A 72,089-nucleotide genomic window follows, 5' to 3' on the forward strand; every position below is an offset into this window, starting at 1 on the left:
GTGAAAACCGTTCGGCTATCTATCCGTCCAAGCTGGTGTTAACCGCCGGGGACACAGTATAAATTTTAAAGCAAACTTTAAAAAAAGAAAAATAAATGTAAGATCAGTCTATCTTTTTTCACATCACATGCACTGAACAGAATTGGTGATCACATGGTATTGAAAAATTATTCGGGACTTCTGTGCACAGTAATCACTGAAGTGTTAATACTTTTGCACTTTCTTTTTGGATCAGAATTGCTTTGCTGAATCTCTGATTTGTTTGATCATTGTGATTCAGTTCAGTGTTGCATACCATATTTCATGCACAAAGATGTTAGAACAGGCTGACCAGACCAGAATTGTCTTGATAAGGGAAATGATCGGAGCAGACCTCGAAGATATAGAAACTATTTAATGAACGTTTTTAGCTCGCCTGTTTGAAGAACAAAGAGCTATCGCGATACCCCCGGCATGAGCGTGAGCGGGAAAATGTTAAAATTTTTGGTGCAAGTTATTTTTTCCTTTCTAAAGTTTTTATCTGCCACACTTTTTTATACACCCGATATATATATATATATATATATATATATATATATATATATATATATATATATATATATATATATATATATATATATATATATCGGGGCGTATTATGTGTCGTCCGTCCGTCTGTCCGTTCCTGTCCGCACTCTAACTCCCAAAGTTTTAAACTTTCACGTTTCATATTTGGTACATAGGTACAGACTGTGGAGACGGTGTGTCGCGACATACATTCGTCATCTAAAGTGGTTGCCATGGCAACCAGGATGCTGTTTTCCACGTAGTAGCACAATTTTGTATATACCTTCTTGTTCGGGCGTATATTGTGCTCATTTGCGCTCTTGTTACTGATTACAATATACAAATACATATATTGCTTTAAAATTATTTGGATCAGACTTCACTGCAATGCTTTATAAAAAAAATATTAATTATTAGACGAGTCTTTTAAAAACGATAAATGTATAAACAGGCGAGCATTGGGTGGCTTTGACACCAACTCTGGTTATTTATCTTTCTGGCCTCATATCTGATAGGATGACACAGAGGTAGCGTACTTGTCTCTGCCGTTTTGTCTGGATTTGATTATCGATCCGGCTATTAAAACTGTCCGTTTTTTTTTATTATTATTATTATTATTTTTTTCAAGTGGGGTGTTGCTGAGTGGAGACAGCAAGCAGATAAATGAGTGACTGGTATGCCAGCATTAGTTGGTGGTCATGAAAAATCCCAGTTGTCTTTTGGTGAGAGCTGGCCAATTATTACCGACACCCTGAATAAATTAAAAATTACATAATTACAAATTATGGAGTTAGAGTTTGAATGCATTGGTGTAATATGGCATCGGCCAAAGAGCCTCCAAAGATACTTTTATTAGAAAAAGAAACTTCACATGTCTGGTTGATCTTTCTACCCCCGTTAATCCACCCGAAACCCACCTCCTTCAAATTCCCTGCTTCCATTCCTGAAAGTCCCTGTATGTCCATCTTGTATACCCAATGTTCCCTGCCCCATCCCTCTCCCTTTCAGAGATCTCCGAATGTCTCTGTTCCACACTGTTTTGTCCTTCCCTCTCCTGCCCCTCTCATCTTATGCCCCCCTTGCTGTGCCTTGCGTATTAGCTCTCATACGAGCCTCGACAATGTTTATATTGTCCATGAAGATTAACAAAGCCTTAAATTGTCCTTTAAAACAAGATGATGATTACATGTATTTAGTAGAATGTCTTGGTAAATGAGAACCTTTCGATATGAGCACATTATGTCCAGGCAGCAAATCTTAGCAAAATTTGTCTTAGCAAATCTTGACCATTTGTATACACCTCAACGCACAGATATTGGGCACAGAATCTCAACTGGCATCGCAATAATTGCACGACCACGCGGGGCCCACTTTGCAATGCAAAGCTCTACATCCAACCTTTTGATCGACATTGTGGTCATGTTTTGTAAAAGTACTTTCTGTTCCTGTACAATGGTACAAGGTATACACAAATGGTGCAGTGCTGTCCTGAGTCAGGAAAGTTGTCTTGCTGATTGGAGGTAGGACGTGCATATAATTGATTTTATTTTGAGCCTGGTGTTGGTGCAGTGGTTAGGGCAGCGGCTTGGGATCCAAGAGGTCCTGAGTTCAAGCCCCGTTGAGCCACTGAATTAATACACCAGGGGGTTGACTCAGCCTGTCATCCTTCCGAGGTCGGCAAAATGAGTACCAGTGCACTGGGCCGGTGTATACCCCGGTTAAAATAGATGTACCATATCCCTGTGTCGTAAGAGGCGACCAGGGTTGCGTCAGGAAGGGCATCCGGCGTAAAAAAACACATGTGCCAAATCACGATGCGGATCATACGGATGATCCGCTGTGGCGACCCCGAACGGGAGCAGCTGAAAGAAGAAGAAGATGATTGATTTTATTTTGTTTATCATTGGGATGCAGCTGCTTTTATCCCCTCTTTCGTCTTCCCACACCCCTCCCAACCATAACTGTCCTCCTTTAGAGTAGACCTAACCCATTTTGGGGAAAAACAATTTGTAAAATTGCAAATACTGTCAGTTCACTTTTCGAGCTTGTGTGAAGAACTCGACATCTCAAGCCAAGTTGTTTTGTATTCACTTTCTCATTCCATATTCCCACAAGTACTAAATTTTTCAACTAAAGTAGGACCTTTAGATTCCATTGTTACTTTAGGAACAGATTTCAGAGAGATTTTTTTTACAAGGGGGACTGGTCCCCTTCCCCCCTCCCCCAAAGGAAACTTTGAACAAATTGGTTCTATTAAAAGATAATTGTGAATCTGAATTTTGAATCGTGGTCATTTCATTACCTCCACCACTAAGGGGGATGGTTATGTTTCACCATTGTCTGTCTTTGTTTGTTTGTGAGCAGGATATCTAAAAAAAAAAAAAAGTTGCGGATGGCTTTGGAGGAAACTTGGTGGACAGGTTGGGTGTGTGACAAGGACGAATTGTTTCAACTTTGGTGAAGATCTGGATTTGGATCCGGATACAAGAATTATTTTAATTGATTCTTCACCATGGAGAGATGGGGCCAAAAATGACACGTTGGGTGTGTGACAAGGAAGAAGTGATTCAATCTTGGTGAAAATCCCAATCCAGATCTGATATTTTTAAAAAAGTGATTCTTCACCATTGAGAGAGAGAGAGTGAAACCGACATATTGCACGATATCTCAAAAAGTTGTGAACGGATTCGGATGAAACTTGGTGGACAGGTTGGGTGTGTGACAAGGACTAATTGATTCACTTTTGGTGAAGATCCAAATCCGGATCTGGATACAAGAAATATTTAATTTTTTAAGTGATTCGTCACCGTTGAGAGAAAGGGCCAAATACGATATTGTACTGTATAGCATGATATTTAAAAAAACGTATTGGGCCCGATATGTTCTCATGGATGAGGCATTACGTGGCAGAGGTATGCGCTCCACCGAGTGCCCTTCTAGTTTTAACATGCAATTGAAAATGCTTACTCAGTCACCACAAATTGGCTTGTTGCAACTGAACACTGAATCGATAAACTGCTTGTACTTCATTGTAAACAAAATGGTTGCTCTTGTTTTTCAGGTGATCCTCATCGAGTTCTTACCAAAAATGTCAATTTTCCGACCAGACTAAGCTGCTGAGAACTCCGTTCCACCATCCTGCTCGCCTCATAGTGCCTTGCACCACGAGCCGATCGTTATGGCACCTCGAGATTGGCATCACCACATTTCTATGCTGCCCCACCCCCTCGCCTCACCTCATTGTTCCAATCGCTGTTGTTCAGCATCCAAACACCATCAACCTTTATATAACACGCACGCACGCACATATACATACACACTTTACTTTTTTCTTTTTTTTTTAAATCATAGGCCATTAAGTTGGTGATAACTTAATTGCAAACAAACCACCATAATAAGGTCAGTTTGTGTGCTGGTTTTTATTTGCACTTTCTGCAAAATGGTTTCTTTGTAACCTTTGCAGATAATATTAGCTTGTGCCATGTCTTGCTGCATAAAGGCACTGGGTTTGAATCTCCAGAGGCGTAAATCACAGGGTCTTGTATAAAAGGCTCTTGCGAGCATCCATTCGCAGCAACAATTGACATCCTTGCATAATTATTATTGCTCTGGTGAAATTTTGCAGAATTTCTTCCTTCTAGCCTTTTCCTAGTTTTAAATTCTTTAAGTTTCTCATGCCGCAGCTGTTATATGCAGTGATTTTTTTTCCAGTATGATCCTGTTTTGTAACACTGCATTGCAGCAGGTTCTTGATCTGGTACCAATTTTGTTGGCTGATGAACCAGGCCCAGAATTTAGGCAAAAGCTGGATGGTAACCTGGAAACCTCAGGCTTCTTTGGGAATACTGTTGGATGAGCTAATTACATTGGGTGTGTTATAGGATTTGGAATGGGGGAAGATCTGCTTGCCACATCAGTGAAAAATCTTCAGTAATCTCTCCCTTGGCATGGTGGGGTCTCTCCCTGTTCTGTGCAAATCGCTGGTTCACTCTTTCCAGCTCTTGATCCTTGTACATCAAAAGCCTTGTATGTATCTATCTTTCCTTCTCTTCTGCACTCTATCTCTGCAAGTGTATTATTGTTCTGAGTTGTAAATAAAGCAATTGTTATATAAATATATATACACAATATCGACAGTGGGGTGCTGGCTTCTTTAATACCTCAGTTCTCTGCGCAAAACACACTATTTGCTGTATTTGATTGTCGACTCATTTTGCAAAGCACAGTAAATATCCTGCCTGATCTTTACATGAACATTGCGTGTTCATTGTATAATTGTTAAATTGTTGCAGAGATCAGAATTGATAAAACTCAGAGAAAAAGGTTAAACAAGTGAAATCCTTCAATACAGCGCGTGTGGTGAACCAAATGAGTACACTAATGTTAAAATATGCAATTTATGCCTTTTCAGTTTAAAAACAATTAAAAAGCGTACTTAATATTTGAAATGTAAAAATCTTGTAATTATTGTGATAAGCACCTTTATATATAACAGAAGGAATGAAATCGTTCGATACAGCGTGGCAGGAGGCCGCAAAAGAATGATTGTCAGTAAATTTCAACTACTAATGCATGACGAAACACTTGTTTATGGCTAATATTAAAGAGAATGATGGCATAAGATGAACTTAGCTTTCTGCGTTCGGCGCGAAATGCCATGGTGGACGGAAATGACATCCTTCATTCGTTTGTTCGTACATGAGGGGAGCCTTTCTTCGTTTTTTTTTCCGTCAAGCAATAAATTAAATGGTTTTCACAGATATAACACATTAGTTTCACAAATTTCCATTGAAATACTCGGGTATTTTCATCAATTGTCGCCATTTCCGTTGAGGTTACGCACTGCATCTACCGGACGGCCGTCATTGGCTGTCTTGAGGCACGTGGGGGGGGGGACACCAGACCCACCAGAGACGTTGTGGACGACGCCGGGGACATTTCAAACTCGGTGCAATTGGATATAGCGTGCGCGCTGTAATAACTTTTCTTTGGCTTGGATGCAACTGTAAATAGAAGAGCTGAGGCATATTCGATGATTCTAACCTTGCGGATCTCTCAAGTGGATCTTCAAATTTGTCAGGAATGTTAACTGTACTTCAAGGTTCATTTGTAGACGTTTTATTTTGCTAAACGCCGTGTCATAAACAGTTTTAAAATCCATGTGTTACAATTTACGGAAGTTGATTCAGTTAAACAGGTTTGAAATGATTTGAACAGATACATTCGGTGATTTTTGCTGACGTTACCAAATACTGGCATTGAACACCGATTCGCTGATGGGAGTTGAACAACATAACTTGTACATGTTATCGTACAGTAATAGTTTATTGACGGTCAATATTTGCAAAAAATAATTCCAGAAACGTTTTGTTTGCTGCAAACAATCCAATGTTAATTTTAGTAATATGCACACTTCTTTGCCAAAAACAATGTTGTTGCGGATCCGGGGTCGTGGGGTTACTGCGAGCTTGGGGATATCCCTAATTTCTCCCCGGACTCACCAGAAATCGTGGCCATCACACACGAATAAGGTTGTGTCGTAGCGGGTCACTAACACTGGGCTGCATTTGAAATATTTTTTTCAGAGGTCTAGGTTTTCTCAACGGATCTTATGTTTTTTGCATGCTGAATTCAGAAATGTATCTAATTTCGCTCAATCAGGTCGTTTTTAATTTTAAGGATTAAATTTTAAGTTTAATTTAATTTAAACTATCTCAATTTTAAGGAAAAAAAATAATCAAAATTTTGTTTTTTTAATTAGCATTTTTTAAAATTCAAAATCAGACTTACATTGACAGAAAATGTACAAACTATATATATATAATGACACACAAGTACATATAATGTGGAAGAAAGTGCCTTCTCAATTACTTTCATTTCAATTTCAGAAAAATATAGATAAATCGTTGTTTCTGGCAACACCCAACTTCAGTCGCTCCAGCAGTCGCTGTTTTCCTTCATCTTTTTAATGTTGAATTTCACATTAATGGTACTTGTGCGTCATTTTATATATAGTTTGTACATTTTCTGTCAGTGTAAGTCTGATTTTGAATAAAAAAATGCGAATTAAAAAAACAATTGGATTTTTTTTTTCCTTAAAATTAAGATAGCTTAAAAACTTGACCTGGTTGAGCGAAATGAGATACATTTCTAAATTCAGCATACAAAAAACATTTGAGAAAACCGAGACCTCTGAAATGATGCAGACCAGTGTAATTGACCGCGAATGCCAACGATTTAACCACATGACCTTCGTCTGACTACCGTTTAACTGTGGTACACACAGTCTTCTTATCGGGGTCCCGGTTAGGCTAACGTGTGGTCCATGCTGGACCAATGAAGGAAAAGATGAAAATGAGTTGGGTACATTTATTACAAGCAAGGACGAGGAAAGTTATGTGGCACAATAATGGGTTGATTTGCACAGATGCATAGTCAGGGAAAGCAAGGAATGTATGGGTGCGGCAAAAAAAATGCAAATACAGTATTTACAAAAGAAGACTGCAGAGTTACCCTGATAAACTTCTACAATCTTATGTTACAGATAATAGATGCCATCTCACTCTTTCACACACACACACACACACACACACACACACACACACACACACACACACACACACACACACACACACACACACACATACACACACACACACACACACACACACACACACACACACACACACACACACACACACCTGAGGAAGTTGGATTTAACCCAGAGAGAGGAGAGGCAGTTGTGTAGTGACCTCCTTGTACCTAACATGGTTGATGGATCTATGCAACCCAATCAGTTAGGAAGGGGGAGGAGGGAAGAAAATTAGGGGTGTTTACGGTGTATAAGTGAGAGGTGCATCATGATGCGAGTTGGTATGAAAGGTGCAAGTCAGTAACGCTCTTAGTAATTTTTGCGTCCACAGTGGACGAGACACAAGTGGAGAAAAGATGCGTGAGAGAAAAGCTTAAGGGGAACGTGTGAGAAGTCTGTAGATGTGAAGAGTATTGGCTGCAGAGTGCAGCCGAGCACCGATGATGATGATGACCCTGACTCGTCCTGACAGCTTGTTCCGTCCTCTCTGATTGGTTGTGCTGACCCGATGAGACTTAGCTCAGAGGCTGGATGAAGGACAACATCCTGGACTACTGACTGCTGGACGACTCCCTCTGACAGTCCGATCTGTTTCTTTTATAAAGCCTGAGCAAGGGAGGAGGAGCCAAAAAGTGGATCAAACGACTTTGCAAGCATTTCCGAGTGTTTGCATTGGCGCATAGGAGTCACCATTCGCCGTAGCCATGCCCTGCCTTGGCTCCAGAGCCGAAAATGGTTTCATTTGCTTCTTGGCTGGGCCACGCAACAGAGCTCCGCAATTAACATTGGCTAAGGGTTTTCGTGAGCACTCTTCGGTCCTGAACATGCGCTGGACTCCGTTCAAATGTGATTATTTCGGGAAACACCGGAGCTACCCGCACGTCTTTGAATGAACCCCAGCGCACGTTTGTGCTTCGAGTTCCATGCCGAAACACCCCTGGTTGCAATGCTCTTCGTTCCTCCGGCTCCCTCAAAGACTGGTGAGCATCCAGGTGGCTGGTGGCAGTTGTGGCGGTTATATTGAGATGAGGGAAGCGTGCCGTGGTGTCTGCGGTGAAGGCGTTTAAACGTTGGGAGTGGTTGAGGTGATTGTGGTGAAGTTGGGTGTTGGTTGTTATGGGAATTTTAAGAGGCATTTGTAGTGATTATGGTGAGGATCTGAGTTGAGACGCCGGTTGGTTGATGCCACGATGTTTGAACAAAGAATGGCGTGCGTATGCAATGAGCTGTGGATGTTGCGCTTTATCCGCTGATTGGTAGCGACGTGCATGCTTGCATGGTGGGGTTTGTTTATGAAATAAAATAAATGAAAGAAGATAGGGTTGAAGACTTAACTATAAGCACTATGCAACGCATCTTGTCCCATTTACCCACTATACATGTGGAAAGGGCTGACTAAATGAATACGAATGAGATAACTACCTCAGTATCACTGTATGTTGGGTGCCATTGCCACGGAGGAGTGCAGGTTTTACAGAACCCAGCCGAATGACTTCCCAGCGAAAAGCGTGACAGACAGACAGATGGAAAAAAAATCTGACTACTTTGATATCCAGTGGAGATGACTCAATTGATTGACATATCAACGCGCCCACATCGTAGCGTCATGCCACGTGTCAGGGCTGTGATTCGGACAAACGGCTGATCAAACATTCAGGAAAACAAAAGATTGTAGTCAAACCTGCGTGCATTTTTGGATGCAAAGTGATTTGCAAAAGAATTATGATTGTTCAATTCAAAACAGCTGGTGTGGCATGATCGTGTGGAGGTATATCGTACACTCGCCTTTGTGATGTCTCACCTGAGTTTGAGTCTGTCCGACTCTAAACTGTCATCTTGTCCCTTTATCCGGTGTTGTACAGGCAGTGCGAGGCATCAATGTTTGTGCCGTCCCTTGGATGGACGTCAACCTGTTTTTAGTCTGCAAGTATTGGTGGAAGTTCAAGATCCCGTGGCGGTCATTCACAGAGTAGCACGCATGTTAAACTTACTTCATCGTACATACAGGTAAGGTTGTGGACAAAGAATGTGAACACCCATGTGACGTCATCAGTCACGTGGTTTGACAACCAAATTGTTTTTAACATAAAAACCTTCAAAACTCCTCTTCTCCAAAATGGCTGAACAGATAGAGGTGAAACTTCACAGGTAGGATCACCTATCCATGAGGAACAAAAAGTTCTCCACCTACGATAGCACAGGTCACGTGGTTTGGCAGCTATGATTTTTTTGAATCATAAACATTTTGAAATCTTCTCCAGAATGGCTTGACAGATCGAGGAGAAGCTTCATCGACACGTTCCCCAAGGCTTGGGGATACCAGGTTGTTCATGAATATAATTAATAGGTCACATGGTTTAGCAGCCATATTGGATTGAAGAAAAATATTAAATAATGCTTTCTCTGAAACCGCTTAATAAATCAACTTGAAACTTTAAACTTATTGGATTTAACGAAAATCTTTAAAAAAACAAAATTTCTATCAAATGACGTGAAACATCACAATTACGATGTAGTCGTCATGGGGAATATATGTTTTAAATTTAAACCTCATTGGATGCATGGTCCGGCAGCCAGAATTATTTCATATTTTGAATCTGGGTTCAGGGATGGAAATCAAACTTGGTACAAGTATTATAATGAAGTGATGTAGGCGGAGGCATATCTGGCAACGTCACGACATTGAAAAGTGGCCTTATAGTTATACATGATCCTAAGCATGCTGGGATGTTATTTGCTCAATCAACATGGGCCACACCTGTGTGGAAGCTGTTGCTTGGTGTCCCTCATTTACCCAGGTGTTTCCTTTCTTCTTCTTTTTTTGTCCACGATCTGTACATAACCAAGTGAAGTGGCATTGTAAAAATCAACCTGGATCATGCAATTCGATGATAGATCGATTTTGAAGCAAAACATCATTTTCTGGAATTTTTGGTCGTGGTAAACTGAGGCTGATGTTTTAGTTATGACTGTCGAAGCAAGAGTGGAGGGAGGACGGAAACAAACTTCAGAAGTCAAGGAGTGGGATGGCAAGGCTTTTCTTTTTTGAACAGCTTTTGAACAGAACAGAACAAAACAGCTTTTCCACGATCCGATGTAGAAATTGAAAGAATTCCATTTGCTTCGATATACCACCCAGGCAATCTCGCAGCTCAGAACATCGTCCAAAGATCGTTGTTATGTGACAATGAAGAGACCGTTTCAATGTTTCCACAATAATCTTTTCTTTTGTGTGGGACAGGACTTCCATAGTTAAAAGGACCATTGCCAAATAATCTCAAACCGGGCACTTTCAAGTGTTCACACAAATGCTGCAACGCCGGTGCTTTCATCACAACAAATCGCTACTATTTTTGGACCCAAGAGCTCGAAATTTGCAGTTTACTTTGACTGCATTTCCCCTGACATTGTACGTGGTAGGAAATGGATTCTTCAATTTACTTCTGCTTGGAGGAGACCAGACATAGACTGGCTGATCCTTACCATGAATACCTGGATGTAGGAACCAACAGCACAGTTTGTTTTTTTTTCCAAACAAATAGCTCGGCACTTCAATATTTGAGGGCATTCCACCCAATACATAAATCATCCATTCGACCCGATTATATTGTCTTAATATGATGTGTAGTTGTTTAATCAATAGAGAGAGAAGTTTCGATTATTGAGGCTGAGTGATCTTCTAAAATAAATTAATTTTAAAAAATTGGAATCGCTGACATAAATGGCCGAGCGGAGCTCATCGATGGATTGAGATATCGTGCTCGATGGACAACTTAAAAACATGTCCACCTGTTGCAACTGGTCATGAATTTGGGTTTTTATTGTTTTTTGGGGGTATTATATCCAGTTTTAAGGTAACAGATTTCAATGAGTCTTGTTTTATGTTTGTCTTGTATTGCCATGGCTACATGTTGAGAGCTTGTAAGTTTTCTCCAGGTGTAAACGATGGGAGAACGATGTGCATTATATTGTTACGGTGCGCAGTCTTCAACAACTGACACATCAACGACCGGATTGGGGACGAAAAAGTTTCCGTGTCCACCGGGTTAATTTGACCCAAATCGGCGTCTCCGAACGCACCGACCACCACGGTGGAACACCGAGCGGAACCAGTCGACGGTCCACATTGAGGAACCAAAGCATGGACCCAATCTGGCCATGAAACGGGTTTATAAGCCAACTTCCTAAGTGCTGGAGCCTGCTTCCGATGACCACACCAATTTATCAAACAGGGGTTTATTGGCAGAGGAAAAAGGGGAACTGATGAAAGCAGGGCCACTAAGTGGCGATCATGGTTAAATCAATAAATTATGAGAACATTCCCCCCAAAAAAACCATGAGGGGCCTTCGCAGTTACACCTTAACGCATTCATTCAGGGGAAACAATGGAGTCAGAAGGGGTTTGACGAGACAAAGAACTTGTCTTGTGTGACACTGCTGTCGTTCATGCAGGCTCATTCCTCAACCCCGTCTGCGCGCTGGACTCGCTTGGGGGCACAGTGGTTTGGCACGGGGTCTCCTGCCCACAACCATAATCCCAGCAACTGAAGACCCCACAAGCAGCACATGCAGCAGTCTGAAGATGAGGATGAAGACAAAAACCAGCAGCAGTCAGCGCAAGACATCAGCTCAATTGTGCCATGGGGCAAGCCCATTGGCCAATGCAGTCAGATGTCCATATACGGCAGATTTTTAGCCTGTCTGCTGGCCTCACCCTGACCCTGAGATCGTGCTGTTGACTGTCACTGTTAGCCACATCTCCATTTATGGGCACGTTTTTAGGCTGCTTTGTGACCTCGCACTGACCTTGAACAATCACACCGTGTATCACACCCATTGGTTGTTGCAGAAAAATTGCCCCAAATGACAGATAGATGACGGGAGGAGGAGGATTTTGGGACCATACTCTGTGCAAAGCGTTGGTGCTGCCTCAGCAGTCTCCTTGGCTATTGGGCACAATCCTGGATGGGTCACCACTCCGATACAGTATACCAGCATGCTGGCACTCACTTTGCCAACCTCGGACCTTTCTGACCTTTCCTCCTTGATAGATGACAGGGAGATTCAATAATGTAGGGGGGTGGAGGGAGCCAGGGGAAGGCAGGGTTTTGAGAGAGACACTTTGGCGGGGAGGCTAAACATGTGTTCGACACGTTTTATCATCACGGGAATGATACCACACTTGGGGCATTCTCACGATAAGGGGCACAAATAATGGTAAAGAATGTCCGAGCTTATTTACCGAGCTTAGGGATCTGCTGTTAGGTGTTTTTTGCCAGAAACATTTAGCACGCCTTTTTTCGTGGCTGGGAAAAATTGAGTCGACAGTGGGATTACTGAGACAACTGAAAAGTAATCTTTTTGTCCTAAATGTCCACTCCGTTATCCCGACCAAAACCCAAGTCGAATTTTGAAATTGGGGAAAAGTTATGTTCCTTTGCAGTTCTGTAGCTTTGGACTCCAGATACATGCTCATTGTCCCTTGAATCAATGGATTATGGATGGAATACTTATTCATTAGGAATATTGGTGTCAGCACTGTTCCACCCATGCCATGAGGTCTTTTGATGGCAAATTGGAAGATGAAAGATACTGACGAATGTTCGCAGATTTTGTCATGTTTCAGGTAAGTTTGAGAACTGAGAATCTCACAAATTGATCGCCTTTATCATTACGTCCATTGATCAGTTGAACAAATGTAGAACTAACGAGAAGGGCACTCGGTGGAGCACACAACTCCACCACGTAATACCTGATCCACGCGAACATATCGGACCCAATACATTTTTGAAATATCATGCTATGCAGTACCATATCGTTTTTGGCCCTATCTCTCAATGGTGAAGAATCACTTTAAAAATTAAATAATTCTCGTATCCAGATCCAAATCCGGATCTTCACCAAAATCGAATCAATTCATCATGGTCCCATACCCAACCTGTCTACCAAGTTTCATCCGAATCCGTCCACAACTTTTTGAGATATCCTACACACAAACAGACAAACAGAAAGAGGTGAAAATATAACCTCCTTCACCTTCGGTGGCAGAGGTAAATATAATATGCATAGTAGATTAGTAGAACATGTCTTGGAATCGGTATCGAGATGAATTTTAGTGGCTTTCTTTCATCCCGGCTCGCCATTCTGGAGCCATTGTGCAAAATGTGCCGTTACTGTTATTTTGGGCGATGACGGTAAAGACAGATTGTTAACAGTTCGGACGTGTCTGCTCGTCCTTGGAGAAACAAGAGACTTGAACTCAAAATGTCAATAAACACATTTGAACACAGGTTTTTACGACCAAATCTTTGGGCGACCTGACTGGGCATGCCTCTCAAATCCAATGCGTAGGCCATGAAGGCTCAAAGAGCTAAGGTGAAACGAGACCTTGTCACTTCTCAGACGTACCCACAACGCGAAACAGTGGTTAAACAAGCGAATAGTGGTTGTAAAAAGTCACACCATCGACCCTTTCCTCCAATGACCAGAGGGGTTTATGGCAGTCTCAGAAACCTGTGTGAAGCATTGTTAGAATCAGTGCCAGAAGCGATTGTTAATACACCTCCAACAAGCCTGAATGCACCTCCTGTTTCTTCACACCAGAAGATTTTTGGGTGGAAGAGGCTCCACAGAGAGAGCAAGCGAGCTTTCGACTAATACGGAAGCAGGAGAAGATGATTGCAAAGTTGCAATCTGAAGTTAAGAAAATGAGGCAAAGATTAAGTAAGAGTGAGAGGACATCATCACCCATAAATTGTGACCCTTTGTTGCTACTCTACGAAGTAAGGCCAATGTACTCATCCGGTCAGGTGACACCGAGGCAGTTACAATATCACTGATGATTGGTTTTGCTTTTTTTTAATATATGGTCGTGGATTCCGAAGAGCTCAGACACAAAAAAGACCAGGGCACAACATAAAAATGGTACAAAAGGAGAAAGGGTAAATACTGATAGCAGGGAGGAGGGAGATGGTCGACAGAGATGGACAAAAAAGTGATGCAGGTAACGATGAGGGTTAGGGGAGCATGCAAGAGGTGGACGAGATGGATACATAAGCCAAATTTTGGGAGGGGTGGGGGTGATTTAATGGGTTTAGAAAAGATCATGGTTTTGGATGGGGTTGACCTGAGATGGTTGTGAACAGCTGTCTTAAAGACCAGGAGAGAAGGATGAGATCGAAGAGAGTGTGGGAGGTGGTTTCACAGGCAGGAAAAGGGAGGAATATATTGTTGCGGTTTTCGCGCCCGCCGGCGTGCGAGCGGCCACGTAACTCGAATCGCGGCACGTCGCCCACCGGACGGACAATCCCGTCGTGACCCTCTCGGACTAATGCCGGGAACTAGTCAAGGGTGGGCCTTTCGGCCTCACCACGATCGTGCCAATCGGCCCTCCGCGTGGGATAGGGTTGCTCGCCAAATTCGACCTACCTAAGTACCCACACGGAGGGTAGACCGGGCGATCGCACCTCGCCGCAGGTCGACTTCGGACACCGGCCACTTTAAGCGACCCGTTCCGTACTATCGGGATAACCGAGCGGTGTCATCGTCAACCTCGACGGTTCGATTAATTATCGGGCGTATTTAGCCCACGACCAACCCTTTACGTGAAGTAAGATGGAGATTCAATAAAAGAAAAGACGAAGCAAAACGGGAGAAACAGTTCAACATAAAGCACATTTATTCCGCGCAAACGGAAAGCACACATATACAATTATACACCAAAAGCAAATATAAAAGTCGAAGAAACACAACAATTCTGCACAAAAAGCAAATGCAACAATGCAGATCTATTACCGACTACCGAGCACACGGCAACACTTATACAGTTTTACTTCACAGACGGCGCCGACAACACATATACTCAAAGCAAAAGAAAAAGGGACCACCCTCAACGATGAGGGGGGCAGACGGGCCTGGGGCCGAGACCGCGTCGAGCCTACCCGTCTGGTGATGAGCCGCAAAATGGCGGTGGCGCCCCGACTCCGCGGGCCTCGCTGGCACTGCCTGGAAATGGGGTGGGAACGGGGCCCCCTTTTCACACTATCTCAGCGCGGGGGGAAACAGGAGGGGGTTGTCGATGCTCGGGGGAATGAGGATATCTCGCTGGCTCGGGTCCCGCGACGAGCGTCTCCACCGCGACCTCGGTCGCGTTACCGGCCTACCCTCTCCGCAGCTCCCCGACTCTGACACGAGCGCCCTCTCGACTGCCTTCGCCGCCGCCACCTCTCCAACTCTCCACTCTTCTCAACTCCGTCCAACTGCTTTCTCTGACTCTTCTCTTCTCAACTCTCCTTGACTGACTCTTCTCTTCTCAACTCTCCTTGACTGACTCCTCCTTTTCGGCGAGCGAACGCGGCCCCTTATAGCCCCCGGGGCTTCGCTCCTTCACCTTCAACCCTTCACCTCTGGCTGGCTCCCCATTGGACAGAGGAAAAGTGGGCGTGAATGATTTTTGATCCGCGAATCTGCATATAGCGATGTATATTGTATATAGATGTATATACAATCTGCATATAGCGATTGTAGCTGCATATAGCGATTATACTCCGACGCACCTGGAGGCGGGGCCAAATCACCCCACGTTCGCTGATAGGACGGAACAGAAGTGGGCGTGAATCGTTTTTGATCCGATTTCTTCGGAAAGGCTGGTGTTTTTGCACCCGCCGCTCGGCGCGCGCCCTGCACGAGTCCAGGATCGGTGTCCACAAGCGGCGCGGGAATGGCGGTGATGCGATGGTTGCGAGAGCGAGATGTGACGGCAAGGGTCGTGGCTGTGGTTGTGAAGCGGCGTTGCGGTTGGTGGTTGTTGTGTGATGGCTGTTGAGACATGGTTGGTGGTGGTTGTGGTGGTAGTAATGGCGGCTGGTCCAAAATAAAGATAGTAAAAGAAAAACGGCTATCTAGGAGGGTCGCAGCCCGAATGAATAACATTTATTCCCTCTAAACAACGGGTTTGGGCCTAACTACACATATACTTACAGAGATATCTCACCTAAGGGACCTGAATGGTGGTTTGCGAATTTCGTCAACCACAACAATATGAATGGAGGTGAGCAGTGATTCTGGATTTAAGCAGTTACACTAGGAGGAGTTGTTGGTGTACCACATGTGTCCTGCAGATACTTGGGTGGTGGGGTTGAAGTTGGGTTGGGGGGGAGGAACAGAGCATGGAGAGGGCAGAGGGTGCAAGACCAGAAATGAGGCGGAAGAAAACAGAGAGACTACCGACCTGTCAGCGATGGCAAAGTGATAGGCCCGTGGACTCGGCTTCAGCAAGGGAGTTTCCAATTAGCTTGAAAATCTTGGTTTCCCCAGCGTAAGCTGAGCAATATGTGAGGCAGGGGAACGAGCCCACAGGGGAGAGCAGTACTCCATCAAGCTGTGGATGAAAGCTTTGTGGGTGGATCGCAGCTCAGGTGTGCTTAGGAAGGACTCTGCATGATGGAGGATGCCCAGTCAGTGTCTGGCTTTGGAGACCAACTTTGAAATGTGCTTTGCCCAAGTGAGATCATGGCTGAGAGTGAGACCCAAGAGTTTGAGTGACTGAACCTCTTTGAGACAGTTGTTGAGAAAGTAAATGGGAGGGTTTGGAGAGAGAGAGAGAGATAGAGATATAGAGGAGATATAGAGGAAGAGATAAAGATACTTTTGTATGCTTTTATAATAAAAGTATCAAAACACACCAGAAAAAGCACACTCCATAAAAACAATTCCAAACAATTTTACAGCAAAAAAAAAATTCAACAAAAGCAATACAAACAAGGGTGTCTGTTCATGTCAAAACCACCACAGATTAATACATATCTGCAAAAAGTAAGTGCAAGTACTTTACACTTTTACAAACAGATTCCATCACGAAAAGAAACTCAAAACCTCATCAGTGTACCACTGATCACCCACAATATCCAGGCTTAAAAGATGAGCCTGCTCCATTTTTACTCATGCCGAAACCATACCTTTAAAGCACAAAAGCACATTTGCATTTTTCCCCTTCAATTTTGCTTTCCTGGTTTTATAAATTGCCAGTTTAGCAATGCCCAACAGAAAAGACAAAAACGAGAGGACTGGTTTACTTTTATAATTCCCCCCGATTCCATGAATAAAGACTGGAAAGGAAAAAACAAAATTAAATTTATAGAAAAGCTGTTGAAGGAAGAGAAAGAGGGGTACCAATCTCTTACATTCAATGAAAACGTGGGCAACATTTTCAATCAAATCACAAAAGGACAAGAAATTAGAACAGAAGAATAAAACTTATGGAGTAATGTCTGTGTGACCAGGGCTTGATGTGCTAGTCTCCAATTCAGGTCTCCAGTTTGCCCAAGAGTTGGAGAACTATACATTTTGTTCCACACTGGAGTTAAAAAAGCTTCAGCAGGTAAGGTCTCATTCCACCGATTTTTCAACAGTTTTGTAAAACCAGGTATACATGCTTCCAGACATATGTTGTAGATAGCCGCTTTCCCCATGACGTGAAACACACCAATTTCCTCGAAGTTTGCGGAGAACACACCCTCTTGTTTTTTGAGGAAATTTGAAGTTCAGGGAAATAGAGACGCGAGTCTACCACTTCATCCACCCCAGTCCACCCGATTTTTAGTCTATGAAAGGTTTGAATTACTGCTTTCAAGATATTTTCCACAATACGAGCAGAACGAACACCAGTTTTTAATGAAAGTGAGCTTACAGGTCGCCAGGCATTCAAGGATGGATGCAACAGGTCTCACACTCTGTTTATTCCAACACTGGTGAAACAATGCATAAACGACCTGGAGGTTGAAATTCGAGAGAATAAAGGATTCCGAACTAATGGCTCATGTACAAACTTTTGGGCATTGTATGATACCTCTAAACGTTGCACTCCGAGGACTTGCCAAGCATTCAAAAGGCTCTAATGAAAACTGGGGAGCTGAGACATGTCAACGTGTTGCAGGTCGATGAGGAAAAGCTCACGGTCATATTTCAGACCTTCCACTTTCTGCAAACAGGCGTTTGTGAGAGGTCGCCAAGGAACACACTCACTGTACAGTAGGCGCTGAATCGTGGAAATTCAGAATGCCATTATCCGACTTGGGATACGCATCAGATTTTGACCACCCATATTTCGGGGTCTGCAGACCACGTCTGGGCCCAGCCAATGGTGGCCACCCCAGAAAAAAATCAGTCAGAACCCTCTGAATGCCTGTGACCAAGTATCTCGGAGGTTCAAGTGGGATAACTTTATGCCAAATAAAAGGAACCACAAGGTTATTTATGATTGACACCCGTGTCTTAGACGAGAGAAGTTGGTACAATCTTCTCCACCTTGCCAGTTTCAATTTAATTTTTTCCAGGAAGTTCTCCCAATTTTTTTGTTCATACGCTTAAATTCCTAGAAATAAGCCTAAATATTTAAACCCCTCACTACTCCACTGTATTCCTCCTGGTAAAACAGGCAGGGACAAGGAAGGCGATCTGGGGCCCACCCAGAAAGCTACAATTTTTTTCTGATTTACCATTGGAGTGGAAGCAAGCTCAAACTGGGTAAGGCAACGAGAGACCTCAGAAACATCTTTTTGATTTGCAATAGCAACACAAATATCATCAGCAAAAGCTGAAACAACGACTTTGGAGTTTTGTGAAAGAGAGACTCCTAACACTGAGTTCCGAAGTAAAACTAATAAAGGTTCAACGGATAGATTGAAGAGCATGCCTAATAGTGTACAGCCCTGACAGATGCCTCGCTGAAAGGGGAAAGGGTAACAAAGACTATTATTAACCTTCAGCAGACAAGATGCATTTTTGTACAATAACTTAACATAAGCAATAAATTTTTTTCCCAAACCCTGTTCTCCTTAATACATCAAACAAAAAAGAATGGTTAACACTGTCAAAAGCTTTTTCTTGATCGAAAAGTAATAAACCAAAACCAGGAGATGAAGTTCGACTGAGACTGATCAAGTCTCTCACCAAAAAAATATTATCATATATGGAACGTTGTGGAACACAGTGTGATTGATCAGTGCCAATCAAGAAAGAGATGACTTCCTTTAGACGGGTTGCAAGTGCTTTTGACAATATTTTATAGTCCGTGTTGAGGAGTGACACAGGCCGCCAATTTGCGGTCTCATGCAGGTTTCCTTTCTTCGGAAGGAGACACAAAACTGCCCTCTGGCAGATCAATGGCAATTCACCTTGTTCAACACTCTCCTGAAAGACCTCAAGAAGAGTAGGGCCTAGAATGTCCCAGAAAGCCTTATAAAATTCAGCCGGAAGTCTGTCTAGTCCAGGGGCTTTCCCATCCTTGCTATCCTTGAGCGCAGCAGTAAGTTCTCCAAGAGAAATGCCAGGCTCAAGCAATTGTTGTTGGTCTTCAGACAGAGAAGGGAGCAGTTCAAGCATCGCATTCCTGTTCTCCTCATTCACAACTCTTTTTGCGAAGTTTAGAAAAATAGTCTTGGAGTTCATGCTTGATATCACTCTGGGAGGTCAACAAATCACCACCAGAAGAGCGCAAAGCATGGATTTGTTGAGAGGTCTTGACCGTTTTTTCCAAATTGAAGAACCCTTTGTTTGGTGTGTCAAGTTGGATTTTTTCGTTCCGCAGTCGGACGAATGCGCCGGCCGCCCGCTCTATCACCATTTCAGCCAGAAGGGTCCTTTTCTCCGACAACTGCTGGACATTCACGCCAGACAATCCAGCTTTCTGCTCACAGATAAGTATCTTTTTTAAAGCAGATATCACACCAAAAGCGTTGTATGTGCTGTAAGAGCAGTATTGTTGGCAAAAACATTTGATTTGGGACTTTGTGCAGTCCCACCATTGTCTTAAGTTCAAATATGAACCCTTTTGTGACTCACATTTTTCCCATACCATTTTGAAAGCTTCTATAAAATGTTCACTTTGTAAAAGTTTAAAATTAAAAGTCCAACATGCACTTCCACAGACATGATGAGGAAAGCCACACACCATAAAAATCATGTGATGATCAGGAAAACCAGACGGCCTTATATAAGAGTTCTTAACAATATTTACCATTTCATGAATAACATAAAATCTGTCGAGGCGAGCCATCGTCAAAACATTTCTTGATGCACAAACCCATGTATACTGACGGATATTACGGTTTTGTACCCGCCACACATCCCCCAGTTTAAACTCTTTGACGAGCTGTGCCAAAGGCCTTGCACTGGGTGGATGAGGCTCACAAGTGTTCCGATCAAGTTGTGGGTCGAGGGTGCAGTTGTAGTCACCCCCCAGACACAACAACATGGTTAAGTCAATGGTGCTTACAAACTCTGCCAACTTGTACAGAAAGGCACCTCTTTCAGAGTTAGCACTAGGACAGTAAGCATTGTCATGCAAATCTTTAGGTTACTATTGACAAATTGCACAGACAGTAAGTAACCTTTGCAAATTTCCTTACAAGTTATCTCTGAAGGCTGGAGTTGAGGATGCAACACTATTGCCACACCAGCCTTGGCCTCAACAAACGCACTCGAGAAAAAAAGACAACCTTTAAAGATTTTACACCACTCATCCTCAGAAAACCGACTTGCATGAGTCTCCTATAGCATTAGCACAACAATTGTTTTCATTTTGGAAGAGCTGAAATACCTGGAGGCGACACACACAACTGTGGCCTCCATTGATGTTCAGGGATGCTACTTTTATCTCCATTCAGTTAGTTATTCTTGAAGCTCTTTACCAGCCCGAGTAACACATTTCCTTAACCTTTGGAATTGAGGATCTGACATGTTAGCCTGAGAAGGATCACGAATCATACTCCTTGCAGTTTTAATGAAATGGTGTAAATTAGGGAAGTAATCTTTGATTTTTACGTATCTTTTCCTGAATGTATCATCCAGGAATTAAATCACATTTTCTTGAGACACTCAGGTTGTGTCGTTTCCCCTTTCATCCTCTTGAGAGCTTAAAGCACTAAATGTGGGGTAGAAGAGGTTTCATCTGAATCAAGTTCTTCATCTATGGCCTCTCCTATTACTTGTGGAACATTTACTTTTGGCTCAACAGAAAGTTCTGCTCTGTTTACGGACCCCTCGAAATTTTCCTTGTCCATGTCCTTCCCCTCTACAACCCTTACATCATCATCTGTGAGGGAGGGGATGACATTTAACTCACAGGGATTTTCCTCTTTATCTATTTCTCCATCACTGTCAGACAGAGCTTTTAACTCGTCTGAACAAGTTTGGCTAACAGGACAAACACTTAAAACATCCTGAGATACCTCACTGTTCTCTGTGTCCCGTTCAGGGTCGGCCAGTGGAACAAGCGAAGTTTCCACATCCACACACGACTCCGATACCACCAAGGGGTTTCCAATGTGAGACGTACCTTGGAGGTCCACCGAGCCTGACACGATCTGGACCATATTCTGCTCCTTAGCATCAAAGGCATCAACATTTGACCGTTTTTGGCCTTTTTTCCTGGTATCCGTAACAGATACCTCCATATCGTCCATACTGTCCTGTACAGTGGATGGTAAAGGAGAGGAAGCAACCACTTTCACTTCCTCGTTTGGTGGAGGTGGATTAATTACGTCATGATTACACACCCTCTCTCCAACACCGGTCGGGGTGGACGAGTCCAATTCGGCGAACACCTCAGCCGGTGGGGGGGGGGCTCCCGATTCACCTTCTCCCCATTAGTTTGTGGTGAGGAAGAATCGTTCCTCACCACCTTCACTTTCCTGTGGTGTAACCGCATTGGGACAAACACTCTTCACGTGCCCATAAGCTCCACACCCAAAACACGTCATAACCTCTGAGGAGGCAAACATTTAATATTCAAACCCGTCGATTTTTACACTGAGTACAACATTCAGTGTTTTTCCATTTTCAGGTAGTATCATATAAACCACTCTTTTAAAGGACATGACGTGGTTAAATCTATCGCTAACATGACGCATCGGCACCATTAACACATGGGTTTATTTATAATGGGGGGAAGGGGGGAGCACGCAAGGGCAGAGTTATCGCGACTAATAGAAATGCAAGTATGTACAAAGCAAAAAAAGCACTTTACAAGTTACTACTTAAAGACGTGGCCCCAGACACACACACACAGATACCCAGACAGACATGGACCTGTCCACCTCGTGTGGTTTGGCTGAGCCGATTCGGTGGGACTTGAACCCGCAGCTCGATGCCGCTGCAAACACCGGGTCCGGAGGCAGCGCCAGGTTCCAGCACGCGGCGAGACCCGAGCCAGCGACGAGATGCCAAGCAAACCAGAACACGCGCTTGAGATCTGCGTTCCGCGCTCCAGCCGACCAAACGCTCTTGACACCGCGCCGTCCCGTCTATTCTCTCGTCGTTCGAGGGAGGCGCTTCTCTTCCCGACCACTCGCCTCCCAATTGGACGAGGGGTCCTCACGTGACTCGTGGCGGCCTCCCGATTGGACGAGGGCGCGCGTGTAGTCCTCGCCCTCCGCTCATTGGCTGGAGCTTCGAGTCGAAGCGACGGAGGCTCCGCCCACCACCTCGCCTTCGGCCGCGTGCCTAATGGTGATCATGTTGCGCCGGAAACGGGGCGGGTGAGATGCCCGCTCCTTGCCAATTGGCTTAGAGGGACGCCATGCCTATGTTATGCTCCGCCCACACGCGCGCTTGCTGGCGAGCGCACGAAGAATGCCGCGAGCGTTATGGCGACCGGTCGAGTGGGGGAAGGTGGCGTTGTTGTAGTGGATGTAGTAGTAGTAGCTGTAGTTGTGAGTAATGTAAAAATCCTAACTATCAAAATAACTCCACAGCGCATGAACATTTAATTCCCATTCGACTCGGGACGGGACCCTAACTAAAAAACACATACTTACCGATATAACTGTTCTATTGGACCTGTATGTTGAGTGCTCATGGCTTCCAGATTAGTAACAATACTATGGAAATAATTAAACTGAAGGACCTGTATGTTGTGTGAAATTGCCTTTGGGGCTGGTTCCTAGTTGCCTAGAACTGCAACAATATCAATCGAATTCTTCAGGCTTTGGAAGGAAATGTGAATGTTTTTCTGATGGAAGTGCAACCTGAATAAGTAGATGAGATGGAGGTGCTCGTCAACAATCTTTCTCGAGTTGACACCATAAAGGGTACAATGAAAATTCAGCAAATCGTGTGCAATGACCCAGGATATTTGGCACACCGGGAGCTCTCATGTTATTGCAATAGGCCTAATGATACAGAATCCTGTCTCTGTTACTCATCAGTGGAGGTATCGTTGTCTGAAGCCATGGATTCACCACAATCTCTCATCGCGAAAGTAGAAAATAGGTCGTCCTTGAAAAATTGGACTTCCGGTTCTGGGTTTGCAGCAATGGCAGGTTCTCTCAGGGCTCTTTATGGACTTTCTCAAAGTTAAGTTTCCGGTCGTTATTTGTCCCATTTTAACTGTTTATTTTCTCACGTACATGTTTCTGTGTGTTCCTAGCTCGGTTTTGTTTCAAAAATCGTGCTTTTTTGTGAGTTTTCGTTGACCTTGTCTTAACGGGTTCCTTGAGGCCTACCCATCCTTCCCCTCAAGGTGTATGATCATTTTTATTTGTATTCTCTCCCTATTACCTTCAATTCCTATTTTCCCCACTTTCCCAACGCCTCCATCCCTCCCAACTAAGCAATCTGTTTCTTGTCTTGAATTAAAAAAAAACCCAAAAAACCGACCATACCCACGAGTCCTGATCCTCCTTCTTCTTCATATTCTTCCTCCTTCTGCTGGCACACCATCTTTCTTCTACTTGAGCCGGCCCTCTCTCACTATTACCTTCACGATTTCTTCTTACAACCTTCCATTCCCGAATCTTACCTAATCTTCAAAAATCCATCAAAAAAATAATAACTTTCCTTGAATCCTTTACATCTCTACATATTCTGTAACCACATCTCTCTACCCTCTTCCTCGTACTTTTCATCAATCCATCAGCTTCACTCTGCGTTTACCGTTCAAAATTCACCATATACCTCCATGATTTTACTTCAACCTTCCCTTTTCCGAATGTTACGCAATCTTTCTTTGAAATAAATAAATAAACAAATTCACTTTTGACGATACACCTCCCATTGCCAGGTGCTTCTCCCGTAAGCACGTGATCTGTTTACACCCCCTGCGTTTACCGATCCAAATTCACCATTCACCTCACAATTTTTTTCTACAACCTTTCCATTAACTCACCTGATGAAAACTCTCTCTCTCAAAAAAATAAAATAATAGTAATAATCAAAACGATCTCTTATAATGCTTCATGCTCCTCTTTCACACGTGTGGTTCTCATTACTGTATCATAATGCCCTCCTCTTCTTCTACTTCAACAGACTGCTCTCAATTCGAACTTTCCCTCATACCTTGCCGAAAAAATCCAACTGTTAACAGCATTTTTTGTCTCCATTCTCTTAAATCGCCTTTATTGCATCAATCAAGAAATGTCTTTAATCGCATCTCCGACCGAAAAATTAATAACCGCAGTTTGCTATGAGGGTTCACTTTCCATCAACCATTCTTTTTTTCCAACTTCAGTGCCAACTCACCCCTCTCATCCCTCCCTCTCCATCATACTCAACCATCATACTCTTCTCCCTCCAAGCATCCCTCTCACCTTTCTCAAAAACTCCCCCCTCACCTTTCTCCCTCAACTCTCCCCACTCACGCTTCTCCCACCATTCACCCACCTAACTCACCCTTCTCAAAGTTGCCCCCCCCTCACATCCACAAAGCTGCCTCCTGTCCCTGCCCTCTCACCTCCATTTCATCACTCCACCTCCTCAAATCCTCAACTGCCTTCTGCCCCCTCTCTTTTGCCCCCCACCTCCACCCATGGTTCACTGAAGCGTGTGGTGAGGCAATTGTCCTGAAGCAACTTGCCTTTGCCTCATGGAAAGCAAACCCACCTGAAGGTAATCTCAGTTTCTTCCATAAAGCTCGGAACAAGTGTGTATCTACCCTCAGGAGAGCCAGAAAACAACATTTTTTCTAGGCTCAAGTCTGAACTCTCAAACCTTTCTCCCTCCTCCAAATCCTGGTGGCCTCTAATCAAATCTGTTTCTTGGTGTATGTTCCCCCTCCATCCTCTCCCTTACCTCAAATGGCCGCACTGTTGATACCGCACGTGAAAAGGCTGAATGCCTAAACTCGGTGTTTCCATCGAAATCTTTTGTCCGAAACCCATCGCTTTCTGTACCCAACTTACCCAGTCACACCCACCTGTCCGTGGACTCTGTGTCCTTCTCCTCTGACAAGGTGGAGAGCTTGATGTCAAACCTCGACTCAGATTCTGCAACCGGTCCTGACGGCATCAGCCCACGTGTCCTAAAAACCTGCTCCTCTGCTCTTGCTCACCCTCTCTGTTCTATTCACCCTCTCATTTGCTCAACGTTATCTGCCATCTACTTGTAAATCAGCAAACATTACTGCCCTGCACAAAAAAGGTGCTAAAACAGATCCCTGCATCTACAGACCAATCAGCCTTCTCCCAATCATCAGCAAGGTTATGGAATCCATCATCACTTCAGACATTAAATCCTTCCTCTTCTCCAATGGCTTGATTTGCAATCACCAATTTGGTTTCAGACCAGGTCACTCTACCCTGGATATGCTGCTTCTGCTCTCCCAACAATGGATGGAGGTCCTCAATGCCGGATATGAAATCAGAGCCATCTCCTGAGACACATTGCGTACTTTTGACATGGTCGGGCAACCTGCCCTGCTCACGAAACTCTTCCTATGGTATCCAAGGCCATCTTCACTCATGGCTCACAGACTTCCTCTCCTGTTGCAGTCAACGTGCGGCCCGAAATGGAGTTCTTTCATCCCCTCTTCCTGTCCAGGCTGGAGTTCCTCAAGGCAGTGTTCTTGGTCCTGTGCTTTTTCTGGTATTCATAAATGATCTCTCGGATTCCCTGGAAAATACTCTTTATCTCTTTGCTGATGACTCCACCCTCTGCCGTACCATGTCATCCCTCAGACCAGCAAGTCGCAGCTTCTTCGCTCTCTGCAGATCTGGGTAAAATCACAAACTCGTCCAACACCTGGAACGTCTTTCAATCCTGACAAATCTCACACTCACTATGTCTCTCCGAAAGGACTGTTTGGAAAACCCTCCCATCCACTTTCTCAACAATCCTCTGGGAGAAGTCCTTTCTTTCAAGCTCCTGGGTCTCACTATCTGCCATGATCTTTCCTGGGCAAGCCACATTTCCAACCTGGCCTCCAAAGCAAATCGCCGACTGGGAATCCTCCGTCGTGCAAAGTCCTTCCTCGGCCCACGTGAGCTCCTGACCACACACCAATCTTTTGTCCGCAGTCTAATGGAGTACTGCTCTCCCCTCTGGGCTGGTGCTCCTGCCTCTCACCTTTCTCAGCTTCACGCTGTGAAGTGTATTTCACGAAACCAAGGCATTTCGGATCATTGGTATCTCCCGCAATGAGGCTGACTCACTCTCGATGACGAGATGAGGAAATGGGTCTTTGGGACTCTCACTCTCTCACCGCAGGCAGGTTGGTGGTCTCTCTGTCTTCTACAGTCCACTCTCTGGTCTCGGCCCCCTGCTCTGTCTGCGATTTCTCCCCACCATATTTCCGCAGAGCGCTCAAGGTCTGCCAACAACACCCTTCTGGTAAAACTACCAAAATCACGAATCACTGCACACCTTCACCCTTTCATTCCTCTTTTTCCCCACCTTTGGAATAAACTCCCTCACTCTGTTCAATCCCATTCTTCCCTCCAGGCCTTCAAAACGGCTGCTCACCACCTCCTCTTATCGTCTCCCACCCAAATCCTCAATCTTTTCTACCCTCATTAATGCACCCCAAACTCCCTGCTTTCCTTCCTGAAAGTCCCTATATGTCCATCTTGTATACCACATGTTCTCCACCCCATCCCTCTCCCTTCCATAGATCTGTCGGTGTTCCCCACTGTTTTGTCCTTCCTACTACTGCCCCTCTTGTCTCATGCCCCCCTTGATGTGCGTTTTGTGTGAGCTCTCATACGAGCCTATATAAGGCATACCAAAAAAAAATAAACCAATGTCACCCGCAGGGTGACCCGTATCTTGCCAAAAGGTGACCACGTGTGACTTCTTTAAGGTCACACTGAGGTGAACAGAGCTGCTATCCACCAGGAGCGACTCCTTGAGGAATATCTGCCTACGAGAGATTCCGATGAGAATCGTTCTACAGAGTAACCATGAAAAATATGCTTTTGCCTCATAACGTCACCAAATGACATCATAATGTCTCAAGCTTGACATATCTAGAAAGCACTCATCGAGGTGTTCAATTTGAGGTACTACACGATATGGTTCCTAAAACTTGAAAATTTGACCTTGGGGTCAAATATGTTTGACCTTCGGCGCTAACCATGAAGGTCAAGGCCAATCGCCACCAAAAATTAATCAGCTGAGCGCCAGACCATGAACTATATTACCATGAAGTTTGAAGACGATCCGATCAAAATTACTCAAAAAATAAGGATTTCGTCGACTCCCCTGATTTGCGACAAAGTGACCTTGACCTTTGACCTTCAAAATTTTGTGCACTGAAAGGGACCTCTATAGGCCTCTGATATGCGAAGTTACAAAAATTTCCAATGATAACTGTGCTCTGCAGAATTTTTTATACGTGATTACAGACAAACAAACAAACAATCAAACAAACAAACAAACAAACAAAAAAAACATACAAGCTGACTAACATATCTTGCAAAAACTTCGTTTTGGCAAGAGAAAAAAAGAAGAAGCAGAAACATCGTTTTGAACACAGATGGGCAGAAGGGTACAATATAGTAATTGATGATCTGGAATCTTTGTCTGCTCAGGAGAGATGATTACTTGAACTGGAAGGCTTGAAAGGTAGCCAAAATGGCTGAAGCACCATCAGAGTGGAGGATTACAGTTATTTTGCTGTGTATTTCACGATGGGTCTAAGGCAACCTATTACATCGGCTGAATGAACAATCAGGTCGGTGAGAAGGTTAAACTGAAATTTCTTGAGGTCAGCGATAGAATGAAATTAAAGTACGACTGGCCAAAAAAGGGATGACATCGGGTCAGTGCCTGAGAATTTTTTTCTCACCAGTTAAGTTCGTGGGTCCACCTCCATTCGCAATGGATGGTGATCAGCTCTGTGAGATTCAATCTCGAGTTCGAAAATTCCAGGGGAAGTAACTTGGGTAACTTCCAATTAAATTTCAAGCTTGTTCTCTCGGTCAGGCAGACAAGTTTTAGCTATTTATTTTCTCCCTAACTGCTAACTCCTATTCTCCTTGATGTGTAAGATCATGTGTGTTAGCTTCAACTGGACATTTGTTAGCCATTCATGTTTTCAGCAGATAGTTTTCAATTTGTAATAAATTTATTAAATGTTTCAAGAAATTACTTTGCTATCTATTTGTCCTAGAGCTTTGCAAATGCAGTCTTTTCTGTTATGGTACAAACAGTGAAGACATAACAGTAGTAACAAAAATTTTTTTTGCCAAAATACTCAGTCTAACATTGCAGATCCATGGAAATACCAAAAATAAGATGCAGAATATACTATGCTCTGAATGCACCATGAAAAATCAACTTACATTTTTGCATATTGTCCATCATTATTGTGCCCCTTTTGTGAAAATGCCCCACTTATTATGAAATATAATTACTATGTAATGCCACTGATGCAGTGTCCTCTTTTGCTCAGATTAGCAAAAGGCTCACACATTTCAGGACATTTTATTTGACGCACAATGACTTCTACCTTGGTTAGCCGAGCACGAAGAAGCCAAATGTCCAAGCGAGTCACACTCGAAACAGAGTGCGAGCACAGCAGCCTTTCAGAACTATTGCCTATGACTAACAACAAGCACAAACTGTTGAGAATTTTGACAAAACCATATTTGATGATTTATGCATGATTAATCAGCCAAATGTCCAATATTTGAACATCCAAAAACTTTCCAATACAAGATGACAAAGAAAATCTATCACCAATTTTACCCTCGAGACCATATCCGTTCCAGCATTAGAAATAAAGTACACAATCTATAAATGGGCATCATTAATGTGTTCCCATTACGTTGAAATGCATTTCATACATTTTCACTCGGCTTTTATTGCAAAAGGTTCGACAATTCCAGTTTCATGGTATTGCAAAGGATTTATTTTCCAAACACTTTTTTTTGCATGTACAAAGCAAGGAAGGGATATGTGAGAGACACAGCTAAGTTTCTTGTTTTTTGTAAACTTGTTTTTTGGTGACGAGTCTGAATTCCTTGTCTAACATCGTTAATTGATCCAAAATGTCCTTCCACAAGAAAAAAACAAACAAACAAAAACTTGATATGATTTTTAACAATAAGATACCCATTGCTTCAGGCAACAAATAGGCAATTTTGAAAGCAGCCACAAAAATTTGTACCAAGGTCCATATCTGAGCCTTGCGATCCCTTTCCAGCATAATTGTACATATAAGGGGTCAAAAAGTTTCCCAGAAAAAAGTAACATCGATTCCAATAGCATCAGAAAACGTGTCATTTACTGACAGTGTCACACATGATTCCCAGTGGAGAAGAAGGTTGACATTGGAATGGAAGTTCGTTTTTGACTGACTTTTTGAAAAAGTCAAAAATCTTAAATTCATTCCCACTCAGAAACCAACCCGCCACGATGCCATTCAATCATCAAGCGAGTCACATAAATGACAGCCGATTAAATCCCATAATTAAAGTCATACAGCAAGCGTCGATTCCAATCTGAACCACTTTATAAGCATTAGCACATTTAATCTCAAGGTCAAAACAATGTGCAACTGCACATGTCACTTTCCTCCAAGGTACTTTACTTCCTTCCCAATCTTTTTCAACGATTCAAGGACAGCATCAGCCCCAAGATCTGTTATCACAGTCACAGTCTTGTTCGGGAGATCGATGGAATGTTCTATTCCTGGGGAAACAGAGTGCGAGCACAGCAGCCTTTCAGAACTATTGCCTATGACTAACAACAAGCACAAACTGTTGAGAATTTTGACAAAACCATATTTGATGATTTATGCATGATTAATCAGCCAAATGTCCAATATTTGAACATCCAAAAACTTTCCAATACAAGATGACAAAGAAAATTCTCCCAGTATGATTATACAAAACAACAACAATTTTTTTTAATACATTCAGGCCTAAAATAAAACACACATATTTATACATTAGTTAATATTGTTATGGATTTCAGAACCGGATCTGACGAATGCATATAAACATTTAGGGCCTCAGACAGTTATTTCGCCAAATGCATGTCCAGGATAGACCCATCCCCATGGCTGGTGGGATTCTAACTCTGATGCATTGAGAAGGGTATAGAATAGATTCCCTTTCTTATGGGATGGCCTTTTTCTCTTGACGACACATTCATGCACGCGAGATAGCCGTTAGCCTAATGGAGGCTCGTCTACCCCCTTTTCATCAGGATACATTGGCTTGGAGGTGAACGACTAATTTACACTTTAGACTTACAGGATCAAGCACACCGTGGGCTTTTCCTGAGCAGTTATTCTGACGGTCAAATATGGCTGTGGATCATTTACCTCACCCACCCATCTTTCATTGACATTCAACACCCACCTCTTTCACTGACGTTGATGTCCACCTTTTTCCATCAATGTTTGATGCCCCGTTTGGCAGCTCTATAGATGCTGGCTGGTTTTCTTTGTGTAGAGCAGAACAAGGAAGGAATGATCGCAAGGTTGACGGTTGGCAAGGTGGATTTAGCTGAAGTCTGCTTGAGGCTCAGCACAGACTGGTCGCCTATAAAAAGGACGGGAGGACCGTTTTCCTCACAGTTTGTTTTGTGACAGTTGGTGATGGCCTTGTAGCTCTGAACACTGACTGCTGATAACAGCCTTACAGCTGGTCACAGTGCCTCAGCGCCTTACAGCTTCTTGCAGCTCCTCACAGTGCTCCGCGCCTTACAGTGCTCCGCGCCTTACAGATGTCCGTTGGTTGCGGTACCTGGTGGCTCCCGACGGTGGGTGACAGTTGGACCGTTCCTGTTGGTTCTGCTCAAGACCTGCTCTTGGCGCACCGGATTCTTGATGTCCCTGGTTCCTGGGGGTGACGATGTGACGTTGATTGGTGTTCGAGCCTGTTTGCGAGTGGGTGTGCGGCGAGGCAGGGCACTGGCAACGGACCAAGGCAGGCTCACACATTTCAGGACATTTTATTTGACGCACAATGACTTCTACCTTGGTTAGCCGAGACCGGATTTCTTCGCTCCCCAAATGATCTGCTGGGTACCCTTGTCTCATTTTTAATCGTTAAGTAAGGCATAGTGATAAGCATCTGCTCTTTGTCTGTTTTTCTATCAATGCCTGATTAGTTCTCGATTTGCTTGAGATTACTTCGAATGATTTGAATTTACCTATTTTCACCACAAAGAAATAAAAATTCTGCAGTTTACTTATTTTTCCCTTATTAATAAATTCCTTGTTGACGTTTCAACCTGTTAGTGCTTGTCCTTTCCTTCCATTGATCCAGTATTGTCCGAACCTAAATAGCTTGGGAGGTAATTCCCAAACAAATTAACCTGCCATAGTCGGCATGCACCAGTGGTAAATGCTCGGCCGCCCTACTTAAGCGCGAATCAAGATAAGATTGGTGCGTCGCCAAGGGCGCGCTCCTCGTTCAGGAAGCCATGTGACCTTCAGTTAAACGGAAAAATTAGATGGTGGACACTGGAACTTGTGGTCAACTGATTGGCATTCATAGTTGTAAAGCAACCCACCGTACCACGAAGTTAATTGCGAGAGGTGGCCCCAGGTCTGGCTCTTCCGAGGAGAAACGGGGATTAACTCCCTCATGATACACTCGGTACACGTGGTCGTAGCAAACCATATTTGATGATTTATACATGATTAATCAGACAAATGTCAAATATTTGAACATACAAAAACTTTCCAATACAGGACTACAAAGCCAATTCTCCCAGTATGATTATACAAAACAACAACAAAGAAATTAATACTTTCAGGCCTAAAATACAATGCACATATTTATACACGAGTTAATATGCTTCAGATGTATTTGGCACAAATCTAAATAGTAAGATAGAAAAGTTTATCATTCCAATTTCATGAATCCTAATTCACTGTTGTTGCCTCTATTATAGCTCAAACTTACCTCCGAGTCATCAGATAATTTTGTTGAAGAACTCGGGTTAAATTACGTCACAGCAGTTGGTAACTTTACTGTTCAAAAATTTGTAACATTCATCTCATATCCCGTTCTCAATCAAACTCAGCCTTTATTGAAGAGCTCAAAAGTTTTCGGTAAACGAGAACAAGAGAGTTTTGATCGGTTGATTGAAGTGGTTTATTTAATTCCACACATCATGACAACATGCAGAATTATACCTGCATTAAATCATAAAAGGAAAAAAAGAAAGAAGGATAACAATTGTGACAATAAATACGTGCCCCAATTGCGACAATACATACGTGCCCCAATTGCGACAATACATACGTACCCCAATTGCGACAATACATACGTGCCCCAATTGCGACAATACATACGTGCCCCAATTGCGACAATACATACGTGCCCCAATTGCGACAATACATACGTGCCCCAATTGCGACAATACATACGTGCCCCAATTGCGACAATACATACGTGCCCCAATTGCGACAATACATACGTACCCCAATTGCGACAATACATACGTGCCCCAATTGCGACAATACATACGTGCCCCAATTGCGACAATACATACGTGCCCCAATTGCGACAATACATACGTGCCCCAATTGCGACAATACATACGTGCCCCAATTGCGACAATACATACGTGCCCCAATTGCGACAATACATACGTGCCCCAATTGCGACAATACATACGTGCCCCAATTGCGACAATACATACGTGCCCCAATTGCGACAATACATACGTGCCCCAATTGCGACAATACATACGTGCCCCAATTGCGACAATACATACGTGCCCCAATTGCGACAATACATACGTGCCCCAATTGCGACAATACATACGTGCCCCAATTGCGACAATACATACGTGCCCCAATTGCGACAATACATACGTGCCCCAATTGCGACAATACATACGTGCCCCAATTGCGACAATACATACGTGCCCCAATTGCGACAATACATACGTGCCCCAATTGCGACAATACATACGTGCCCCAATTGCGACAATACATACGCGCCCCAATTGCGACAATACATACGCGCCCCAATTGCGACAATACATACGCGCCCCAATTGCGACAATACATACGCGCCCCAATTGCGACAATACATACGCGCCCCAATTGCGACAATACATACGCGCCCCAATTGCGACAATACATACGCGCCCCAATTGCGACAATACATACGCGCCCCAATTGCGACAATACATACGCGCCCCAATTGCGACAATACATACGCGCCCCAATTGCGACAATACATACGCACCCCAATTGCGACAATACATACGCGCCCCAATTGCGACAATACATGCGTGCCCCAATTGCGACAATACATACGTACCCCAATTGCGACAATACATACGTACCCCAATTGCGACAATACATACGTACCCCAATTGCGACAATACATACGTGCCCCAATTGCGACAATACATACGTACCCCAATTGCGACAATACATACGTACCCCAATTGCGACAATACATACGTGCCCCAATTGCGACAATACATACGTGACCCAATTGCGACAATACATACGTGACCCAATTGCGACAATACATACGTGCCCCAATTGCGACAATACATACGTACCCCAATTGCGACAATACATACGTACCCCAATTGCGACAATATACGTACCCCAATTGCGACAATACATACGTACCCCAATTGCGACAATACATACGTGCCCCAATTGCGACAATACATACGTGCCCCAATTGCGACAATACATACGTGCCCCAATTGCGACAATACATACGCACCCCAATTGCGACAATACATACGCGCCCCAATTGCGACAATACATACGCGCCCCAATTGCGACAATACATACGCGCCCCAATTGCGACAATACATACGCGCCCCAATTGCGACAATACATACGCGCCCCAATTGCGACAATACATACGCGCCCTAATTGCGACAATACATACGTGCCCCAATTGCGACAATACATACGTGCCCCAATTGCGACAATACATACGTGCCCCAATTGCGACAATACATACGTGCCCCAATTGCGACAATACATACGTGCCCCAATTGCGACAATACATACGTGCCCCAATTGCGACAATACATACGTGCCCCAATTGCGACAATACATACGTGCCCCAATTGCGACAATACATACGTGCCCCAATTGCGACAATACATACGTGCCCCAATTGCACGAATAAATACGTGCCCAAATTGCGGAAAAAAAACATGCCCCAATTGCGATAATAAATAGTCACCATTCGCCTGCGGTGTGCAGTATCAAGTTTCGTTAAATCGAGCAACGAAAAAAATTATTAAAAAAATCAATTCCTGATTCAATCAAGTACTCTTCGGGAGAATTTGATCTATGCAAACAACCACAGCGGTATAATTCGCTGGAGCTATCTTTTTATTTTCTTGAAATGATTTTTTTTTTTCCATCAACCGCTGTCACAACGGGAACCAAACGGGTTCACGGGTCGGCTCGTATCATATACAATTCCCTAATCTGGGAAAGAAGCGGATTGAACTTTTTCCCTTACATACCATAAATGGCATGTGATCCATCAAGGAACCCAAAGGATTTCAGTTGCGACGTCATTCTGTGCCGAGACGGATTCGACACATCTGGTTTTAAACATATATATATATATATATATATATATATATATATATATATATATATATATATATATATATATATATATATATATATTACAATCCTTCAAAATTAGGCTGACTGCTACACAAAAGCTGAAAATGATTTCCACCTGGAAATACATCGACCTGACAACCTGTTGCACCAGCGTTTAAAATGACAAAGTTGTGTCTCACTGAACACTATAAAAGAACTACAATTCTCCATGCATTTTAGAGATCTGGAGCAAGACTGTGCTCTGATCACTCCATATGCACATATGTATTTGTATGTATTTGTTTGTATGTTGAATAAATGTTCAAATGTACAGGAGGACTTAAAGAATTTCTTCTACAGACCCAGAGATAAAATTGCTTAGGAGGATTATCATCCTCAAATTGAGGGAAAGCCAAAGAAGAGGAGGATATTGTTGAACAAAACATGTTATTGAGCAAAAAGAGTTTCAGCTGAAAGAACATTTATAAAGTTAAAACTGCTATAATGTTCACAAATATTGACTACCTGTACCGCTTGTAGTTTCAAGTCTCCCCATCCCTCCCTTCTCCCTACCGATCACTTTATTATAAAACTTACCATATCTAGGACAATGTGGAGACAATAGTACAAAATATAAAAGGCATATTTGGATAGGACTTCTTACTCTTCTTGTCCAAAACACGAGCAACAGATGCCGAGCAACCCTCACATGTCATGTCCACAAAAAATTCATGTCTCTGTAAAACAGATGTGGTACAGAGATGGAGATCCATAACAAAGATAACACTTCAACCCCCCACTCAAAATTCTTACACAAATTTTACATTTTATTTGACATTAAAGCAAATGTGTGAGATAACAAATAACATTTACAACTCATGAATTAATGTTTTGGTTGGTTACCTGTCACTTGAGCCGAGGGTCCGGCGATATATCAATATAATTTTACTTATCGATATACCAGTATTGCAATTCTGAATATACTGGTATTCCGAAAAAATAAACTGTAGAAAAAAACCCAACACGTCAAAGAAAGGTGTTTACAATGTTTAAATACTGTACAAGATTTTAAAAAGCTTTTTTGCATTTGAAGTCTCAGGTCAAGATGGAACAGGAACAGTGAAACATATGACATCAAGACGTAACAGGAATAAGTGCAGTATGTGTTAACTTTTAAACCTCAGCATCCGAGCACCTGCACAAGCAAACGCGTTTTTCTTTGCCCTCGTGGCTGGTTTAAAGCAACTGCCAATTGGTTATGATTACCTCCGCCACCAAAAGTGAAGGAGGTTGTTTTCACCCCTGTCTATCTGTTTGTTTGTTACTTGAAAATTCGAAGATTTTTCAAGTATGTTGGTCATGTCAATTTTGTTATTCTGTCTATCTGTCTATCGACTACAAGTCACAATTCCAAACCGATCTTCACGAAACTCAACCACATGATAGAGCTTGTCATAAGCAAGAAGCCTATTGTTTTAGAGGTCAAAAGGTCAACATAGGTGATATTTCTAAGATCTTCAAATTTCAAATCACTGAATTCAACCAGCCAATTTTTTTTTTAGGTCAACATTCACCAAAAGGTCAACATAGGCCCAAGGTCCACAACTAAGGTGGTATTTCGAAAATCCTCAATTTTCATCCCATTGACTTGAAATTTGAAGAGGACTTGCACATCAGGTCAATGAATTCAACCACCAATTCTTTTTTTTAGGTCAAATTTGTTTTAATACTTGGAATAATACTTTATTTGGAATAGAACAAAAATCAAAAAAGTTGTGGACGGATCCGGATTAAATTTGGTGGGCAGGTTGGGTGTGTGACAAGGACGAACTGATTAGATTTTGGTGAAGATCTGGATCCAGATCCAACTCCTAGAATTTTTTTTAAGTGATTCTTCACCATTGAGAGAAAGGGCCAAAAACGATACATATAGATATTTTGAAAATGGATTGGGCCCGATATGTTCTCGTGGATCAGGCATTACGTGGCGAAGGTATGCGCTCTACCTTGTGCCCTTCTCATTTTATATGAATCGGGTGTGTTTTAGAAATCCTGTGCCAAGTCAGTGATCTGTGATTGACATACTGGTATGAACTATGAACTAGTTCCCGTTCCCATAATAAGATACATCTTCAATCTGCATGTAAAATAGACTTAGTTCCCACCCGTTGCTTAGAGGGATGGAGGGAGGGAAATGGCGTTGAGTTTAGCCTGTTTCATTCCCTGAGTAATGTCCCCAGTCTCCCGAGTCTTGACTCTCCAACTTTTGTCTTTTAGCCAAACAATCCATCTTTCAACCCTCTTTAACTGCAGCTACCCATCCATCACCGGTCCCTCACCATTTAACTTCCAATTAGTGTTGTAGATAGTAGAAAAATCGTGCAAATTATGATACAAGCATCAAATTTGGCATTTCTGTTCTGCAGGGCTTTCTGATCAAATCTGCCCGATTGGCCATTTGAAAATCCAAATTTTGAAAAATTTGAAGAAAAAAAAAAAACTTCAAAAAAATTTGAAGTCACAGCTGGCTGAAATTCTTGAAGCGCAAGTGAACATCCCAGACAGAGAACCAAGGGGAGATGCAGTCATCATTGATGGCTCAGCACTTATCAATGCCCTACCTCCACGTACTTCAAAGATATTTGATAACTATGCTAAAGAAGACATCATCCCAAAGGTGGAATCCTATGGTGCCAGGTACGAGAGGGTGGACGTAGTGTTTGATGTGTACAAGAAGTCAAGTCTGAAGTCCGAGGCAAGGTCGAAAAGGGGGCAAGGAATCAGAAGAAGAGTGACAGGAACCAGTAAGACCCCAAGTAACTGGAGAAGCTTTCTTCGAGATGACAGCAACAAGACTGAACTGTTTCACTTCCTTGCAGAAAAGATGTGTGAAGCACAGACAACAAGCATTCATTGTCACAAAAGGAGAAGATGCCATTAGCAACACAAGGAAGTCACTGGATGCTGTGTCTCCATGTTGTCATGAAGAATCTGACACTCGAATATTTGTACATGCCAGGGATGCAACGATGGATGGTAGCAAGTCCATTATCATTAAGGCTAATGACACGGACATAATAGTCATAGCAATATCTGGACTGCCATCCTTACAGGAACTAGGTCTTGAGAACATGTGGATTGCCTTTGGCCAAGGAGCCAAGGCGCGATGGATTCCAGTCCATGAGGTAATTTCTGCAATAGGGCCTGAAAAAGCCAGAGGGATCCCATACTTCCATGCATTCACTGGATGTGACGTCGTGTCTGCCTTCCGCGGTAAAGGGAAGAAAACTGCATGGCAGACTTGGAACGTCTTTGATGATGTTTCTGAAACATTCACCAATCTCAGCCAGCATCCAACATTGATTCGTGATCTTGACTTTTTTGAAGTTCTTTGTTTTTTTGTTTTTTAATTTGGATTTTCAAATGGCCAATCAGGCAGATTTGATTAGAATCCCCTGGAGAACAAATGTGCCAAATTTGATGCTTGTATCATCATTTGCACGATTCCTCTCAAAAATTGCTGTTATCTGCCCCACTAAATAGGTAACTCACGAACTCCTCAGTCCTCACGATCCTGCCCTTTTTGCCATTCAGACCCCATAATTCCCATGGGAAACTTCCCTCACCTGAATCCACCAGTTCGTTCCTCCATCTCGAACCCCTCTCGTCATCCTTCCACCTCCCAACCCCCACTTCACACCATCCCCCCTTCAATTCCCCCCCCTCCCCTGTTCATTCAACATCCGAAACCATCTCCCCCCCCCACCCCCACCCCAACAACCACCACCACGTTAAGAAGAGTAATTACCCCATAAACTCAGTACAAAGACCCAAACGAATTGCCCCATTATCTCATTACCAGTAGGCTATCTATACTAATAAAAGGCAATGTGTGTGTGTGTGTGTGTCCTCCATAACTGCAAAACCATAAAACATAGTCGCCTGAAACGTTGCATGCAAACTAAGAAAACTAAAGGAAGCGCGAGTGAAAATTGGGTGTTTGGGTTAATTAATACACCCCTTTTGAAGATAATTAATGGCCATATTTAATTAAATCCATCAGGCGATACTCGGCGACCTCGCTCTCTGGTGTCTTAAGGCGTTTCCTGGGTAACCTTACTGAGGTCTGAAGCCACCATATTTTTTGGCCTGCTCAATCATGTCTCGACTTGAGACATGCCGCAACGATTTGTTAAAGATAAAGTTTTTTTTTCCACTTTCCTCACTCGTATTATCAAATGCCTCTTCATCATAGCTACGATTCGCTGGGTACATCGCAATGCTTATAAATGCCCAGACGTCAGCATTCGGTGCTTTATTTCATTTCCTTACATGCGATCACCGTCAGTATCTCATAAACCAAGGACAACTACAAAATTTAAGCTCCAGAATAGAACTTACAAGCAGTTCCGACTTCTAGAAAAATGTTCATTTATCCAATTCGGACATATTTAACATTTTGGGCGTCTCCGGGGGGTGTATGTTGAATATGACGGTTCAGTGATTGCCAATTGCGTGCCAAGGGAGCCTTTGCTTTAGCGAAGCAAAAATGCAGTATTCGGCGCAGTTGAACGAGCACCACATGTACCTTGTTGTACCAAAAGGGGTTCTGGCTCTGAAACCCATTCCCAACCTTTTATAGAGAGGTGACCCATTTTATAGAGATACTATGTCCAAGCCAACGATGCATCAAAAGCTCAACAACCATGTTATCTACGAAGTACGCCAAGGGATTAGGAATGCATGAATACGATAAGGAACCTTCTTCGCGCCTTACAGGCGGTAGACGTTGAAACCGCGAAGAGCCAAAACAGGTGTACCCACCCCAGACGGGATGCACAGTCATTTGCCGTGGAGGATTCAACATGGGTCGCCAACAGGGAGCCATGTCTTCCCCCATGAATGGCGAACGTCTTCTCGTCTCTACGGCCAGCGAAGCTGCGATCGAGCAGGGGAGTGTTGTGCGGTGCGGGCCGCGTTGGCGCACGCGGAGCGGGCGCGTTGGTCAGTGCTGGTCAGGCGCCCGAGCAGGCATGCGGGACCCTCGGCCGGTCGCCAGGGCACGGCCTGGGGTTTTTTGCAGGACGATACGCATGCCAATTTCGGTGTGGGCGATTCGTGTCATGTCGTGGGGTCGGAGCGGAATATTGCCGGTCTGAGATGACCTTGCTGGAAACGAAGTGAGGCGGTTTCCGGACAAAGTTAGTGGGCCACATGAGGGGTGGGGGCCAATCGGAGCGCCCAATTCAGGTGATGACATTTTGCTTCGGGGTGGCCCCTCTCCCCGCGCTGCAAGTCCGATAAAGGTCGGAGCAGTCCCTCCGCCTTTCTCTCTTTTTCTTTCACTCGCTCTGGCCTCGCCCTCGTCGACACCGCCACGACCCGTCTCCTGCTGCCTGGACTCCGCCTCTCTCGTATCGCCCTCGTCGACACAGCCACGACCCACCTCCTGCTGCCTTGACTCTGCCTTCTCATCTCCACCTACATGACGTTGGCCCCACCCACCTACCTGGTCCCACCTACCACTCCAGCCACGCACTCTGGACTCCGCCCCTTCTCCACTCAAGCCCCTCCTTCACGAACACAGTCTCCACACGCACTGCTGAAGCCAGAGACGATGCGATGCACCCACTGTCGGGTACCGCACCACGGAGCACCCCCCAACCCGAAACGTATTGGTGGCGCGTCGTGCTATCAAGCACAAAGGTACCGAGATTGTAACCTCAACTCCTTTCCCTTCATGATTCAATACTCCCTCTTCATCGGGTTTTGTGTGTCTATGTATGTGCGTGTGTCTTGGTGCCTGTCTGCTTAAGTAAGACTGCAGAAGATCGTTATTGCTGGTTCACGAAAAAATATTTTCACAAAAAAAAAAGTGACCACTATATTCGTTATTGTTGTGTGTGTCTGTCTGTCCCGAGCATAGCTCCGTGGGTTTTGATCCGATTCTGATAAAATTTTGGTGGGAGGTTTATATCATGATCCAGTTGTGTTTTCCTGAGAATGGGCATGGTGCGCCCATTATGGGCGGAGCCACGCCCAAAAGACATGTGTTTTTAGGGGGTAGCCGATTTCAATTTGCATCGTCTCCTAGGGGGTTTGTCGAATCTGACAGGGGTTTCGGTATTTGATTAGCCCAATGGCACCTGCATAGCCCCATGGAGCTTGATTTTTCATTTTCGTCCCAAGGTCAAGGTCACAAGGTCATGAACTTGGAAAATTTCGCATTTTGACATAAAAATCATACGACCGCCCAAACTTTGAGAGCAAGGATGACAATATTTTTATGCATAATCTTGACGTCATTCCCCACCTAAAGTCTTGAAACCATTTTGCTCTATCTCGAACACCTTGCCCGTGACGCCCCCTTAAAGTTTGTTTTTACGCTGATTTCATCAAAGTATGGATAATCCGAGGAGTGCGAAATGCCCTATAGCCTATATGACGTTATATTGTTCCTGGAATGTTCCAGAGGAAGTTTTGCACCAAAGGTCATAATCCTTGACCTTTGACCTTTAAAGTTCACAAAAGTCAAATTTTCAAAGTTGTGGGAATCGAACCGGGTTTTTGACCTTCTTCGACAAACTAACTCCGATAAGCTATAGCACGTATCCTGTTTCCTTATTTTAATGTCCACAACATTGTTTTGTGACCTTTAAAGGTTATGCAAAGGTCAAATTTTTAAAGTTGCTGAACGAAACCGGGTTTTCGACATTTTGCAGCGAATAACCTGTCACTCGTACCACATCATGTTGATCATTTTTATAACTTGGTCAAACATGATCACATTGTCTCTCATCCTTGACTTCTGAAACAATCTACATCGTCAAATACCGCTCGTGAACCATCGTCGTCTTCAGACTTGTTATCGTTACGAATTTGGGAATTCGATTTCACACAACATTCAGGGTCCTTTAATCAGTTATGTCGATAAGTGCTTGTTCCATAGATAGTTCACCTTCTGTTGTTTAATGGGCAGAAATCGATTAAGTGCGCTGCGATTCAATATAATCGTTAGGAAGCGATCATAACACAATGGAGACGCCCCTCCCCCCTTCTGCGAAGAGGAAGAAGAGCCCTCCATCCTGTGATTCATGACGTCAACAACTCCCTCCCACCCGTGGTTGAGCGGAGGATGGAGCACGAGTCATGCCGAGAGCGGGGGAGGGGGCCGATAAGAATAAAGAAGAGATCCTCTACTTTGTTCAGGTGTGGATCGGTAGAGCTTCGGCTTCTGCTTGGCTCGGGTTAGGGTTGAGGCTTTTAGTAAGCTTTTTGCTTCGGCTTGGCTTTTAGCAGGCCTTTGGGGTCTGCTTGGCGAGGGTTGAGACTTTTGGTTCAGTGAGCTTCGGTTCTGCTTGGCGAGGTGGAGGCTTTTTGGAGAGCTTTTTGCTTCGGCTTGGCTTTTCAGCAGACCTTCGGGTTCTGCTTGGCTCAGTTCGCTTTTTGGGCTCTGGCTTGGTTCGTCGAAGAGAGTCGGCTTTGTTCATCGGAAGAGAGTTGAGCTGGTTGCTCGGCTCGGAGTTCTTGGTTCCTGTTGTGAGAGGCTTTGTTCATCGGAAGAGAGTTGAGCTGGTTGCTTGGCTGGCTCTTCTTGGTTCGTGCAGCTCTTTGTTCTCCGCTTGGTTCCCGGCTTGGTGTGACTCATCGGCCTCATCTTGGAGGTGGTTCTTCGAGATAGCGACGCATCGACGGGAAGGATTGGCGCCTCGTCTCACCAGCACGTGTTCGGAAGCGCGAGAGGATTCGCTGGAGCTCGGGAAGGATCGGGCTCACGGCGATTGGATCCAGCTCGCTCTCGCTGGAGCCCGGGTCCGAACAGCTTGAAGACCACAAGAGGTGGAGAGGTTCGAGATAGGTTCTGGGTTTCAGCTCATCTGTCTCTCCGAGCTGGAGTCCGTTATTAAAGGCATCAGCCACCATTTCTTGGGTGTGTGTGTCCGTCTAATAAGTAGGAAACTGTTAAGTGCCTGTGTTGTATTTGCTTCACATTGGAATAGAACTGGGCTGTAGGATTTTCTGCTTGTGTCTTTTTCCCCATCCCCCGATTCATTGCATTGCCTGTGTTCAAATAAATGTTCCCCATTGTTCAATGTCACCCACTCATTGCGTACCTTCCTCTCATTGACTGCCATGGAGCATTCGGAATGTAAGCTGGTTTTTAATACCGATAAGATAATCGGGTCTGACGGGACTTGGGGATATATAACCGCTCGGTAATCGCATACAAAACGAGCTGCGTAAAGCGGCTCGTTTTCGTGCAGGTCCCGTTGATGTGTAGATCCCCGGCATTTCTGTCTGCGCGAATAATTACGTATATCGATAATTCGGCAATTGACCCTGTAGCACGTGGACAGAAGAGTTGGCTGATCTATGGTGTTATAAAAACACCCGTAGCTGGGTTTCGGCGCTGATCCGGAAGCTACGACTGGATTGCTCGTTCGGTGGGCACGTGCGGCCGCAATTGGGCTGAGGCGGTCGTCCACACGCCGAATGGGCGAGAATCCACAACATTATTATTATTATTATTATTATTGTTATTATTCTCGCGTTAAGTCTGCTCTGTGTCTGCTTTTGTAAGTTGCTTGTTTATTTTCTGCACCACACCTCTCTCCCCAATCTCTGCACAACACACCCCAATAAATCTTTATCGTACCACATACCTTTCCTCGCCCATTGTAATAAATAATTATTAGGAATGTTCCATGCTCGTTTTTGTCTTTTCTTCTATTGATCCAGCATGGTCCCAATTCTAGCTTAGCCGGGACTTTATTCCCAACAACCCATTCCTTTTCGTCGGTACGTCCTTGGCAGTGTCGCTCGGCTGCATCCGATCCGGTAAAGTATTCCGATCCGGTAGAGTGATCCGGTTCGGACAAGGCGTACCGAGGGCGTGTTCCCCGGTAATTAAATCACGTGATTAATTAGGTAACCCGGTTAACCCATAGACGGGAGGAACCTAGGTCACGCAGTTTAGTTATTGGCGTCCACGGTCGGTTAAACGACCCACCGCGTCACGGAATTATCCGTGTCCGACGGCCTACAATTCCGGGGAGTCTGGTGGGAGCAGAGATAGCTCCCCCCCCCACCCCCCAAGTGGTCTTCTCACCCAACCCACAACAATATAATGGGCATAAGCCTGGAACTTCTAACACTTTTCTCCAAACATATTCTGTTCGTACTTCCAAAATCTTCACATTATGTGTTCCATTTATTTTCACAGGTGATAGCGGATTCAAAAAACTCAAATATAGATAGAATTTTCAACGAGGGAAATCGATGACGTCACAATCAGCAGCGTTCGGCGGAAAACCAACGGCTGGGTCCCAGACGACGTGCTTTACTTAAAGTCCATGAGTTCAGGACGTTTGTTCAACTCAGCATTTATGACTTTTATCCTGCCATGTCGTTAATCTGTTGATGGAGGTCATATAGAAACTATGAATATGTCAAATCGTTCGTGTTAATCATCCGGCACTATGTGTCAAGGTCAACAATCTAAAGCGACCGGTCTCAAATGCTGCCATGGGCACTCAGACACGCCACCAATATGAACTGAGCTGTTGAATGCAGCGCAAAACATCCAAAGAAACTACCGTAACCGAGTATTGTGATCCGTCCTGCCCGCCATACCCGTCGTAGACGGATATCTGCTAGTAAATATAATAACATGATCCAATTGACGGCTCCCGTAGGGAGCGGGTGCTTCTCGTATTTATAATGTGGGTTGGTGCAATTGTGCATTTTATTTGTTGTGGGATCGAGATGGAAAAAATGTCAACAGATGTCGTGATGGCGATCCGTAAAAGGATTGGGTTTGTTGCATTGTGACGTCATTTCAACTGAGAGGGTGGGGCTTTTAATAATCCTGCTCTTGCACCCATGTGGTGATCACAACTACCAAGTTTGGTGAATTGCTGCACAACCATTTATGACGAGAAAGCATGACAGACAGACTGACGGATACAAGAGAGACTGAAGGATACAGGACAGACAGACAGAGCAGATTGCAATATCACTCCCTTTTATTAAAAAAATAAAAAGAAATAAATAAACCAATGTCACCGCAGGGTGACCCGTATCTTGCCAAAAGGTGACCACGTGTGACTTCTTTAAGGTCACACTGAGGTGAACAGAGCTGCTATCCACCAGGAGCGACTCCTTGAGGAATATCTGTCTACTAGAGATTCCGATGAGAATCGTTCTACAGAGTAACCATGAAAAATATGCGTTTGCCTCATAACGTCACCAAGTGACATCATAATGTCTCAAGCTTGACATATCTAGAAAGCATTCATCGAGGTGTTCAATTTGAGGTACTACACGATATGGTTCCTAAAACTTGAAAATTTGACCCTGGGGTCAAATATGTTTGACCTCAGGCGCTAACCATGAAGGTCAAGGCCAATCGCCACCAAAAATTAATCAGCTGAGCGCCAGACCATGAACTATATTCCCATGAAGTTTGAAGACTATCCGATCAAAATTACTCAAAAAATAAGGGTTTCGTCGACTCCCCTGATTTGCCACAAAGTGAGCTTGACCTTTGACCTTGACCTTCAAAATTTTGTGCACTGAAAGGGACCTCTATAGGCCTCTGATATGCGAAGTTACAAAAATTTCCAATGATAACTGCTCTGCAGAATTTTTTATACGTGATTAGACAAAAAAAGAAATAAATAAATAAGTAAAAACATACAAGCTGACTAACATATCTTGCAAAAAACTTCATTTTGGCAAGATAATAAACAAACAAACTAGAAGGGCACTTAGTAAAGTGCATACCTCTGCCACGCAATGCCTGATCCACGAGAACATATCAGGCCCAAAATTTTTTTGAAATACCATGCTATGCCATACAATATCATTTTTGGCCCCATCTCTCAATGGTGAAGAAGCACTAAAAAAAAATTCTAGTAGTCAGATCCGGATCCAGATCTTTAACAAAATCTAATCAGTTCTTCATTGTCACACACCCAACCTGTACACAAAATATCATCCGGATCCATCCACAACTTTTTGAGATATCCTGTACACAAACAAACAAACAAACAGACAAACGAAAAATCGTGCTTAGCAAGACACTTGGCGAATTAGTTGACCTTTCCGTGTGGTGGTCCAAGCTGTAATGTCATGGAATGTGTGGTGTTTATTTGTTCGTACATTAATAAAATGACGCGACGTCACAAATAACAATTATCAGGCGCGCGTTGTCATGGTAACGGCAGCAGATTGAAAATTTTCACAACTCATTTAAAGCCACCATGTGACATTCAACAACTTATCGGTGCTTGTTGCCTTCATTCTGATCGAGGAAAATATTTGAAAATACCTACATTTATTTGAAAAAAGGAACATTGCTTTTCAACCAGCTTTACGATCCCATTATCAGGTTTGAAATATGTTGTTAAACATAAACATGTATTTTATATGTGTGTTTTTCATGTTTTGGGTGACCCTTACCTTGACCTCGGGTCAATTTCGATCAAACTTTGTACACATGTTAATATTACATGCATAAATAGACAGTATAAGTTTCAATATAATAAGTGCAAAACTGTTTGAGAAATTGCCATGTGTAATTCACAAAATTCCCCATTGGTTTATAATGGGCGATAATATAAAGTGATGCAGAATCCAGATCCTGATCTTGAACATCACCAAAAGTCACATATCTTTTTGCATTGTGGATTTCTATCAGCTGTTAAAATTTCATCCAAATCGGTTAAGAATTGTGACCTGTAGAACTAATAGAATTTTTTTTTAATCACACCAATAGCTAAAAACTTTGACGTCATACGCTTGCGAAAACTGTGCATAATTTGTACCAACATGCATTTTAAAACATTTAGATATTCCATTGAAGTTTGTTTTGGCGTCAACAAGGAGTCGCTACAACTTCCGGTTACCGAATTATGTTCAAAAGCTTGTCTTCACCTTTTTTTGACGTAACGTCGTGACGTTAAGTGCGATTACGACGTGATTTGATCCCAGACTATTTCAGCAAGATTGGCTATCACTGTTAAAATTTGAGAACGATTGCTTCAGTAGTTTCTGCTGCACACGAGCGTAAATATTTTTTAAAATGACGTCAATAGGCAAAACTTTGATGTCATACATTTGCGAAAACTATGCGTAATTTGTAATAAGATGCATTTAGGAATCATTTAGATGTTTGAATGAAGTTTAATTTGGCATCAACCGGAAGTCACTACGACTTCCGGTCACCGAGTTATGTCCAAAAATGTGTTTTCACGTTGTGACGTCACGTCGTGACGTTTTGTCCGATTAAGACGGGGTGTGGACGCGGACCGTCTCAGGTGGATTGCCTATCAGGTGTAAAAATTTAAGAATGACTGGTCCAGCCGTTTGGACTGTAGACGACCGGCCAAACAAACAAAAAAAACCCAACAAACGGAACAGACCAACATACTTGACAAAATCGAAGATTTCGCCAAGTAACAATAAAGTGGTGAAAACAACCTCCTTCACCTTCGGTGGCAGAGGAAATCAATTACTTGTGCTTTTGTTTGTATGCAATGATCATGGCGACACACCATTTCTCTCAAGTTGAGCAAGACAAAATTGCACCGACTTGTAGTCGGAACTCCATCTCCAAACATTACACCAGAATCTGGTTTAAAAAGAGCCAGACAGCAGGCCAAACAGGCCGGGCAGCAGGCCAAAACTGGCCGGGAAGGAGGCCAAAAGGGACGGGCAGCAGGCTAACCTGGCTGGGCAGCAGGCCAAGAGGGCCGGACAGCAGGCCAAAACCGGCTGGGAAGGAGGGCAAAACTGGCCGGGCAGCAGGCCAAACGGGGAGGGCAGCAGGCCAAACCTGGCCGGGGAGGCCAAAAGGGCCGGGAAGGAGGCCAAAAGGGCCGGGAAGGAGGCCAAAAGGGCCGGGAAGGAGGCCAAACGGGCCGGGAAGGAGGCCAAACGGGCCGGGCAGCAGGCTAACCTGGCTGGGCAGAAGGGCAAAACTGGCCGGGCAGCAGGCCAAACGGGGAGGGCAGCAGGCCAAACCTGGCCGGGAAGGAGGCCAAACCTGGCCGGGAAGGAGGCCAAAAGGGCCGGGAAGGAGGCAAAATGGGCCGGGCAGCAGGCTAACCTGGCTGGGCAGCAGGCCAAGAGGGCCGGGCAGCAGGCCAAAACTGGCTGGGAAGGAGGGCAAATCTGGCCGGGAAGGGCAGCAGGGGGAGGGGAGGGGAGGGAGGGCAGCAGGCTAAACTGGCCGGGCAGCAGGCCAAGAGCGCCGGGCAGTAGGCTATACGGGCCCGACAGCAGGCCAAACTGGCCTGAAAGGAGGCCAAACGTGCCGGGCAGCAGGACAAACGGGCCGGGAAGGGCAGCAGGGGGAGGGTAGGGGAGGGCAGCAGGCTGATTAAACAGGGAGGGCAGCAGGCTAAACTGGCCGGGTAGCAGGCCAAGAGAGCCGGGCAGCAGGCTATACGGGCCCGACAGCAGGCTAAGCGGGCCTGAAAGGAGGCCAAACGGGCTGGGCAGCAGGACAAACGGGCCGGGAAGGAGGCAAAACTGGCCGGGAAGGAGGCAAAACTGGCCGGGAAGGAGGCAAAACTGGCCGGGAAGGAGGCCAAAAGGGCCGGGAAGGAGGCAAAACTGGCCGGGAAGGAGGCAAAACTGGCCGGGAAGGAGGCAAAACTGGCCGGGAAGGAGGCAAAACTGGCCGGGAAGGAGGCAAAACTGGCCGGGAAGGAGGCAAAACTGGCCGGGAAGGAGGCAAAACAGGGCGGGAAGGAGGCCAAACTGGCCGGGAAGGAGGCCAAACTGGCCGGGAAGGAGGCCAAACTGGCCGGGAAGGAGGCCAAACTGGCCGGGAAGGAGACCAAACTGGCCGGGAAGGAGACCAAACTGGCCCGGGAGGAGGCAAAACTGGCCGGGGAGGGCAGCGGGGGGAGGGGAGGGCAGCAGGCTGACTTAAGGGCAGGAGCAGGAAGGGCAGCAGGGGGAGGAGAGGGCAGCAAAACTGACAAAACTCGCCAGACAGCAGGCCAAACTGGCCGGGCAGCAGGCCAAAAGGGCCAGCACAGGACAAACGGGCCGGGCAGCAGGCTAAAAGGGCTGGGAAGGAGGCATAACTGGCCGGGAAGGAGGCCAAACTGGCCGGGAAGGAGGCAAAACTGGCCGGGCAGCAGGCCAAAACTGGCCGGGCAGCAGGCCAAAACTGGCCGGGCAGCAGGCCAAAACTGGAAAAGGCAGCAGGCCAAAACTGGCCGGGCAGCAGGCCAAAACTGGCCGGGCAGCAGGCCAAAACTGGCCGGGCAGCAGGCCAAAACTGGCCGGGCAGCAGGCCAAAACTGGCCGGGCAGCAGGCCAAAACTGGCCGGGCAGCAGGCCAAAACTGGCCGGGCAGCAGGCCAAAACTGGCCGGGCAGCAGGCCAAAACTGGCCGGGCAGCAGGCCAAAACTGGCCGGGCAGCAGGCCAAAACTGGCCGGGCAGCAGGCCAAAACTGGCTGGGGAGGGCAGCAGGGGGAGGGGAGGGAAGGGCAGCAGGCTGACTTAAGGGCAGGAGCAGGAAGGGCAGCAGGAGGAGGGGAGGGCAGCAAAACTGACTAAACTCGCCAGGCAGCAGGCCAAGAGGGCCGGCAACAGGACAAACTGGCCGCGCAGCAGGCTAAAAGGGCCGGGAAGGAGGCATAACTGGCCGGGAAGGAGGCCAAACAGGGCGTGCAGCAGGCCAAAAGGGCCGGGAAGGAGGCAAAACTGGCTGGGAAGGAGGCACAACTGGCCGGGAAGGAGGCAAAACTGGCCGGGGAGGGCAGCAGGGGGAGGGGAGGGAAGGGCAGCAGGCTAACTTAAGGGCAGGAGCAGGAAGGGCAGCAAAACTGACTAAACTGGCCAGGCAGCAGGCCAAGAGGGCCGGGCAGCAGGCCAAACTTGGCGGGCAGCAGGACAAACGGGCCGGGCAGCAGGGAAAAACTGGCCGGGAAGGAGGAAAAACTGGCCGGGAAGGAGGAAAAACTGGCCGGGAAGGAGGGCAGCAGGGGGAGGGGAGGGAAGGGCAACAGGCTGACTTAAGGGCAGGAGCAGGAAGGGCAGCAGGGGGAGGGGAGCGCAGCAAAACTGACTAAACTCGCCGGGCAGCAGGCCAAGAGGGCCGGCAGCAGGACAAACTGGCCGGGCAGCAGGCTAAAAGGGCCGGGAAGGAGGCATAACTGGCCGGGAAGGAGGCCAAACTGGCCGGGAAGGAGGCCAAACTGGCCGGGAAGGAGGCCAAACTGGCCCGGGAGGAGGCAAAACTGGCCGGGGAGGGCAGCGGGGGGAGGGGAGGGCAGCAGGCTGACTTAAGGGCAGGAGCAGGAAGGGCAGCAGGGGGAGGAGAGGGCAGCAAAACTGACAAAACTCGCCAGACAGCAGGCCAAACTGGCCGGGCAGCAGGCCAAAAGGGCCAGCACAGGACAAACGGGCCGGGCAGCAGGCTAAAAGGGCTGGGAAGGAGGCATAACTGGCCGGGAAGGAGGCCAAACTGGCCGGGAAGGAGGCAAAACTGGCCGGGCAGCAGGCCAAAACTGGCCGGGCAGCAGGCCAAAACTGGAAAAGGCAGCAGGCCAAAACTGGCCGGGCAGCAGGCCAAAACTGGCCGGGCAGCAGGCCAAAACTGGCCGGGCAGCAGGCCAAAACTGGCCGGGCAGCAGGCCAAAACTGGCCGGGCAGCAGGCCAAAACTGGCCGGGCAGCAGGACAAAACTGGCCGGGCAGCAGGCCAAAACTGGCCGGGCAGCAGGCCAAAACTGGCCGGGCAGCAGGCCAAAACTGGCCGGGCAGCAGGCCAAAACTGGCCGGGCAGCAGGCCAAAATTGGCCGGGCAGCAGGCCAAAACTGGCTGGGGAGGGCAGCAGGGGGAGGGGAGGGAAGGGCAGCAGGCTGACTTAAGGGCAGGAGCAGGAAGGGCAGCAGGAGGAGGGGAGGGCAGCAAAACTGACTAAACTCGCCAGGCAGCAGGCCAAGAGGGCCGGCAACAGGACAAACTGGCCGGGCAGCAGGCTAAAAGGGCCGGGAAGGAGGCATAACTGGCCGGGAAGGAGGCCAAACAGGGCGTGCAGCAGGCCAAAAGGGCCGGGAAGGAGGCAAAACTGGCTGGGAAGGAGGCACAACTGGCCGGGAAGGAGGCAAAACTGGCCGGGGAGGGCAGCAGGGGGAGGGGAGGGAAGGGCAGCAGGCTAACTTAAGGGCAGGAGCAGGAAGGGCAGCAAAACTGACTAAACTGGCCAGGCAGCAGGCCAAGAGGGCCGGGCAGCAGGCCAAACTGGGCGGGCAGCAGGACAAACGGGCCGGGCAGCAGGGAAAAACTGGCCGGGAAGGAGGAAAAACTGGCCGGGAAGGAGGAAAAACTGGCCGGGAAGGAGGAAAAACTGGCCGGGAAGGAGGGCAGCAGGGGGAGGGGAGGGAAGGGCAACAGGCTGACTTAAGGGCAGGAGCAGGAAGGGCAGCAGGGGGAGGGGAGCGCAGCAAAACTGACTAAACTCGCCGGGCAGCAGGCCAAGAGGGCCGGCAGCAGGACAAACTGGCCGGGCAGCAGGCTAAAAGGGCCGGGAAGGAGGCATAACTGGCCGGGAAGGAGGCATAACTGGCCGGGAAGGAGGCATAACTGGCCGGGAAAGAGGCATAACTGGCCGGGAAAGAGGCATAACTGGCCGGGAAGGAGGCATAACTGGCCGGGAAGGAGGCAAAACTGGCCGGGAAGGAGGCAAAACTGGCCGGGAAGGAGGCAAAACTGGCCGGGAAGGAGGCAAAACTGGCCGGGAAGGAGGAAAAACTGGTTGGGAAGGAGGCACAACTGGCCGGGGAGGGCAGCAGGGGGAGGGGAGGGGAGGGAGGGCAGCAGGCTAAACTGGCCGGGCAGCAGGCCAAGAGCGCCGGGCAGTAGGCTATACGGGCCCGACAGCAGGCCAAACTGGCCTGAAAGGAGGCCAAACGGGCTGGGCAGCAGGACAAACGGGCCGGGAAGGAGGCAAAACTGGCCGGGAAGGAGGCAAAACTGGCCGGGAAGGAGGCAAAACTGGCCGGGAAGGAGGCCAAAAGGGCTGGGAAGGAGGCCAAACTGGCCGGGAAGGAGGCCAAACTGGCCGGGCAGCAGGCCAAACTGGCCCGGGAGGAGGCAAAACTGGCCGGGGAGGGCAGCGGGGGGAGGGGAGGGCAGCAGGCTGACTTAAGGGCAGGAGCAGGAAGGGCAGCAGGGGGAGGAGAGGGCAGCAAAACTGACAAAACTCGCCAGACAGCAGGCCAAACTGGCCGGGCAGCAGGCAAAACTGGCCGGGGAGGGCAGCGGGGGGAGGGGAGGGCAGCAGGCTGACTTAAGGGCAGGAGCAGGAAGGGCAGCAGGGGGAGGAGAGGGCAGCAAAACTGACAAAACTCGCCAGACAGCAGGCCAAACTGGCCGGGCAGCAGGCCAAAAGGGCCAGCACAGGACAAACGGGCCGGGCAGCAGGCTAAAAGGGCTGGGAAGGAGGCATAACTGGCCGGGAAGGAGGCCAAACTGGCCGGGAAGGAGGCAAAACTGGCCGGGCAGCAGGCCAAAACTGGCCGGGCAGCAGGCCAAAACTGGCCGGGCAGCAGGCCAAAACTGGCCGGGCAGCAGGCCAAAACTGGCCGGGCAGCAGGCCAAAACTGGCCGGGCAGCAGGCCAAAACTGGCCGGGAAGGAGGAAAAACTGGCTGGGGAGGGCAGCAGGGGGAGGGGAGGGAAGGGCAGCAGGCTGACTTAAGGGCAGGAGCAGGAAGGGCAGCAGGAGGAGGGGAGGGCAGCAAAACTGACTAAACTCGCCAGGCAGCAGGCCAAGAGGGCCGGCAACAGGACAAACTGGCCGGGCAGCAGGCTAAAAGGGCCGGGAAGGAGGCATAACTGGCCGGGAAGGAGGCCAAACAGGGCGTGCAGCAGGCCAAAAGGGCCGGGAAGGAGGAAAAACTGGCTGGGAAGGAGGCACAACTGGCCGGGAAGGAGGCAAAACTGGCCGGGGAGGGCAGCAGGGGGAGGGGAGGGAAGGGCAGCAGGCTAACTTAAGGGCAGGAGCAGGAAGGGCAGCAAAACTGACTAAACTGGCCAGGCAGCAGGCCAAGAGGGCTGGGCAGCAGGCCAAACTGGGCGGGCAGCAGGACAAACGGGCCGGGCAGCAGGACAAACGGGCCGGGCAGCAGGACAAACGGGCCGGGCAGCAGGACAAACGGGCCGGGCAGCAGGACAAACGGGCAGGGAAGGAGGAAAAACTGGCCGGGAAGGAGGAAAAACTGGCCGGGGAGGGCAGCAGGGGGAGGGGAGGGAAGGGCAACAGGCTGACTTAAGGGCAGGAGCAGGAAGGGCAGCAGGGGGAGGGGAGCGCAGCAAAACTGACTAAACTCGCCGGGCAGCAGGCCAAGAGGGCCGGCAGCAGGACAAACTGGCCGGGCAGCAGGCTAAAAGGGCCGGGAAGGAGGCATAACTGGCCGGGAAGGAGGCATAACTGGCCGGGAAGGAGGCATAACTGGCCGGGAAGGAGGCATAACTGGTTGGGAAGGAGGCACAACTGGCCGGGGAGGGCAGCAGGGGGAGGGGAGGGAAGGGCAGCAGGGGGAGGGGAGGGGAGGGAGGGCAGCAGGCCAAGAGCGCCGGGCAGTGGGCTATACGGGCCCGACAGCAGGCCAAACTGGCCTGAAAGGAGGCCAAACGGGCCGGGCAGCAGGACAAACGGGCCGGGCAGCAGGACAAACGGGCCGGGCAGCAGGACAAACGGGCCGGGAAGGGCAGCAGGGGGAGGGTAGGGGAGGGCAGCAGGCTGATTAAACAGGGAGGGCAGCAGGCTAAACTGGCCGGGTAGCAGGCCAAGAGAGCCGGGCAGCAGGACAAACGGGCCGGGAAGGGCAGCAGGGGGAGGGTAGGGGAGGGCAGCAGGCTGATTAAACAGGGAGGGCAGCAGGCTAAACTGGCCGGGTAGCAGGCCAAGAGAGCCGGGCAGCAGGCTATACCGGCCCGATAGCAGGCTAAGCGGGCCTGAAAGGAGGCCAAACGGGCTGGGCAGCAGGACAAACGGGCCGGGAAGGAGGCAAAACTGGCCGGGAAGGAGGCAAAACTGGCCGGGAAGGAGGCAAAACTGGCCGGGAAGGAGGCCAAAAGGGCCGGGAAGGAGGCCAAAAGGGCTGGGAAGGAGGCAAAACTGGCCGGGAAGGAGGCCAAAAGGGCCGGGAAGGAGGCCAAAAGGGCCGGGAAGGAGGCCAAAAGGGCCGGGAAGGAGGCCAAAAGGGCCGGGAAGGAGGCCAAACTGGCCGGGAAGGAGGCCAAACTGGCCGGGAAGGAGGCCAAACTGGCCGGGCAGCAGGCCAAACTGGCCGGGCAGCAGGCCAAACTGGCCGGGCAGCAGGCCAAACTGGCCGGGGAGGAGGCCAAACTGGCCGGGGAGGGCAGCGGGGGGAGGGGAGGGCAGCAGGCTGACTTAAGGGCAGGAGCAAGAAGGGCAGCAGGGGGAGGAGAGGGCAGCAAAACTGACAAAACTCGCCAGACAGCAGGCCAAACTGGCCGGGCAGCAGGCCAAAAGGGCCAGCACAGGACAAACGGGCCGGGCAGCAGGCTAAAAGGGCTGGGAAGGAGGCATAAATGGCCGGGAAGGAGGCAAAACTGGCCGGGCAGCAGGCCAAAACTGGCCGGGCAGCAGGCCAAAACTGGCCGGGAAGGAGGAAAAACTGGCTGGGGAGGGCAGCAGGGGGAGGGGAGGGAAGGGCAGCAGGCTGACTTAAGGGCAGGAGCAGGAAGGGCAGCAGGAGGAGGGGAGGGCAGCAAAACTGACTAAACTCGCCAGGCAGCAGGCCAAGAGGGCCGGAAACAGGACAAACTGGCCGGGCAGCAGGCTAAAAGGGCCGGGAAGGAGGGATAACTGGCCGGGAAGGAGGCCAAACAGGGCGTGCAGCAGGCCAAAAGGGCCGGGAAGGAGGCAAAACTGGCTGGGAAGGAGGCACAACTGGCCGGGAAGGAGGAAAAACTGGCCGGGGAGGGCAGCAGGGGGAGGGGAGGGAAGGGCAGCAGGCTAACTTAAGGGCAGGAGCAGGAAGGGCAGCAAAACTGACTAAACTGGCCAGGCAGCAGGCCAAGAGGGCCGGGCAGCAGGCCAAACTGGGCGGGCAGCAGGACAAACGGGCCGGGCAGCAGGGCAAAACTGGCCGGGCAGCAGGGCAAAACTGGCCGGGCAGCAGGGCAAAACTGGCCGGGCAGCAGGGCAAAACTGGCCGGGAAGGAGGAAAAACTGGCCGGGGAGGGCAGCAGGGGGAGGGGAGGGAAGGGCAACAGGCTGACTTAAGGGCAGGAGCAGGAAGGGCAGCAGGGGGAGGGGAGCGCAGCAAAACTGACTGAACTCGCCGGGCAGCAGGCCAAGAGGTCCGGCAGCAGGACAAACTGGCCGGGCAGCAGGCTAAAAGGGCCGGGAAGGAGGCATAACTGGCCGGGAAGGAGGCATAACTGGCCGGGAAGGAGGCATAACTGGCCGGGAAGGAGGCATAACTGGCCGGGAAGGAGGCATAACTGGCCGGGAAGGAGGCATAACTGGCCGGGAAGGAGGCATAACTGGCCGGGAAGGAGGCATAACTGGCCGGGAAGGAGGCATAACTGGCCGGGAAGGAGGCAAAACTGGTTGGGAAGGAGGCACAACTGGCCGGGGAGGGCAGCAGGGGGAGGGGAGGGAAGGGCAGCAGGCTGACTTAAGGGCAGGAGCAGGAAGGGCAGCAGGGGGAGGGGAGGGCAGCAAAACTGACTAAACTGGACGGGCAGCAGGCCAAGAGGGCCGGGCAGCAGGCCAAACTGGGCAGACAGCAGGACAAACTGGGCAGACAGCAGGACAAACTGGGCAGACAGCAGGACAAACTGGGCAGACAGCAGGACAAACTGGGCAGACAGCAGGACAAACTGGGCAGACAGCAGGACAAACTGGCCCGAAAGCAGGCCAAACTGGGCAGGCAGCAGGACAAACGGGCCCGACAGCAGGCTAAAAGGGCCGGGAAGGTGGCCAAACATTGCTAAAGCAAAATGGTAAACTCCACACATTGGAGTGAATAACCCATGTCACGTTCATACTCTCTCAGTCCAAGGAAAAAACGAGCCATTTACCACAGGACCTCGGTAACCGGTAACGTACATCCCTCCCGTGTCGTATTCGATAACATGATGTACAATACTGTACCTACCAATTAATACAACATCAATACCTCACTGACGTTTCATCACGTGGAGAACATAAACCAAAACACAAACACATTGCCACATAATAACGAGGAAAAACAACAAACCGTCGCCATCGCGCTCCCCTCCGGGTACGAGATTCCGTTTACGTCACAGAGGGTTTAAACGCCGATCCGATCCGAGTGTCCCATCTCGTCAATTTAACTCCATTTTATAAATCCAAAACAGGTTTCCCGTTTGCCGAACGACTTTAATTCATTCTCTTTTGGCGACTTCAAGCAAAACACAAACTTTTGGTGATACTTAGAGAGCAAGCCAGGAAACATGAAATTCAGCAAATACACCGCCTGAAACTGATAACGGCATAGTCTCGATCTACCGCACTCGAGTTACCAAAATGTATCTATAAGCCTTGGGGTGTGTTCGATTACCAATCAGGTGTGTTGTAAATAGAACGTTCGTGAAGTGAATCGATTGATTTTATTCACTCAAGCAAGCGCTCCAACGAATTGATTGATTTTAGGAACGGCTGGCTTGGCAAGCGAGAGCAAGCTGATTAGTCATGGAACACACCCCTCGTGTTGGCTTCACGGTGAAGGATAGATATTAAGATCTTAATGTCTTGAGTTTGAGCCCCTTCCCTGTTGTGACGTCACACGAGATGGGACTTGACTTGAGGTTGATCGTGTTGATCAAATTAAAAAAAAAATTTTAGCCGCGTCTCACGGAGCGAACGATGGCTCGAAGAGAGCTCCCCGTTCTTCTTCTTCTTCTTCTTCTTCTTCTTCTTCTTCTTCTTCTTCTTCTTCTTCTTCTTCTTCTTCCAAAACCTTTGGGCTCGGCTCTTTTATATACAGGATCCGGATCTCCTTAAATACTAAACACCTGTACACATCCTCACATAGACGGTGCCTTTTGAGAGCGTCTATCATGAACTTTTAAATATATTCGGACATTTGCTTTAAAGTTTCGAAAAGTTCACGTTACTATTTAAAGATTATTCCATTTAATGTGTTGTAATTTCGTAAATATACTATTTTCTCGTCATGAACGAGGAGCCTCCATGACGGGTCTCGCTATTGGCTCCATCAAGGCACGTGACGAAATATCGGAAGTTGTTGTCGTTATTGTTATTGTGATCAAAATGCTGTTTCGACTTTATGTAATGAATTTTTAGCCGAGTCGCGTTGCGAACGCTGGCTCAAAGAGAGCTCTGCGTTGTTGTTGTTCTTCTTCTACTTCGTCTTCTTCTTCTTCTTCTTCTTCTGGTGAAGACAAAACCTTTAGGATGCGGCTCTTGGACAAATTTGTCCTTGTTTTTTAATCTGGTGTTTGGATCTTCACGAAAAATCGAGTCAATTTGTCCTTCTCACACATACAACCTGTCCACCCAGTTTCGGCCAAATCCATCCAGAACTTTTTGAGATATCCTGTTCATAGAGAGAGACAGACAGACAGACAGAGGTGAAAACATAACTTTCTGCCTGACATGTGTCTAAAACCACTTCACACAAGCTTTATCCCATTGTAATCTGTCTTAATTCTTCTTTTAAACGATCAGACGGGTTGTGGGCACGAGTCTAAGTGGGAAAAGCCACCATCACAACCAAAACTCGTGCCACCGATCTCGGTGAGAGGTCATAACAGGTTGCCCTGCTCCACGCCAAGACCCCGGGGCCAATGACATTCAAGTGGGGTGGGGCCAGTGACGTCATGGACTAAGATGGGGGCTCAGACCAATAGAGTGGGGTGTGAATCGTGGGGACGGAGCGATACTCCATGACTTGACTGGGAGAGCTGTGCGTGATTTCCTGGCGTCTTCATGGGCGTGAGACGTTCCTTTGTTTGAGGCACGCCCTCTTACCACCAGTCCCCATCGCAAGCCGTGTCAGTCCTGCCTTCCCATCCTGTGTCCTTGTGGTACAAATTGTTTCCCATGTTGCTGTATTTCACCTGGGGTGTGGCTGTGTCCCACTGGATGCAGCAACATTATTTGTCATGTCAAATTCTTTCTGATCTTTCATCTGAGCAATATCTAAGACCTTTAAGGACATAGATAATTAAGGAGCTATCCTCCGTACGTTACTCGGGGCACATCGGGGTTTATTTAAAATAAATAAATGTATTTCTTCTTGTATTCCTGCCCTTTGCCTGTGCAATACTTTCATAAATTTACTTGGTTTCAGAGTGAGTCAAGTGTCTGATCACAAACCACATTGGTTGTCAATGTCCGTTGAAGGACCAATTGGGTTTGTGGCCATTAATGCCCAGTACAAGACATACATGCATCCAGCTACCTCTTGGGTTGAAAATTTGGGTGATCAGGCACCTGGTACTTATCAGCATGTCTCCTAACTGGTTCGTGTGTTCCACCTGAGCACGGTAACCTGGCAAACAGGCCCAGGAACCTGCTCCTAGTGCCATAATCAGTTGGCCGACGTGACCGCATTGAGGCGGTTCGTCGGATTCTGACTGGGCAACTGGGACGAGTGCGGTGATTACAACATTGGTGTATATTATATATCCAGAAAAAAGAAAAAGACAGGACACTAAAGGTGATATTGAATTCACATTGTGTGGTTTAAAAGGTTTTTCTTTTCCTTGCAATAGAAAATGTATAATGATGGATAAAAATTATCAGCTCACATGTTTAAGGTGTGTGTGTGTGTGTGTGTGTGTGTGTGTGTGTGTGTGTGTGTGTGTGTGTATGTGTGTGTGTGTGTGCGCGCGCGTGCACGCGTCACACAGAGATTATCCAGCAAAATAACAGAGAAGGAATAAGCCAGGAATCAATCCAGCCTGGAGGTAATACTTTGTTTTTGTGTATTCTAGCGTGTAGGACCAGTATACACTTTTTGAGTTGTCTTGTCTGGTTAACCACCGCCATCGAAGATCGGAGGTGACTGTTTTCACCCCTTTCTGTTTGTTTGTTTCTTTGTGAACAGTATTGCGGAAAAACTCCTCGACAGATTTCGACGAAACTTGGTGGGGGGATTAGGTATGGTCCAAGGATCATGCCATTAGATTTTGGACTCGGTCCAAAATCCAGTATGGCCGCTATGGTGGCCATTTTGAAAAAATATTTGAATTTTTTTTTTTTTGCATTTCCAACCCCCCCCACCCCCCCCAAAAAAAAATGTTGGAGAAAAGAACTATAACTCTGTCAGCACTGTTGACGTCATATTTAATGAATAAGATACAAGGTTCATTTGAGTGACCCAGCAGTATTGGCGGCGGAGGTTTTGCACTCTACCGAGTGCTCCCCCTCTAGTTTGATCTGTAATGTTGTAGGAACAGACTGTACACCATCATCCTGGTTCTCCCAAGTCAGGGTGTTGCATGAAGTCATCCTCCTCAGGAAAAAATTAAAATGGCTGCCTCATTGTCTTGGACTTGCTTGTAGATGGTCAGGCATTGAGTAGTTTTACTCAAATTAAATTTGAAATGTCTGCACTGATTACTGATGGGATGGCTATGGCAGAACTGGAGCACATAATTTCCCATCTACAAGGGTTTGATTTAATCAAATAACATGGTAGACTGCAGGGCTCTTGATGCAACTGTTTTCTGGCCTGATACTTTTTACTGGCTTCCTCAGATTTGTGTGTGTCAACCTATTTTTCATTATTATGGAACCACCTGTAATTTTTAGCTTATCTGGAATTTTACCACAGCAGGAACCCTTTCGAAGCACATGGAAGTTGTTGCTGTTCATCTTTCGGCTGCTCCCGTTAGGGGTCGCCACAGCGGATCATCCGTTATGATCCGCATACTGATTTGGCACAGGTTTTACGCCGGATGCCCTTCCTGACGCAACCCTGGTCACCTCTTACGACACAGGGATCAGGATTTTGGGTTTCGCCATGATTCCGGGCTGCTCTACACCCTGCCCAGTGCAGAGCCCCAGTCCTCAAGCGATCCTCCAACCCAAGCCTCCGAGTAGCCGGATTACAGGCGCACGCCACTACGCCCGGTTTAGAAGCACATGGAAGGAGCAAAAAAAATGATATATACTATCGTAATATTTCTCGAAGCAATATGAAAAACATATAAAAGTACATTGAAGGAGCACCACCAGTAGCACCACCACCAGTAGCAACAACCTGGTGTTATAAAAGATCCATTTTCATGTGCTTTGCTTCATTTTACATCTCCATTGACAGATACATATGCAATCAGCTTGTGAAGTACAATGTACTGTCTTTTGATTAAATCTGTCAGTGAAGTGACAGATGGGTAGAGCTAGTGCTTACAAAGTTTACTTTTCATTTTAATAGTGCAAGTGGTTTAATCACTGATCCCTGCCAGATAGAGTGGGCATTGATCTCACTTTTTCAGCTCCCAGAGGGAACGGATGTTGCTATTACTAAAGGTAGACTCATCCATTCACCTGTCACATGAATGAGCAGGACCTCAAGCAGGGAGGGGGTGGGGGGGGGATTGACCTCATATTTCACCCCCAGTGGGTGTGGGTTTTTTCAGTTGTGACAATGGGTGAAGTGACAGGTTGTATTTGCTAGTTATTAATATTGGCTGACTCATTTTCCTAATAATGATTATCAATGGTCATGTTTTGTTTACAGGAATGAAGGTTTGGAGTGATCCTTTCGGTCCACCCAAGTGCTGAAAAAGCACTGAAGGATGACAGATAATGATGTTTTTAGTCCCTAATATTGTTACGAATATGGTAGCCATTTGCACACAACAGCCAGAGTCCCTGCAGTTCAGTTATTTCGATAAGTATGTGTTTATAGTTAGGGTCCCTTCCCTATGTTTAATGGGTGATTAAGTGCATGTGCGCTGCAAGTTATTTTTTAGTTAGAATTAATATCCAACAACAACAACAACATCCTCCTTCGCTCCTGCGACCATCGGCATTCCTCACGCACATGTGTGCCCAGCACAGACGTGGGCGGGGCTTCCATCGCCTCAGATCGGAGCCCCGCTCCAAAAAAAGGGCATGGAGTGTTTCCTCTGCCCAATGAGCGAAGGGCGAGCATCGCACGCGCGCCCCCCACCTAATGGGAAGCCAGAACGCCCAGGGAAAGAAGAATGTCTCGACCAAGCGACAAAGAAGAGAGAAGCGCCAAAACAGGCACAGAGACCCCGCCCAGAAGGGGTGTTTTTCACCGCCTACTGTGACCCTCCTCCAATCACGGCTGGCCACCACGAGACCCGAAACGCCCCTTCCAATCCGGAGGCCCTTCCCTTCCAATATGAAGCCATGGGCGTTAGATAAAATTATTCGGTCAGAAGACATCTTATATGAGGAAATCTTAAGAAAAAAAAAATGAATATCCTAAACCCCAAGCCACATGGTCAAACCAGGGGACAAAATTGGTCCATTTTAGAGCCCTCGGAGGCAAGGGCTTATGGTAAAACTTTTATAATTCATCACTTAACTGTATTATCCCAACAAAAATGTATCTCTGGATAGATAATGACCCTATAATCACTGTGTTGTGAGGAAAAAAATTCAAAGTTGTTCCATATTTTCAGGAGGGCTATTTTAGTTTCACCTTATTTTAGCTCGTTTTGGCCCAAAAGCAATTTTTAGCTTCCTATAGAGTGAGAAATATGCATCCCAGAGGCTATCTGATGCCATAATTGAAAAATTTGGATGACAATTAACAAATATTTGCAATATTAACTTTCTGGAGGAGTCCATTATAAAATTATAAGCCCCTGAAATTGAAAAAAAAATGCGTTTTTCACATTTGGCATTTTTGAGGTCAAATTTCAAAGGTCTCGAGAGATAGATATTTTTTAATCTATGAGGAATTGAAAGCTAATCTTTTGCATGGTGGGTAGAGCCATATAGATCTACATTTAAGAATTTTTCCAGCAAAATCTGAGGAGGTGACCTGGGGAGGTTTTTGAAATTTAGGTGAGTGGGCACGGAATGACCCAAGAGCATTTCCCTGACCTGGACATCTCGTCTTGCTGGAGAGCTGGTCTTGGGGAGTCTGTCTGGCTGGGCTTGGTCGTCATCTTCTTCCTCCTCCTCCGCCGCACGATCAAGCGCTCGAGAGACACCGTCCCCCCCCCCCGGCAAGAACCGAAAGGGGTCGCTCACCGGTGCCTGGATTTGGCTTGCCTCTCGCTGGGGCCTGGGTCCACTCGACTTGAAGACCGCACGTGGTGGACAGGTCCGAGCTTGGTCTCAATAAAGACCAATTGGTCTGGTCATTTTGGGGTATTTGTGTGTGCGCGTGTGTGTCCTGTGGGCCCCGTCTTTAAGTAGTAAACCGTTAAGTGCCTTTGCAGTATATAATTGCAATTCTCAATAGTCGGTTTAGCTCTGCCCTTACGTGCTTCCCTCATTACCCACCTATTGCATAAATAAAACCTCATTTGTTCAATGTTTCAGCTCGTTCGTGTCCATTCTTGCATTGACTGAGCGTGTCGCGTGCTGGGGAATTAGCAGGCCAACACTGTGGCCATTGTAACGGGACAATCAGACCGATAAAACCGCTCGGGACGCACACGGAACGAGCACGCTAAGCAGCTCGTTCCGTACGGGTGCTGTCGAGGGTGTGAAGACTCGGTAGATCGCCACGTGGTCTCTAGGTATTTTGAAGATTTGGCAAATAACCCTGTACCACGTGGTGGAAATATTGACCCTTCACGGTCCGAAAAAAGGACCCGTACTCTTCGGACTTTTCCGAAGAAGTACGATCTGAATTTCGGGCGATCGGTCGAGCCGACGCTGCAGCTCCATCTCGCGGTCGTGCTCGTGGCCGACCCCGCAACAATACTTTTTCAACCATTGTTTTCATCCACATGGAAAATGGCAAAAACATTCAACTATCATTAACATGATATACTCTCAAGGTGTTTTTTTAATTGCAAAGAATATATACGAACCACCTTACATTCCACCTTCAGTGGAGGTATCGACACTTCCAGTAAATTACACAATTTGTACCGTTGTTTATGAAAACATGTATGAGCATTGGTGGGCTGAAAGGATAATCCAGCATTATGCACACTTGCCTCTGAACTGTCTAGCCTGGGTTTGAATCTCGGCCCATCGATAACCTGACATCCCCGTGTTTCACAGGCAGGGCGATTCGTCAATGTGTGCAGTCCCTCCGACGGATGTTAAACAGGAGTCCCCTCTGCCAGCATTAGGTGGACGTTAAAGACTCCATAGTGTCCTTCATGAAGAATAGGCAAGTTATGGCTAGCACCATGGCCAAATTCCTGTTGAGAAAGGCAATGACAAACCACCCAGTATAACCATTGTGCAGGAAGCTACTTCACCAGTATCGATGCTCTGTGAAGAGTATGGTTGGTGTGTGAGAGAGAGTGATACGAGCATTGACGGCTAAGCTGGTTAAACCCTTCACATCACAGTACGTGCTGGTGAGGAAAAAGTCTGGAACCCTGCTAAAATCCAAGATTATTGGGCACCTCTTCCTGAAAATTGCAGCGTTCACTTGGCAGTTGACATTTATAAGGACCAGGGCCAGAACTCCATCAACCAAACCCATTATTGACATTACTTTTAGTGCAAGAAGTGCAAAAACAAAACTTAGCCATTGATTGGTACATCCTGAACAATATGAAGACAAGTTATATATATTAAAAAAAAGTTTATTATTTGTTCTGTATGAAACATCATTATCTGTGTTGGAGAAATTTAGTGCATTTCCTCACGAAAATTAGACATGATCTCAATTATCAAATAGCATTCTTTCATCTCTATCAATGGGCTGACAGGATGGCATGGAGGTACACATACTACCGTCTAAGCTGTTGCGAGAGTTTGAATCTCGATGCAGCTATAAACTGTCATCCCAGTGTTTCACAGGTAGGGTGATTCATCAATAGGTGTCCCGTCTGCCAGCATTTGTGGGACGTGAAAGATTCCATGGTGCCTTATGGAAAGTGTCGGAGAGCGATCGACGGCACCCTGAGCAAATTCCAAATTCCTGTCCGAACCAGCAAGAGGGCATTGCATCGGCGGCACAGCCACACCTTCAGCCAATGATGTTACCCCACAGCCTTGTGCTGCATACAAACGAAGAAGAATCTCTATCAATCATTTATTTTGAATGCCAGATCGTGATGGTAAAAGTAATCGTTCCTTTTTCTTTTTTTTTGAGGCGTTCTTATCATCACAGCTCCTCCCTGATATTACACAAGCAGAGAAATAGAGGAAGGTAGACATACATTGAAGACAAGTGGTTGTTCTAACCAGTTCAAATGCATTCAAGGATAGCACTGAGGCAAGACGTCCATCACTGTCGAAAGAGCGATGACAGTTCTCAATCTTCGTCATCTCCTTTAATGGCACGGAACCAGCTTTCTAGTGTCTCTCCCACATTGGGCAAGTTGTAATTCTGGGCAGCATAAGCACCAGTGATCAGACCCACGGAAGCTCCAAGGAAAGCAGCACCCCGGAGCCGACCGATCAATAATCCAATCAAGCATCCACGATAAAAAGGAGATGAAAGAACCACGCTTCCCTGCACGTGCACACAAAACAGCATGGTGAATAACTGTTCCTCTGGTGTCAACTTTCACCCAAAACCTACCTCCTCCCAGAATTCCTTTACTTCAGCTAAATACCAACCTCATACATTGTGCATCGCAGCAACAGAAAATAGAAGCATTTGCTTTTGAATCAGTGAGAATATTTTCTGAAATGGTCAAACAGTCTGAATCAAAATGCTTAAGTAAAACATTACAATACCAGTTACAATGATTTGTGGTTATGATTTTAAAATACTCATGATACCCACTGCCACTGGGAGCAAAAAGGTGTCAATACCCCCTCCCTTATTTTTTTGTGTGATAAACGGACAGACGGATGGACGTGTCTCCTTTTAGTGACTGTTCCTGGAGGGAATGGGTGTTATTAAGAAAAAGGTGTCGATAACCACTCCCTCCTGCACTGGGTCAGTGGCACTTGAACTTCGTTTGCAGGTGAAGATTGAAAGCCATCTCCCCGTTCTCGCCGGGAAGTGGGGGGGGGGGGTGTTATGTACCCATGACCTGACCATGGGTCCCTTGAGCACATATGCAAAATTTGGTGAAGATTGGCACAGCCATTTAAAATTCTATAATGATCAGACATACATATGTACAGACTGTACGTGCATACATACAGTGCCTTCAGAAAGTATCCACACCCCTTTACTTTTTCACATTTTGTTGTGTTACAGTCTGAATTTAAAATGGATTTAATTTAAATTTTTTGTCACTTACACAAAATATCCCGAATGACAAAGTTAAAACGGGTTTTTCAAAATTTTAATATATTAATTACTAATGAAGATATGAAATATCATCCCCTGGTGGAAACCGAGCACAGCTCATCACCCATTTAACACCATCCCTACTATGAAACATGGTGGTGGCAGCGTCATGCTATGGGGATGCTTTTCAGTGGGAGGGACTGGGAGACTTGTAGGAATGGAAGGAACAATGAATGGAGCCAAAATACAGGAAAATCATTGATGAGAACCTGCTTCAGAGTGCAAAAGACCTGAGACTGTGGCAAAGATTTACATTCCAACATTCTAACAACTCTCAAACCTCTCTCCCTCCTCAAAATCCTGGTGGCGTTTAATCAAATCTGTTTCTGGTGTATGTTCCCCCTCCATCCCTCCCTTACCTCAAATGGCCGCACTGCTGATTCCACACGTGATAAAGCTGAATGTCTAAACTCGGTGTTTGCAGCTAAATCTTGTGTCCTAAACCCATCACTATCTCTACCCACTTTACCCAGTCGCACCCAACTGTCCCTGGACTCTGTATCCTTTTCTCCTGACAAGGTGGAGAGCTTGCTTTCAAACCTCGAGTCAGATTCTGCAACCGGTCCAGACGGCATCAGCCCACGTGTCCTCAAAGCCTGCTCTTCTGCTCTTGCTCACCCTCTCTCTGTTCTATTCACCCTCTCATTTTCCCAAGGTCATCTGCCATCTGCTTGGAAATCTGCTAACATCACTGCCCTGCATAAAAAAGGTGCAAAAACAGATCCCTGTAACTACAGACCAATCAGCCTTCTCCCAATCATCAGCAAGGTTATGGAATCCATCATTGCTTCAGACATGAAATCCTTCCTCTTCTCCAATGGCTTGATTTCCAATCATCAATTTGGTTTCAGACCAGGTCACTCTACCCTGGATATGCTGCTACTGCTCTCCCATCAATGGATGGAGGTCCTCAATGCCAGACAGGAAATCCGAGCCGTATCCCTGGACATATCACGTGCTTTTGACACAGTCTGGCACCCTGCCCTACTCACTAAACTCTCTTCCCATGGTATTCAAGGCCATCTCCACTCATGGCTCGCAGACTTCCTCTCCTGTCGCAGTCAACGTGTGGCCCTAAATGGAGTTCTTTCATCCCCTCTTCCTGTGCAGGCTGGAGTTCCTCAAGGTAGCGTTCTGGGCCCTGTTCTTTTTCTGGTTTTCATCAATGATCTCTCGGACTCTCTGGAAAATCCTCTATTTCTCTTTGCCGACGACTCCACCCTCTGCCGTGCCATCTGTCATCCCTCAGACCGGCAAGCAGCAGCTTCTTCGCTCACTGCAGATCTGGATAAAATCACAAACTGGTCCAACACGTGGAACATGTCTTTCAATCCACACAAATCTCACACTCTCACTATGTCTCTTCGAAAGGACCGTTTACAAAACCCCCATCCACTTTCTCAACAATCCTCTGGAAGAAGTCTTTTCTTTCAAGCTTCTGGGTCTCACTATCTGCCATGACCTTTCCTGGGAAAGTCACATTTCCAACCTTGCCTCAAAAAGCCAGTCGCCGACTGGGAATCCTCCGTCGTGCAAAAGTGCTTCCTCGGCCCTCTTGAGCTCCTGACTACTTACAAAGCTTTTGTGCGTAGCCTGATGGAGTACTGCTCTCCCCTCTGGGCTGGTGCTCCTGCCTCCCACCTTTCTCGACTTCACGCTGTCGAAACCAGGGCTTTTAAGATCATTGGCATCTCCCGCAATGAAGCTGAGTCTTTGGGCCTCTCACTCAATCACCGCACGTTGGTCGGTCGTCTTTCTGTCTTCTACCGACTCCTCTCCAGCCTTGCCCCCTGCTCTCTCTGCGATTTGTCCCAACCACATTTCCACAGGGCGCTCAAGGTCCGCCAACAACCCCTTCTGGTAAAACTACCAAAATCACGAATCACTGCTCATCTTCACTCTTTCATTCCTCTTTTTCCCGCCTTTGGAATAAAGTTCCTCACTCTATTCTTTCCCATTCTTCCCTCCAGTCTTTCAAAACAGCTGGTCACCACCACCTCTTATCTTCCCCCATCCAAATCCTCGATCTTTTCTACCCCCCGTAATCCACCCAAGCCCACTTCCTTCAATTCTCCTGCTTTCCTTCCTGAAAGTCCCTGTAATGTCCATCTTCTCCTCGCCATGTTCCCCGTCCCATCCCCATCCCTCTCCCTTCCACAGTTCACCTGTGTCTGTTCCCCAATGTTTTGTCCCTTCCACTCCCACCCCTCTTGTCTCATGCCTCCTTGCTGTGAGTTGTGTGTTAGCTCTCATACGAGCCTCGACCAAGGTATACAAAAAAAAAAAAAAAAAAAAAAATAAAAAAAAAATGTCTTGCATCAATAAGTATTTAACCCCTTTGCTATGACACTCCAAATTGAGCTCAGGTGCATCCAATTTCCTCTGATCATCCTTGAGATGTCTCAACAACTTGATTGGAGTCCACCTGTGGCCAATTCAATTGATTGGTCATGATTGAGAAAGAAGCACCTTTCTTAATAGGGTCCCACAGTTGGCAGTGCATGTCAGAGCAGAAACTCGACCATGAAGTCGAAGGAACTGTTCATAGAACTCTGAGATAGAATTATGGAGGCATAGATCTGGGGAAGGGTATGTAACCATTTCTTGAGTGTTGAAAGTTCAAGAGCACAGTGAGCTCCATCGTTAGGAAATGGAAAGAATATGGAACTACCCAGACTCTTACTTTACTGGAGCTGACCGTCTGACCAAACTGGGCAAGAAGGACCTTGGTCAGGGAGGTGACCAAGAACCCAATGACCACTCTGACAGAACTACATAGTTCCTTAGCTGAGATGGGAGAATTTTCCGGAAGGACAACAGTCTCTGCAGCACTTCACAGATTTATGCTTTATGGGAGAGTGGTCAGATAGAAGGCACTCCTGAGAAAAAGGCACAGGACAGCACATCTGGAGTTTGCAAAATGGCACGTGAAAGACTCTGAGAGCATGAGGCAAAATATTTTGTGGTCTGATGAAATGAAAGTTGAACTCTTTGGCCTGAATGCAAAGTGCTACGTCTGGTGGAAACCGAGCACAGCTCATCACCCATTTAACACCATCCCTACTATGAAACATGGTGGTGGCAGCGTCATGCTATGGGGATGCTTTTCAGTGGGAGGGACTGGGAGACTTGTAGGAATGGAAGGAACAATGAATGGAGCCAAAATACAGGAAAATCATTGAGGAGAACCTGCTTCAGAGTGCAAAAGACCTGAGACTGTGGCAAAGATTTACATTCCAACATTCTAACAAATCCATTTTAAATTCAGGCTGTAACACAACCAAATGTGAAAAAAATGAGGGGTGTGAATACTTTCAGAAGGTACTGTACATAAAGACAGATAATTGCCTTAGTTTAGTTTGATTAGCAGAATACCCACCCTATGGGCGATATTGTTCGAAACGTACACCACGTTCTTCTGACACATCCCTTTATTTGGGCACTCTATAAGCAACAGACCGCTGCTCGATCGCTCCCAAAAATAAAGAAAATAACCTGGGTTACGTACAAGAAGCAAAAACATGCATAGGCATCCTGTTGATGTGCATGGATAATGCATCATGGTTATTTAGGTCAGATAATTCCAATTGCACTGGCCCATAGGCTGACACCAGAGGCCTAAGGTCGATACGTACCGTCTCCTTCACAAGGCTCATGACGCCTTTTGACTCTAACCTTTTGATACTTGATCCTTTTAAGTCGCTTAGGCTGTTTTACACTGAATGGAAAACTTGTAGGGAGGGCATGGCGATTGTGAATGAGACACTTCCGAAGACGTCTTCGGCTTACCATAATGGCGGACGTACGATTTTTTTTTTCAGGTTGTAATTGTGGGTGGCATCAGGGCAGCTGTCCAACCAATTGGTGAAGAGCAGACATATATACATAATACATACATACACTTGCTCCATGATAAATAGATAATATTGGTACATGCCAATCAAGGTTTTTTTTTTAACATAATAAGTGATGCATCATCACTTCTCTCCCAGTTAGCCAAGGCCTAACAATACAGAACATAGCTTCCCTCATCTCGAGTTCCTCACCTCTCCTTCAATCCTATCCCGTACTTGTTCCAGCTGGTCTCGCAGATCTGCGAGGTCCCGGAGTTGCCGCGATGTATCCTGCATGGTGAACAGTTACATGAACTTTTACTTTCAGATCACCAAGGTAAAATAAAACGATGTGCATGCGTGTGACCGAGATACAGGTGTATCAAATTGACTAACTGATGCAATCTCTCAAAACCATGTGTCACATCCACCAATGCTGATTGATTCATGGTCATCAGGGAACATCTGCCACTCGCTATTCTGCCGAGAGGCCCATCAGCAGGTCTGGAGTGCTGCGGATGTTAGCTATAATTAAATATCTTGCTTTCCTATTGATCCATACCTGATGAAATCAGCTTCTACTCAGACTTGCTTTAGAGATGCAATTTGCAAGTCCACAGATAAAAGTAACAGGTCATGAATGTCTCTATAGTTTATGAAACACATAAAGATTCTAACCAGAACTTGTCATGGTCACTGCTGATGTTTTGATTAATCAGTGCAGTACTTGGACATTCCTCAATTCATTCATATTGTTGTGGTTTTGTGTGCACTGGATCTGAAGGGTGATCCAGGAGTTTGGTACGGGGCCTGGGTGTGCATTTTGGCTCATGAGGGGGGGGGGTGGCGGGTGTGCATTGCTGTCCGGCATTCAGCCTGCACTCGGAGCACGTTTGGGGCCAGGAAGCCAGCTTATACACGATGTTGAGTCAGGAGCTATGGGCCGGGTCATGCCGGATGTGCGAATGAGACCGTTTCCGGCCGCGAGAGCCTGGCAGGGCGTGGCTTGGGCCACTGTGGCCCATTGGAGGAGTGGGATTCAGGTCACAGCGCATCGCCTTCGGGTCGTCACCTTATAGTGCAGGATATAGTCTTATATATATAGTCACCTTATAGGCTTATAAAATCACCTTATAGTCACCTTATAGGCTTATAAAAGGAGTGCAGAGCCGCTCACTCTTCTTCGCCGCATTCTTCTCTGCTCATCTCGGCTCTGTGTTGGCTGCTCCTTGTTGCCTCTTCACTCGCGGTTGGTATGTGACTGAGACATGCTTATTCCGGAGAACCAGTGTGAAGCACACATTGCCACGAGCCCCGGCAAAGTGACTAAGCCGCAGATAACATGCCAACTCTCGAGGTGGGAACGCTCAAGCGGAGCGTCCCATGGAGGTACACTATACACCAGCACAGTGTTTATCAACCTTTTTTGTCCCACGCCCCACTGATTTTCAAAAAAATCATATGCCCCACCATGATTGGAGACACTACAGTATATTGTTACGAATTCTGGCCCGCCTGGCGTGCGAGCAATTGCGTAACTCCAATCGCAACCGCGTCGCCCACCGGACGGACAATTCAGTCGTGACCCTCCTGGAACTACCGCCAGGAGCCAGTCACGGGTGGGGGTTTAACCTCACCACGATCGTGACAATTGCCCACCCGCGCAGGATAGGGTTGCTCGCCAAATTTGACCTACCTAAGTACCTGCGCGAGTAGTCGACCGGGCGATTGTACCTCGCCACAGGTCGGCCGAGGACACGAACCGCTTAAGCGGTCCGTTCCGTGCTACAGCGATAACCGAGCGGTGTTATCGCCGACCTCGACGGATGTGATTCTCTTCGTTACCCGGGTGTTCAAACCCTACTACTCATTCCACGATGCAAGATGGCACTTTCAATGTGGTGAAAGGAGGACGCGACAAACGGGATACGTTGCACACAAGGACATTTATTTACAACAACACGTATACAGTCATGCAATATACAAGCGACAAATAGAAGGCAAAAGCAATACCACCGACTACGATTATTATTTACAAGCACAGTCACTTACACAGTTTCTACTTGGCAGGACACGGCCCCACAGCATGCATACAAAAACAAAGAAAAACCCTCCACATAGGCAGGGAGGTAGACGGGGTTCGTAAATCTTTATGGCACGGGACCTGGAGGACCGAACGTGTCCCGTGAGACCGAAGGGTCTTACCCGCGCCCTCGTGGCGAGACGGTGGCCAAGTCGCGACGTCGACTCCCCACGGCCTTGCGTAGCCGCGCCTGACCTCGGGCCGCTGGCGTGGTCAGCGAGCTCTCTCCGCGTTGCTGCTGTTGCTTTCACGACCAAACAAGAAAAGACTGAAGGGCAGAAGTGGCTTCAGGACCAGAGAGAGAGAGAGCGGATGATGGACCACAGGGCGAGAGCTCATGGACCAGAGAGAGCGAGCCTCGTGCGCGTCCGCCCTTTTATAATCCGAGGCTCCGCCCTTCGCCCCACCCCGCTTCTGGCTCCACCTCCCTTTGAGAAGGTTCCCAAAAAGGGGCGTTCCCTCGCCCCGACCGCCTCACGCTGTTCATCCACCAATCGGCGGCGAGCTGCCCTCCCCCTGCCTCCGTCACACTCCTCGGAGAAACAGGCGGGAAAAATCCGCGCGCCCATCGGAACTCTTTTGGTTTCCTTTTTCGTTCGACGGTTTTCAACGCGGCTTGTTGCTTGCGTGGAGGTTTGTTCAAAATAACAATAGAAAAATAAAAACGGCTATCTCAAAGAGTCACAGCCCGGTGAACACGAAGAATTCCCTTTAAACAACGGTGGGGACCTATCTGAACACTCACTTACCGGCATTGCTAATCTCAGGACCTTTTATGGTGCATTGCGAATTTCCATAGCCGTAACAATATACTACATATGTATTCAAAAGGCT

General features: G+C 46.6%; 3 protein-coding genes across 5 annotated transcripts in view; 1 reads left to right on the forward strand and 2 right to left on the reverse strand.

Annotated features, from left to right (window-relative positions):
- CHIC2 (cysteine rich hydrophobic domain 2) overlaps positions 1–4,680 on the forward strand; it is a 32,031-nt gene extending 27,351 nt beyond the window's left edge. For both annotated transcript variants that reach the window (XM_085884956.1, XM_085884955.1), the window contains one exon: positions 3,608–4,680. In XM_085884956.1, the coding sequence (XP_085741082.1) occupies positions 3,608–3,658 (51 nt within the window). In that variant the 3' untranslated portion in view covers positions 3,659–4,680. The remainder of the gene's footprint in view (positions 1–3,607) is intronic.
- Positions 4,681–29,238: 24,558 nt separating this feature from the next.
- On the reverse strand, positions 29,239–56,046 carry ATOX1 (antioxidant 1 copper chaperone). The gene is made up of 3 exons (XM_085884957.1): positions 56,002–56,046; positions 35,581–35,653; positions 29,239–30,043 (listed from the first exon to the last, which is right to left on the reverse strand). The coding sequence occupies exons 1-3, from the start codon at positions 56,029–56,031 to the stop codon at positions 29,919–29,921; spliced, it is 228 nt and encodes a 75-aa protein (XP_085741083.1). The 5' UTR covers positions 56,032–56,046; the 3' UTR covers positions 29,239–29,918.
- Positions 56,047–63,651: 7,605 nt separating this feature from the next.
- The window catches only part of LOC147024741 (recombining binding protein suppressor of hairless), a 102,002-nt gene continuing 93,564 nt past the window's right edge, over positions 63,652–72,089 (reverse strand). For both annotated transcript variants that reach the window (XM_085884959.1, XM_085884958.1), the window contains 2 exons: positions 69,386–69,463; positions 63,652–64,547 (listed from right to left, as the gene is read on the reverse strand). In XM_085884959.1, coding sequence (XP_085741085.1) covers positions 64,347–64,547; positions 69,386–69,463 — 279 coding nt within the window. In that variant the 3' untranslated portion in view covers positions 63,652–64,346. The remainder of the gene's footprint in view (positions 64,548–69,385; positions 69,464–72,089) is intronic.

Source organism: Eptatretus burgeri, chromosome 6 (assembly GCF_056783735.1).
Source record: "Eptatretus burgeri isolate ZD-2024b chromosome 6, Ebu_testis_v1, whole genome shotgun sequence".
Classification (NCBI taxonomy): domain Eukaryota; kingdom Metazoa; phylum Chordata; class Myxini; order Myxiniformes; family Myxinidae; genus Eptatretus; species Eptatretus burgeri.

What these genes read in the sequence shown, in the direction of transcription:
- ATOX1 (XM_085884957.1), bottom strand. Translation starts at nt 56,031, where the DNA reads ATGTACGTTACCGGTTACCGAGGTCCTGTG. An exon ending in CCGGTTACCGAGGTCCTGTG is followed by an intron (nt 35,654 to 56,001) that starts GTAAATGGCTCG and finishes TCTGTTTTACAG; the next exon opens with AGACATGAATTTTTTGTGGA. An exon ending in TCGTGTTTTGGACAAGAAGA is followed by an intron (nt 30,044 to 35,580) that starts GTAAGAAGTCCT and finishes CTGTTTCCCCAG; the next exon opens with GAATAGAACATTCCATCGAT.